At 35.3% G+C, this 60,948-nt stretch overlaps 1 protein-coding gene and 1 long non-coding RNA gene across 2 annotated transcripts; one reads left to right on the top strand and one right to left on the bottom strand.

Moving 5' to 3' along the window:
- Positions 1-201: 201 nt before the first annotated feature.
- Positions 202-37,589, bottom strand: LOC141278673 (uncharacterized). The gene is made up of 4 exons (XR_012331710.1): positions 37,419-37,589; positions 36,556-36,637; positions 2,910-3,015; positions 202-273 (listed from the first exon to the last, which is right to left on the bottom strand). It is a non-coding gene; the product is annotated as an uncharacterized lncRNA (long non-coding RNA).
- ADAD1 (adenosine deaminase domain containing 1) lies at positions 1,149-48,074 on the top strand. The gene is made up of 11 exons (XM_019928078.3): positions 1,149-1,505; positions 2,257-2,445; positions 4,610-4,777; positions 9,426-9,493; positions 14,099-14,225; positions 21,200-21,323; positions 23,125-23,295; positions 24,511-24,740; positions 34,141-34,378; positions 38,491-38,623; positions 47,961-48,074. The coding sequence occupies exons 1-11, from the start codon at positions 1,334-1,336 to the stop codon at positions 48,072-48,074; spliced, it is 1,734 nt and encodes a 577-aa protein (XP_019783637.1). The 5' UTR covers positions 1,149-1,333.
- The last annotated feature ends 12,874 nt before the right edge of the window (positions 48,075-60,948 follow it).

Here is a 60,948-nt window from a genome sequence, read left to right as displayed (position 1 = left end):
GCCTTTCCCATGTAAAGAAGTAGAGGGTCATTTAAATTTTTTTATAACAATCTCACTCAATTCCATGAGTTACATGCCAAATCTTGTTTAGTAAAATACTAGTTAAAATATTTTCAGCGGTCTCTCAGCAACACCTCTATCAGAGCCTCCTTCAATTTTCACAAGAGCCAAGAACTGAGGACAGGCACACTGGGTTTGCCATACCTGTTTTCAGGACTGTTCCTGGCTTGGCCCCATGTGAAGCTTCTGCAAGAATCCAGGGTGTTTTTTTTCCTGTAAACAATAAAGACACCGTGAGGCCAAACCCTGTCCACAGGGACCTTCTCAGAGTATAACTGGGGACAAAGCGAAGGCTTTCCTTGAAACTACCCACACACACACACACACAGGGCTGCCTCCAAGGACCCTAGATAAGGAGACCCCATTCCAGTGCTCTGTCAGGATCGAGTGGGTAGGGGACAGGTGTGCGTAGAGGGTGTCGAGCAGGAGAGCGAAGGGGCCGAACTGCTCAACGTTACCGGCGTGCTCCAGCAGTCAAGGCGGCCAAGAGGCCTGGATACCCACCCTCGGAAAGCTGGGAACACAACCTGCGGCTTTAAACGTGCGCGACGTTCTGCGGCATCCCGACGCTTGGCGACGCAAGCCGTGGAGCGCGGCGGGCACGCGTAGGCGCAGGCGCGGGGGGCGGTAGCTTGAGCCTAGGAGGCGGTTGGTGACTGGTTGAGGCAGAGCGCGGGGGCGTCAGTCCCTGGCCTGCAGGGACGCCGTGAGGCAGCCATTAGAAAGACGTAGCCCTGGCCGTGTGGTTGTCAGGCCAAGCGGTTTGAAGTGAGAGGTTGAGGCAGGGAGGAAGAAGCCACGGCGTCGGCGGCAGCCGGCCGGCGAGCACCCGGCCTGCGGCTCCGTCAGAGCTGCCCGCCGGCAGGGTCTGGCCAGCAGGGCAAGAAGGACAATTTTGGTGAGTGGATGTTGGGCTGGGACTCGGGAGGCCGCCAACGGGCGGGCCGATGCGGGTCTCAAATGTATTCTTTTTGTTGTTGTTGTTTTTCCTGACACCCGAGGAAGGGCTTTTCACCACGGACCACCTCGTCCCTTCTTTCCTCTTTGTAGTAGTGCTTTGGGGGAGGGATTTAGGAGAGAGAGTTTTGTCACCCGTAAAACTGTAGGCACAGAGCAGCCGTGACATCAGAGGTTTAGCGCTTGTCATGTGTGTGTAAAGGCCGCTTATGGGAATGTGGTTGGTTTTTATTTCAGAGTATTTTTAGTTTACGTAATACTTTTTTTTTTTTTTTCTTGTCTTCTGCCAACTTTCTTACAATTTGTAGGTGAGAAAATGTCTGGCCACGATGACTGGTTTCAGGGTTCTCGGGTCCCTAGCTTTGCCCAGATGCTGAAAAAGAACTTGGCAGTTCAGCCATCAGCCCAGACGGTAACCACACCCACAGGATGTTCCTCGGAAAGTTACAGCCTGTCGAACATGACATCCAGGGTTACTCAAGTGACGGGTACAAACTCTTTTACATTTGTACTAACGCCAACGTTCTTTAAGATTCTGAGATGGCCAGTTAGTTTTGTTGAGCCCCCGGTTTAAATGTTTCCTGGATATATATCCATTTACCTGTGGCCATGTCCCGACTGAGACTTGGATTTGACTCCCAGCACAGTAGAAGTCCTTCCCTTGGCTACTGACTTAATTGTTCTTTACCACTTGGGTGTACAACCACTTCCAGTGTGTCTTGCCTTTTTGAGGTGAGGCTGTGTCATCCCCTTCAGGAGAGAGGACTGGATTTATACTGGTTTCTATTCCACATTTCACTCAGTAGAGTGTTAAGTGTAAAGCAGGGACAGACACACTAAAAATTTGATTGAATTCAACGTGAAAGGTAATATGAAATAGTGAATGGGAAGCAGAAACTAGGTTCTAGTCCCAAATCTGTCTTAATACATTTTAGGCCTTAATGACATCATGGATAAAACTGGCTTAGGGAGCCTCTGAAGACCTTGACATCGCTGAAATTCTAGGATTCTTTGATATCACTTAATTATATGACAATACTTTGCAAAATAGTACTCTAAAAGATATATACAGTAACAGGTTACACTTCTTTAGTAGTAGAAACTCATTGTTAATGAAAAACACATGTGACTAAATGTGTCTGGAACACCTTCCATTTTAGGAAAGGGTTTGGTGCTTTTGCTTGTCTTATTATTCTTTTTAATTTAACCAAGTTGACAAGCGTAAACATTTATTTTTAGGTAATTTTCCAGAACCATTGCTCTCCAAAGGTCTTTCACCTATTTCAAATCCTCTCCTTCCTCCAAAAAAAATACCTAAGGAATTTATAATGAAATACAAGCATGGAGAGATAAATCCGGTATCAGCCTTGCACCAGTTTGCGCAAATGCAGCGGGTTCAGTTTGACCTTAAGGAAACAGTAACAACAGGCAAGTGTGAAGTTGTATCTGGTTGTTCCAGTACTAGAAAATATTTTCCTATTGAAAACAGTATATAAGTGGTACAAAATTTGATTATCTTATTTATTTGCCTAATGTCGGGGTTAGATAATTGCTAGTATGTCTTCACAAGGGTACTTCAGAAATTTTTATGTTCATACTTCTTTAGCCTTTTGAGCCTCTAAATTTACTCATACAAAAGTTCTAAAATACTAAATTTTAATTTTTTGTGTATGGCTAGTTTAAATCTCATCAGCCTTGTAGATTATTTTCAATTGTAAGTACTTCTTATAGCATAAATATACTTCTGTAGGGATGTTGAATATTTGGACTCTGATGATTTTATGGGTATTCTGTGATGATGATGCCTAATGAAAATTATAGTCAAATTTGGCTTCTGAAATTTATATTTCAGAACCTAATTTTTATAAAATATAAGGGAAAATAGCAGTTACCTGATTGATTCTCTGTCTGCAGACTTGTCTTTGACTAAATTTCTCCATTCTCTCTTAAACTGTCCCCTGCCAGAAGAATCTGTTAGCACATTGGGCCTGTGGAAGGCTACAGGAGTACAGATTAGTAAAAGATGGAAAGAAGTTTCTGATTTCTTAACCTTATGACTAGTGATTAGGAAAATTAACAGGTGACAAAAATAGGGTCTTAATAATGAAGTGAAGTTTTCCTAGGTTCTATCACTGTAGGTTGGATAACTTCATATGATCAATACTATGGACTGAATTTCTGTGTAATTAGCTTTCTGCCATTCTTCTCAGACTGCCCTTGGAAAATGTAAACTATTGGTCACAGTATGAAGAAAACTTACCAGGGCAACTCTTCGTTGAACAAAGTAAAAACTCAAAAACACAATCCAGCGATTGTTAATGGTGTTCATTTTATGTGCATAGTACTTGCTGAATAATCTAATTCAGTAGATTTGGTAGAAAAACCAGAGTGTCAATATTTTTTAACAAGCTCTTTAGTATGGATTTAGATGATGATCAAGTTTGAGAACCTGGGGTAGAAACAGGATGAAGCTTAAAGCCTCAGCACTCTGACACAGAGTACTTATTAACAAATTTGACACATAATATCTCACAAATAAGAATCATCTGGGCCACTTGTTAAAAATATAAAATAGGCTCAGGTTTACTAAATTTGGATTGGAACCCAGGTGATCATGAAGGAAGGAATTTGGGAAACTGAGGTCATAGATGTTAGGAGGAAAACAGTTTACCCTGATGCAGTCTGGAGTTGCTTCTAAATTCTTGATGTACATCTTAAAGAAAAACCCAGAAGTTTAATGGAATATGTAAGAAGACAAGATAATACAATAATAATGAGGCTTATGTGGAGTGACACTGTATGTAGTCATTTGTAACCAGAGTGGAGACTTAAGTTTCTTAAAGGCCTCCTATAGTCTGAATACCAAGTAAAACTTGAACCAGAAAAATCTTTGGCTTCTAAATTTAGAAGATGGTTCCATTTCATTTTTCATCAGGCAAATATGAAAACTAGGTAAATGTAACTGTGTAAAGGTAATTTTTCCGGGAATTTTGGGTGACTGGACAGTTCAGTTCTTTAGCATATCTTTTCTTATTATTATTTACGGTTTGGTTTTCCTTGTAAATCCCCCACACACACCGTAAGGCTGTGATGGGTTGGATTGCTTATTGTGACTCCCTGATAGAAACATAAGATTTCTTCAAAGGGATTCCTTCTGTTCCGGAGCTTATAAGAGTATCAGGGCACTCGGAGTGTAGGAGTTGTTCAACTTCATTGGTATTGAAGTTCGAAAGAAGAGACATGTTGCCAGAGGCTCCACATCTTCCCTCTCATTGGTCATTAGATAGATACTGGGATGCTTACCATTGCCAGGAATTATACAAGGCACTGTCACTCTGTGTGTGACATGTACTCTAAGCTGGCCCTATTGTTCATGCTGAATCTGGAGCCAAACTGGCTGCTTGAAGGATTCCTCAGAACTAGTTCAGGGGCCCACTCCGCTTTACTTTTAACCTGTATTGGCTCTGCAGAATAACTGGTAGGCTGAGATAGTTTTCTACAGTTGTACTGGGATGTTTTTCTATGTAACAGACATCTTTTGCAAGATCATACTGTGAAGTATTACAGCATTCATTCTGAGTTATTTTTCAAGGTAATGTTATGGGACCATATTTTGCTTTTTGTGCTGTGGTGGATGGTATTCAATACAAGACTGGACTGGGACAAAATAAAAAGGAGTCTAGATCCAATGCAGCAAAATTAGCTCTTGATGAGCTTCTACAATTGGATGAAACTGAACCAAGAATTTCAGAAACATCAGGTAAATATTCTTGATTATAAAGTAGTGTTTATAAAGTGTATCATTTTCCAGAAAGTGTCACCTGAAAGATTTATGTTAATGAAGAGTTACTTGGCAACTACAAGATAGAAGTAGCAGGATTTGAATACTTTCCTTCTGTTGCTGATTGCTGACTTATTTAATAGTAGTTAAAATGCTCTTGTATATTTCAACACCAAAGATGTAAACATGTTGCTGAACTGTCTGATAACTTGTCAGATTGTAGATGGGTTTGAGTCCTGAAACTTAGCTTTCTCTGTAATTTATTGGATTCTTATTATGAACTTAACACTGTGCACTTAATATGTAGAGGTTATTAATGCAATTTTTGTGAAGTTTGCCTATGTTAAATTCGGTAATGGTAGGGTTACTTGAGAAAATAAGGGCCTAAGGTAGCATAGCAAATAGGTTGAGAGTGTAAAGTCCAGAATTAGATTGCTCAGGATTGAGTATTGACCCTGGACAAGACAAGTTGTTTGCTTCCTAAACCTAAGTTTCATCATTTGAAAAATGGAGACAAGGATAGATACCTACTATGGCTGTCATTAGGATTCAGTAAGTAATGGATGCAAAGCTTATAACCAGTGCCTGGTGAACAGTAACATAATCAAATGACAGTAGTTCTTATTAAACATTAGTCAATTTGAGGAATATATATGTTAGCATAGTAACCAGTTTTTGTCAGTATTTCATTCATGTTAGATTACATTTTGGTTTAGCTGTAAATGAGGCAACTTTAGTAAATAAAAACATTTAAATTTGATTTAAACAGTGACAATAAATTCTAGTTAAATTCAAATCACCTTGTGACTGGGCTTTTTTTGTTTGTTTATAACCTATTAATTTTAATATTTCTTTTGTAATACTTTCCTTAAGGTCATTTTGTTCTTTCTCTAAGTTCAGTTCTTATTCTATATATTTTTCTGTTGTTTAATTAAAACCATTATTGTTTTGATGTGTAGTCTTTCTCATTGTTTTCAAAATACTGATAGTTTGGATTAAATAAGTACTTAGGAAAGTATTTTGTTAATTTTCATATTTCTGTTCACTATTTTTTAGATTTATTAATTAATTTTTTAGGGCTGGGTATGATAATTTTGGTGTCTTATCCATGCTGGCAGTTTATCAATGGAAATGCTTTATATGTGATTATTTTATAAGCTATCAACCCACCTAGGTATGTCCCCAGCAATATTTTCCCCGTTTCTTTGCAACCGTCACATGCATTCAAATCAATAAATCTATGTTTTGAGGATGTACTATGGTAAATACTAGGACTGTGATAACTTCCAGGGACTGTGGTAAATACTAGGAGTCTAGAATCAAGTAAGACCCATTCTGTACCCTCAAGGAACTAAAATACTTTGTTGAAATCAAGCTAAAATATATCTACAGAATTTCCCACGTATCTAATTATCAGAAAATGATATTTATGATTGGCTTCTCATGAAAAATTCATTTCCCCTGAGGGTTTTCAAAATGTTTATCTAGGGCTAGCAAATCTTTTGCCCTGTGGGCCACAATTTTTAGTTTCTAAACATTTATCTTTTCCCTTTTTTGTGAAAATTAAAGTAGCATTTTCCCATCTGCACTGATGCCACTTTTATATTCACCATTGTTTTCTCAAAAAGTGCCAATAGTTCCTTAATGATGACTAAGAGTTCTTTAATAAAAGGTTTTCTCTTGGCATAGAGCCTGGAAATAATTCAATTAGGTCATCTTTTCCCTTATAATGAACTACATTTTCTTCTTTAAAATGTTTGTCCTAGACAACTGAGCTTAACTATTTATTTTTCTTGTGAAGAGATATGGAAGATAAGTATTGAGTATTTATTTCTTTTCTTTGCTGTTAATGTTATATTTGTTTTTCTAGTCTCCTCCCTATTTATAATGTAAAATTTTAGAAACTAATTTTTTCAAAATTCTGAACTCATCAGAATTATCTTTCATGTATATCTTCTTTCATATATTGTACATGGTGTTTTTAAAAGTATATTCTTAGTTTTTTGTTAACCATATAAATACTTTTTTGCTCTGACTCTTTTCAAGAGCAGTATGCTTAATGATATTATGCTAGGTTTTGAAAATCTAACACTTTTTGACACAGTGATTTAAGAATCTGGCTCTGTGTTTATTTTAGTTCAATACCCCTTAAAAAATCATTTAATAATGTAAAAGTAACGTAAACTTTTTGTAATGCATGTATTTAAAACATAAAAATGACCAAGTTAACCATTTTAAATGTACAGTTCAGTAGTGTTAAGTACATTCACTTTTTTGTGCATCCAATATCCATAACTGTTCATCTTGCAAAACTGAAATTCTATACTCATTAAACAGTTACTCGCATTCCCCCCTCCACCAAGCCCATGGCAGTTACCATTCTACTTTCTGTCTATATTAATTTGACTTCTCTAGGTACCTCATTTAAGTAGAATCATACAGTATGTGTCTCTTTTGTGACTGGATTATTTCACTTAGCCAGTTTATCCATGTTGTGGCACGTGTCAGAATTTCCTTCCTTTTTAAGGCTGAATAATAATTCTATTATATGTGTATACCACATATTGTTTATCCATTCTTCTGTTGATGGGCATTTGGGTTGCTTCTCCTTTTGACTATTGTAAATAATGCTGCTATGAACATGGGTGTACAAATATCTCTTTGACACCCTGCTTTCAATTGTTCAGGTTTTATACCCAGCAGTGGAATTGCTGGATCATATGGTAATTTTGTATTTAATTTTTTTGAAGAACTGCTGTATTGTTTACCATAATGGCTGCACCCTTTTACATTCCACCCACAGTGCACAAGGGTTCCAATTTTTCGACATCCTTGTCAACACTTGCTATTCTTCATTTTTTTGATAGTAGCCATCCTAATGGTTGTGATATCATGTCTCATTGTGATTTTGATTTGCTTTCCCTAATTATCAGTGATGTTGAGCATTTTTTTCATGTGCTTATTGCCCACTTGTATATCTTCTTTAGAGAAATGTCATACTCATGTCCTTTGCCCATTTTTGAATTGGGTTGTTTGGTTTTCTTTTGAGTTTTAGGAGTCCTCTGTATATTCCAGATAACAATCCTTTATCAGATATGTGATTTGCAAATATTTGCCCCTCTTTTGTGATTTGCATTTTTACTCTGTTAATAGTGGCCTTTGAGTCACAGAAGTTTTCAATTTTGAAAAAGTCCAGTTTGCCTATTTTTTTTGTTTCCTGTGCCTTTCATCAGATTCAAGAAATCATTGCCAAGTCCAATGTCATGAAGCTTTCTGCCCATGTTTTCTTCTAAAGGTTTTATAGTTTTAGCTCTTAGGTTTGGGTCTTTGATCCATATTGTGTTAATTTTTGTATATAGGGTTATCTGAGGGTCCAACTTCATTCTTTTGCATGTGGATATCATGTTTTTCCAGCATAATCTGTAGAAAAGACTGTCCTTTCCCCTATTGAATGGTATTGACACCTTTGTTGAGAATCATTTGACCACCTTTGTAAGGATTTATTTCTGCACTTTCTATTCTATTTCATAGGTCTATAAGTGTCTTTATGCCATTGCCACACTGTTTTGATTAATGTAACTTTTGTAAATTAAGTTTTGAATTCAGGAAGTGTGAGTCTTCCAACTTTGTTCATCTTTTTCAAGATTACTCTGTATATGGTGTTTCAAAATGCAGACCAACTTGTACAGTCACATTCTCTTATTTATTGAAAACATTTGTGCTTGATAAACAGGATTTAATATCTTTAGTTTTCATTTCACTTGATCCTCACTGAGTAGATGGAAAAAATCCATCTTTCTCTGAGTTTTTAAAGTTCTGCTTATTTAAAGTCCAGAGTGTATATATCTAACTATAGTCAACATTTACTTAATTAATGTGAACCCCAAGATGACATTGTCAGTCTTTCTTTGCTAATTTCTATGTTACAACCAGTTTCTCATTTTTACTCAAAATGAGGTCCAGAGTAGCAGTTCTATTTTCTTTCTTTGTCTTTATGAATGATTTCTTGAGAGATATTGAGTACTTTAGTTGAACCTTTGCTCCTGGACCCTTCTCATTTAAGCTTTCCTGATCTTTTATTCCTTTAGTTTAGTGTCATGTTCTTTTCTTGTTCTTCCTGGATTTCCCAACTTGGGAACCAAATTGGAAAGCTATTGCAAAGAATGGGACTAAAAGCTTAGAAAACTTTGAATGAAGTATTCCCCTACAAACTACTCTGATAAAATAGTATTAAAATGGTAATTTTTTACTTACTAACTTTTTGGTAGAATATTAAGTTTAAATGTTTTACCTAGTATTATTGTAAATATAAAATTGTTCATAAGCATTTAGAACAGGGTTTCATTTTTACCGGTTTTCAGAATGTTGAATCTATTACAAAGCAAGCTATATAGTAGCATAAGAATAGGGCACCCAGAAAGGTATTTGGTGTTTGTAGAATTGATTTCAATATAGGAAAGACATTTAGCAAGGCTCAGCTAATGGATAGTAGATGGCCTAGAGTTGGCAGAAGTATACAGAAAAGATAATCATTCTTGGATTGCTGTTTTATTACAGAGTAGTATGATACCTGCTCTTTGGAACATTTGATGTTTCATTTTTCCTTATGTTTTTGTTTTATTTACAGGTCCCCCTCCTATCCCTGCAGAACCTATTGTTTCACCTGAACCAGTATATGTTTCAAAAGTACATTATGGAAGGAAAGTCCTTTATGATAATTTTTTTTTTTTAAGAAGATATTTGAGGGTAGGAATTTATTAATTAATTTATTTTTGCTGTGTTGGGTCTTCGTTTCTGTGCGAGGGCTTTCTCTAGTTGTGGCAAGCAGGGGCCACTCTTCATCGTGGCGCGTGGGCCTCTCACTGTTGCGGCCTCTCTTGTTGCGGAGCACAGGCTCCAGATGTGCAGGCTCAGTAGTTGTGGCTCACAGGCCTAGTTGCTCCGCGGCATGTGGGATCCTCCCAGACCAGGGCTCGAACCCATGTCCCCTGCATTAGCAGGCAGATTCTCAACCACTGTGCCATCAGGGAAGCCCCTATGATAATTTTTAAAGAAGATTAACCCAATTAAAAATTATAACAGCATATAATTAAAATATGCATAGGTATGAAAATGTACATTAGTATTTTATTATTCAAACCTGTCACACTTCAACAAAGATGAGTATTTCCTTCCATACTCTGCTAAAAATTAGAGAGATAATAAAATTGGAGAGGAACTATTGGAGAAGTGGTTTCTTTCCTATAAAGAGACGGCTTATCAATATCATATAACTGCTTTTTTGAGAACTCTTTGCTTCGGTGGGCCGGTCATTAATGAAATCCAGTGGCTTTCTGGTGCTTGATGGTTGGGGTATTCATTTCAAGTAATCTATTCACTTTCTTTTAATGTTAGTTATTTGTCACTCAAGCCCAAAGAAAACTATAAATGCAATTGAAATTACTAGTTATGTGACCTAGGACCAGTTACTTCTCTGTACACCTTAATTTCTCTGTCTATAAAATAGCTACAACAATAATTACCTCATAGGGTTATTGTGAGGATTAAATTAATTTATGCATTAAAAAAAAAACTTGATCAGTGCCTGGCACACAGTAGGTGCTCACTAAATAGTAACTACCATTATTTTAACATTTTATTATATTCAACATTATGTAGATTATTGTATACTTTTCCCATTAGATTGTGAATCCCCTGAAAGGCAGGAAATTATCCTTAATTTCTACATTGCCTACATAATAGTAACACTTCAGACTTTAGAGTGTTTGTGCAACTAAAGTGAAGAACAGCGTTTCTTTCTTTGTCTTTTCCAGGTCTGAGGATTAGAATTTATGCCTTTTCAGGTTTGGTTTTCCATTGTCTTTCTGAGACAGAAAAAAAGCTGCATTTGTGTGCTTGTTTGGAGTAAAACGACCAGACCAGGGAAAATAGGCACATTCAAAAGGCAAAGTCTACCAATAGTTAAATATAGTCAGTCAGAGATAGTCATTTACCCTAATGGTCATAGGAGTTGATGAACAGAAGGACAGTGAGTGGTCAGTCCAACAGCAATGATTTCTTAATATGAGAAGGGACTCTAGTCTTTCTTTTCAGCCTCTGTGGACATTTTTAATGAATAGTTAAAAAGAATCCCGGGTTGGCAAATAATATAAACTACTGTTACCCTGAGAAAACACATCAATCTATGGGGAAGAAAGAGTATGTGGTTAACGGTATGTTTAAAGAAATACATGAGTAGAGTCAGGTTTGGTAGGCTCAGGTAAGGAGTTAAAAAGTTAAAACTTGATAGTTTTCTTTTAGTTGGGAAATGGAGAACAGACATCATTATCAGGCTTATAGGTAAACACGGGTGTTGAATGTTATCACTTTTGAGGAAAAAAAGATTTGAGATACATAAAAATCTCCTGAACAGGTCCTGCTGGGCTAGTTATGGAGGGTATCACCATTTCACAGCCTGTCTACTTCGCCATATTTTTACTGGAGTGTATCTTCATTTAATATAGTGATATTTTGGCTCTGAAGATAGGTTCAGGTTACTTATGATACTAAAGATCACTTGAAATTAGCAACTGGAAATCAAAGAACCGGTGTTAATTAGCATCATGTATGTCATGTTTTTGTGTCATCCTTCACTTCCAATAGTTTGTGAGAACATTTTATTTCCTCAGCAACCAGCGCACATGTATAGGAAAAATAGTATTGCACTTGCTCCTTATTCCTTCATATGCATGCTAGTAAGAGATACATTTAGTAACTAAGATTTGATTATATTTACAACATTTGTTATTTCCTTCAACACCAGTTAAGATCAAGAGCTATATCAGTACGTTGTTAACTTCCAAACATCCTTTATGATATTCAGGTGCAACGTTTTTAATATGCAGCAAAATATTCTCATGCCACACACATAATTCTTGATCTGTCAGTACTGATTGCAGTGTATTTTTCTATTCTATATCATTGCACAAAATAATTGCTAACTGTATAGGACATGATTAAATAAATTACAGTGCATTCATTGTATGGAACCATTAAGAAGAAGGAGGGTAGCACTACCTCTGAATGATGCCCAAGACCAAGTACAGTAAGTCCCTTACATACAAACGAGTTCCATTCTGAGAGCGTGTTTGTAAGTCCAGTTTGTTCATAAGTCCAACAAAGTTAGCCTAGGTACCCAAATAACACAATCGGCTATATAGTACTGTACTGTAATAGGTTTATAATACTTTTCACACAAATAATACATAAAAAACAAACACAAAAAATAATTTTTTTTTTTTTTTTTTTTTTCTCGGTACGCAGGCTTCTCACTGTTGTGGCCTCTCCCGTTATGGAGCACAGGCTCTGGACGCTCAGGCTTAGCAGCCATGGCTCATGGGCCCAGCCGCTCCGCGGCATGTGGGATCCTCCCGGACCGGGGCACGAACCCACGTCCCCAGCATCGGCAGGCGGACTCTCAACCAGAGTGCCACCAGGGAAGCCCCAACACTTTTAATCTTACAATACAGTACCTTGAAAAGTACAGTAGTATCAGCTACATCACCGCTGCTTTTACACTTGCTTCCAGACATCCTAGGCTTGAAATAAATGTACTGTACTACTGTATACAGTACTGTACAGTAAAGTACACAAAAGCACAACCACTTGTAGAGGATGCACACACGTGACAGTGTAATGACAGACACATGAACTAACTTACATGATTGGACATATGAACGTACCTTTGCATCTTTGAAAGTTCACAACTTGAAGGTTCGTATGTAGAGAACTTACTGTAAATGCAAAGTGGATTTTAGCATGCCCCAGTTTTTATTTTTTAATTAGTGTATATTTAGATGTATATTTTGTTTATCAAAATATCCATACTGGTAATAGTGGTTGCATTTGGAGAGGGAGACTTATGAATGTACATCTCTTATATTGCTGTTTCAGTGGGAAAAAAAACGTTTAACTTTATACTATCATCAAATGAATATGCTTCTCCTGTATCATAAGCTTTTGGTAATAAGCTGAGCCAAGTTGTTGAGTACTTCTCAGTCATAGTTTCACTGCATAAACACGAAAAGCTAATTTTTACACCACATGATGGTTTTACTAATTTAAATGAAATATATGCTAGCATGCAATTATAATAATTTGCACCTTCTCATTGTATGCTGTTTGGTTAGATAAAAGAATATAGCAAGTAGTTCATTCTTCTGATTGTGTTTATGATGTTCTTTAACTCTTTTTGATGTGACTTTACATGTTTTTGCTAAGAGAGCATTAACAATATTAACAAAGAAAAATTCAAGTTTAACAAATATAAGTAAAAACTTGTAAATGGCCTTACTGAAATGAGTTGTCTTAGCTGAGACTACTAACATTAAATTTTTATCATTTATGTGCCTTTTTAATTATTAAGCAGGTAAAAAGAATTTCTGTGAAAAATATAGTTATACAGTTCATATATATGCAAGGTATGAGAGCAAAATTGTTTCATTTACTTTTTTCCTCTGAGGATATAGTGGACTGCGAACCACTTGATAAGACTACTTAGCAACTATCATGCAACTAACAAGAACTATCAGTGTTTAGTAAACAACTAAACTTTGAGAAATACTATATTAAGTGATTCTGCAACCTCTCATTCTCTAGAATAATGATTCTTCCCTGGGGATATACAAGCATACATACACAAAGCAACAGATGGCCAGGGCCCTATCTCAGAACCTCAAGTCTTTCATTTTTTTAAAAAGGTCCATGGGTGACTTTTGATGTCTGTTCTTGGTTATAACTCTTCTATGGTAATCCTGATTACTTCAGACTATCTCCTTTCAAAGTTTGGGACTTTTTTTTTTAGTGCGAACGTGGAACTATATCAAGAGTCTAAGTGTTTAGTGCTTTGCAGTGGTTGTCAGTGGGACAAATACTTAGGAGTATATTTTGATTGTCACAGTGATTGGGGAAGACTGCTGGCATTCACTGAGATGTTGCTTGTCAGGCAATGTGGGACAATCCCATACAACAGAGTATTGTCTTGTGTCCTGTATGATTTTTGAATGTTTTATCAATTATAAATTAGTAATCCTCTAATATGTAATACTTATACATCTTTTTACAAGAATCCAAAAAGCTCAATAGCTTGTGTTCTTTTAGAATGGAATACTTTAAAATCAATCATGACATAAATTATAAATTTGCTTACATATCTCTATAAATTAACTCATTCAATTGAAAGGTTATAAGAGGAATAATAGAGACCTCTGGGAGAAAGCACAGTGTTCTTCAAATTCATATTGCATTTGATTTTTTTTTCTAGAAGGGAGACATATTCAGTTTGCGAAGATTTCACAGATCGTTAAAGGAACATTTTATCAACTAGTTTCTAATCATTCAGAGTATCTGAAATGTAGCAACTCATTAGCTGCTTTTATAATTGAAAGAGGTAAGTGCAAGTACTTGGGATGTGTTCATTTGTACAAAAGCTATTAAGTAACTTAATGATCTGAACTACGCTATGGTAATATTTTAACTATCTTTGCCCCTGTTGACAGTGGTGCTGCATTGATTTGAAGTGGCCCTTTCTAGTAGGTGTGGGTCATTAAACACCAAGATTCTCAAAGGTAGAGATAAAGTATACTGAATAGGAACCAATAGAGAACTGCAGAATGGTAAAATAACCTAATATTTTAATCAGTAACTGTGTTGGAGTCACTACCATCTTGAAATCTAACCCCATTATAACAAATATTGAGAGAGACTCTATAAAAATTAACATTTTCTTCACTTTCAAATAATAAAAGATTAAAGTGAAAAATCATGAATCTGTGTTTTTTCCTGTGAATATTTTGATGTGATTCCAATTACATTTTATCTTTTATTTATCCTGTAATGTTCTAGATTGATCATTAATTAAACAGATTTGAATTTTATATTCATCTCTGAATATTATAGATGATACAAAAACAATTTGATATTTGGTTCTTATTCTTAAGGATTTTTTGTGACCTAGGTGGGGAGAAGATATATATGATTTTTCAAGGGTCAACTTTAGTTTGAAATCATGGAGCATGATACCTCCATGCTTTATCATTCTGTCTCAAGATCACTTTGGCTATTTGGGTGTTTTTGTGTTTCCATACAAATTGTACAATTATTTGTTCCAGTTCTGTGAAAAATGTTGTTGATACTTTGATAAGGATTGCATTGGGTCTGTGGATTGCCTTGGGTAGTATGGTCATTTTAAGAATATTACTTCTTCCAGTCCTTGAGCATGGTATATCTTTCCATTTATTTGTTGTCAACTTCAGTTCCTTCATTAATGTCTTACAGTTTTCTAAGTATGTCTTTTACCTCCTTGGTTAGATTTATTCCTATGTATTTTATTCTTTCTGATGCAATTTTAAATGGGATTGCTTTTTTAATTTGTGTTTTTGATAGTTCATTATTAGTGTATAGAAATGCAACAGATTTCTATACATTAATTTTGTATCATGCAACTTTACTGAATTCATTTATTAGTTGTAATAGTTTTTTGGTGGAGTCTTTAAGGATTTCTGTATATAGCATGTCATCTGCAAACAGTGACAGTTTTACTTCTTCTGATCCAATTTGTTTTCCTTTTATTTCTTTTTCTTGTCTGATTACTGTGGCTAGGGCTTCCAATACTATGTTGAATAAAAGTAGGGAGGGTGGGTATCCTTATCTTATTCCTCTGATATAAGAAGAAATGCTTTCAGCTTTTCACCATTGAGTATGATGTTGGCTGTGGGTTTGTCACTTACGGCCTTTGTTATGTTGAGGTATGTTCTGTTGCTACCCACTTTGTTGAGAGTTTTTTTTAAATCATAAATGGATGTTGAATTTTGCTGAAAACTTTTTCTGCATCTATTGAGATCATATGCTTTTTAATTTTCAGTTTGTTAATGTGGTGTGTCACATTGATTGATTTGTGGATATTAAACCATCCTAGCATCCCCGGAATAAATCCCACTTGATTATGGTGTATGATCCTTCTTTTAATGTATTGTTGAATTTGGTTTGCTAATATTTTGCTGAAGATTTTTTTGCATCTGTGTTTAGGCATATTTGTCTGTAATTTTCTTTTTTTGTGGTATCTTTGTCTGGTTTTGGTGTCAGGGTAACGCTGGCCTTATAGAATGAGTTTGGAAGTGACCCCTCCTCTTCAATTTTTGGAATAGTTTGAGAAGAATAGGTATTAACTCTTCTCTAAATGTTTGGTGGAAGTCACCTGTGAAGCCATCTGGTCCTGGACTTTTGTATGTTGGGAGTTTTTTAATTACTGATTCAATTTCATTACTAGTAATTGGTCTGTTCATATTTTCTGTTTCTTCCTGGTTCAGTCTTGGGAGATTGTATGTTTCTAGGAATTTATCTGTTTCTTATAGGTTGTTAATTTTATTGGCATATAATTGTTCAGAGTAATCTCTTATGATTCTTGGTATTTCTGTGGTGTCAGTTGTAACTTCCCTTTTTTCATTTCCAATTTTATTTACGTGGGCCTTCTCTCTTTTTCTTGATGTATCTGGCTAAAGGTTTATCAATTTTGTTTCTTTTCGGAGAACAAACTTAGTTTCATTGATCTTTTCTATTGTTTTTTTTTATTCTCTATTTCATTTATTTCTGCTCTGATCTTTCTGATTTCTTTTCTTCTAACTTTAGGTTTTGGCTATATCTATTTTTCTTGTTCTTTGAGGTGTAAGATTAGATGATTGATTTGAGATTTTTCTTGTTTCCTGAAGTAGACTTGTTTTTTTCTAATTTTTTTAGAAGTTTTATAGTTTATTTTATTTATTAATTGATTGATTGATTGCTGCATTGGGTCTTTGTTGCTGCATGCCAGCCCTCTCTAGTTGCGTCGAGTGGGGGCTACTCTTCATTGTGGTGTGTGGGCTTCTCATTGCAGTGGCTTCTCTTGTTGCGGAGCCTGGGCTTTAGGTGTGCGGGCGTCAGTAGTTGTGGCATGTGGGCTCAGTGGTTCTGGCTCACGGGCTCTAGAGTTCAGGCTCAGTAGTTGTGGCACACAGGCTTAGTTGCTGTATGGCATGAGGGATCTTCCCAGACCAGGGCTCAAACCAGTGTCCCCTGCATTGGCAGGCAGATTCTCAACCACTGCACCACCAGGGAAGCCCTGAAGTAGACTTATTTTAATTTCCTTCTTACATCTGCTTTTGCTACATCCCATAGGTTTGGGGTCATTGTGCTTGCAATTTCATTTGTGTCCAGGTATTTTTTTATTTCCTTTTTGATTTCTTCAGTGATCCATTGATTGTTTAGTAACATGTTGTTTAGACTCCACCTGTTTGTGCTTTTTTGTGCTTTTGTTTCTTGTGATTGATTTCCACTTTCATAGGGTTGTGGTCGGAAAAGATGCCTTATATGATTTCAGTATTCTTAAATTTATTGAGACTTATTTTATGGCATAGGATATGACCTGTCCTGGAGAATGTTCCACGTGCCCTTGAAAAGAATGTGTATTCTGCTGTTTTGGATGAAATGTTCCATATATGTTTAATTCCATCTGGTCTGATGTGTCATCCAAAACCGGCGTTTTCTAATTGATTTTGTGTCTGGATGGTCTGGCCATTGATGTAAGTGGGGTGTAGTCCCCTACTATTACTGTATTATTGTCAGTTTCTCCTGTTACATTTATTAATATTTGCTTTATATATCTAGGTGCTCCTATGTTGAGTGCTTTACATTTACAAATGTTATATATACTTTTAGGATCGATCCCTTTATCATTGTGTAGTGTCCTCTTTTGTCTTTTTACTGTCTTTGTTTTAAAGTCTGTTTTGTCTGATAATAAGTATTGCTACTCCAGCTTTCTTTTCATTCTGTTTTCATGGAATACCTTTGTCCCCTTCACTTTCAATCTGTGTGTCTTTAGATCTGAAGTGAGTCTCTTGTAGGTAGTATATATGTGGATCTTGTTTTCTTCTATGTTTTGGTTTTTTTTTTTTTGCGGTACGTGGGCGTCTCACTGTTGTGGCCTCTCCCATTGCAGAGCACAGGCTCCGGACGTGCAGGCTTAGTGGCCATGGCTCACAGGCCCAGCCGCTCCGCGGCATGTGGGATCTTCCCGGACTGGGGCATGAACCCGTGTCCCCTAGCATCGGCAGGCGGACTCTCAACCACTGCGCCACCAGGGAAGCCCGGATCTTGTTTTCTTATTCAGACACTTTATGTCTTTTGATTGGAGCTTTTAGTTCATTTACATTTAAAGTAATTATTGATAGACATATACTTATTACCATTTTGTTAACTTGTTTTCAGATTATTTTTGTAGTTCTTATTTGTCCCTTCTTTTGCTCTCTTCCCTTGTGATTTGATGACTGTCTTTAGTGGTTGTGTTTGGATTCCTTTCCCTTTTTTGTGTGTGTATCTGTATTATCGGTTTTTTTATATATATGTGTGTGTATATATATATATATATATATATGTACATATATGGGTGAGTATTTTAAGTTGATGATCTCTGAAGTTCAGATGCATTCTAATCACCCTGTATTTTTACTCCCCCCAAAGGTTAATGTATTTTACATCTTTTTGGCATGTGTATCCCTTAACTACTTGTTGTGGCTATAGATGATTTTACTGCTTTTGTTTTTTAACCTTCCTACTAATTTTATAAGTGGCTGATCTATCAACTTTACTGTATGTTTGCCTTTACCAGTGAAATTTTTCCTTTCGTAATTTTCATATTTCTAATTGTGATCTTTTCTGTTTAGAGCAGTCCCTTTAACATTTCTTGTAAAGCTGATTTTTTGGTGCTGAACTCTTTTAGTTTTTGCTTATCTGTAAAATGTTTGTCTTTCCTTCAAATCTAAATGATAACCTGGTCAGGTAGAGTATCCTCTACTGTAGGTTTTTTCCTTTCATGTAGGTTCTTTTCCTTTCATTGCTTTGAATATATTGTGCCACTCCCTTCTGGCCTGCAAAGTTTCTGCTGAAAAGTCAGCTAAAAGTCTTATAGGAGTTCCCTTGTATGTAACTAGTTGCCTTTCTCTTTCTGCTATTCTCTTGCTTTATCTTTAATATTTTCCTTATTAATTATAATGTGTCTTGGTTTGAACCTCTTTCAGTTCACCTTTTTGAGACTGTGTGACTCCTGGACCTGGATTTCTATTTTCTTCCCCAGGTTAGAGAAGTTTTTAGCTACTATTTCTTCAAATAAGTTCTCTGCCCCTTTCTGTCTCTCTTCTCCTTCTGGGACCCCTATAATGCACATGTTAGTATGCTTGGTATTGTTTCAGAGGTGTCTTAAACTATCCTCATTTTTTAAGTTCTTTTTTTTCTCTTTAGCTTAGGTGACTTCCACCACTTAGTCTTCCAGATCGCTGATTCGTTCCTCTGTACTAGCTAATCTACTGTTGACTTTTTTAGTGTATTTTTTATTTTAGTTATTGTATTCCTCAGCTCTGTTTGGTGGTTCTTTATATTTTCTACCTCTGTGTTCATCCATTCTTCTCCTGTCTTCAGTGACCATCTTTATGATCATTATCTTGAACTCTTTAATCAGGTAGATTGCTTATCTCCACTTCATTTAGTTCTTTTAGTGAGGTTATGTCTTATTCCTTCATTTGGAACATAATTCTCTGTCTCTTTGTATTGCCCAATTCTCTGTGTGTTTATTTCTGTGTGTTAGGTAGTTCGGTTACATTTCCCCCTCTTGGAGAAGTAGCCTTTTGTAGGAGACATCCTATGGGGCCCAGCAATACATTCTTCTCTGGTCACCAGGGCTGTATACTCTAGGGGTGCCCTCTATTTAGAATGTGTGTGCCCTTCTGTTGTGGTGGGGCCTACTACTCTGGGCATGTGGGTAGGCAGGCCTGGCCCCTGACCCAGTTGGCTATAAGACCAGACCCTGTGTGGTGGCTGTGAGCCCAGTGGAGGACAGGGTAGGCTTGCCTGCCATTTCCTCTTACATCTTGGTGAATTTCTTCTTTTGGTTATTCCCTCTTTTTCCTACATTATCAAACTCTAGTATCTCCCTGAAACATTGCAGTTTGAGTTACAGAGAAAGAAGCTGAGCTCTTGGCTACACTACTGCCCATTATAACTCAGAACATAGATCACCATTCCAGAACTTACACTGACACTATACAATTCCCTTATATCACCCCATCCCCCACACCCATACTAGAACTTTTTGGCCAACCCAATACATTAGAGATAATAGAACATTTTTACTTTTCTCATCTAATCCTACTCCTCCAGCTGCCTTTATCTCAGTAAATGGCATCCATCCAGCTGCTAAAAATCTAAGTCATCCATTATTTATCCCTTCCCCTAACATCTTACAATTTATCTTCAAGTCCTGTTTATTATATCCTCAAACTCTATCTCAGGTCTGATCTTCCTTTTTTTTCATTTAACCTCCATCATTTGAGTCTTAAGTCATTATCTCTGACCTGGACTACTGTAACAGAGCCCCTAATTCAGCTTCTTGGACCTTACTGGAATCCTTTACCCCACTCCTTTTGCTGCTCACTCATAATGAAACTTAAATTTCAGTTTCATAAGGAGGGATTCTGCAACTGGTCTTCATGAGGTAATCTTTCCTGCTAATATTCTTTAAATTAGCCGTGTATCTGTTTCCTTCAAAGCTTTTATTACAATTTGTGGTTTTAGTCTTTTTTTCTTCTCTCCTATTAGAAGCTTCATGAGGGCCTGTCTTAATCAGCGTTTGATTCCTAGCATCTATTTCACTGCCTAGTATTTGGTAGGACAGCAAAAATTTTTGTGGAATTAATGGAAGTCCTTTCTTAGGTAGTTGCAGATGTGGAACTGAACTTTGAAAGACTAAGACTAGAGATTTTCTGAAATCATCAACACAGAGGTAAACTATAGCATGAGTACCTATCTCATGAGAAAAAAGAACAGAAAAAAGAACAATGATCTAGCAACTAGGATATAGAAAGGCCACATAGGTAGGAGGTGAAAGGAAAAAAACTATCTTCTGAGCATAGAGTTTCAAAGAAATCTCAAATCTCAAATGGAGTACAGCAAAAAATGATTCTATTGATTGTAGTAGAAATGTAGATAAAGTATAATATAAAACATCTGCCTTTTAAATTGTGATATTATTGAAGTATTTTTTAAATTTTGCTTCCTAGAAGACTCTCAAAGTCTTATTTGAAATTGTGGAATTATTTTTCCAACTTTTTGGTCAATATATTTTACTAACTTTAAAATGGTAAGGTAGACTTTTTCATTGAACTACCGGTGTAATTAATTCATTTAACCTACTCTCTTTTTACACCAGGCATTTACTAGATGCTCAAATAAGAGTTTGTTGAATAAAAATGGGGAAAAAAATGGTAAGAAAGAGGTGGAGGTTGAACATAGGGAAGAGGAAGGTAAAAATAACCTGCTACTGTTAACCTTTTCTTTCAGCTGGACAGCGCGAAGTTGTAGCTATAGGCACAGGTGAATACAATTATAGTCAGTGCATTAAGCCAAATGGAAGAGTGTTGCACGATACTCATGCTGTTGTTACGGCAAGGAGATCTCTCCTTAGGTAAGGTAACAAATATATTTAATTAAATATATTAAATATATATAAATATATCTGTTAATATTTAACAGATATATTTAATGCCATCAAATATTAATGCTCTTAGCCTAAAGCAATCACATATATATGTCTTTATTTACAAATGGAATTTTACTCATCATTGAGCCAAGGGTATGGCAGTCTCTTACTTATCCAAGCCATCTGATATTTTCATGTCACTTTTGGAAACCGTATAGTAATTTCAGTGTCTAGCCTATGAATTTTAGTGGCTTCTATTATCAAGAGCTTATGAACTCAGTTTTAAGAGTCATACAACCTTTTTTTTTAAGATAAAAATACTGTCTTTATTAATGATAAAAGTAATTGGAGAGTATAGCTTTACATCTGGACCAAGTAGGCTTGGTAGTATTTCACCCCTGAATTAGTCATACTTATCCAAAGGCAGAAATCAATGAGTTTCCACTCATGAGGTCTGTACAAAGTTTACGATATAGCAGAGTGTCGATAAAGTACTTTTTAGGCTGGCAGATCTGAGAGAGAAAGAGAGAAAGGGGCTAAAGTGAGGATGCCTAGTTTCTTTTTCCAAACTTATCAGTCACTCTGCTCCTTGTAAGAGGCATAATTAGCAGATAGTAGAGAAATAAACCAAGAATGTTACTCTTTGGAATTCCTTTTCTGTAAAAACATGAAAAGTGGGACATGAGCATTACCTCCTGCAGTAGTTACCAGCTTTTGTTCTCTTAAGTCACTAAGTTTACTTTTTATAAAACATTTTTAATCGAATTTTTCAAACAAAAGTGAGAATCAGATAATTAATTCCATCATTCAGTTGTCAGCATTCTGATACCAGTACCCAATGGTCATATCCAATTATTAGCATATCCAGTTATTAGGATTCTGTTGATCTTATTTAATTTATGCACCCTCACTTTTTGTTGGTGGTGTTTCTTTACTGGAGTATTTTAAAACAAATTTACACGTATTATTTTATCGGAAAAACTTAAGTATATATCTGTAATAATAAGGAAAGAATCCTATAATCTTAAAAGGAAAGATTTTGGGAAGTCCATGAAGGTAATGCAACTAATTGTCCTCCCATCCCCCTTGGTGCTTAGTGAATTATTTGACCCCCTTTAAAACTACCTCTTTGTGTTTATTTCTTGTCATGCTTGGCACTGTCATTTATACTGGTGCTTAATATTTTATTATATATTTCTGATGATAGGATTAAAATCATGGTTTTTTAAATAAGCAAAATAGTATTTGTCCTCTGATTTGATTAGTAGTTTCAGGAAATCTATTTCACTTCTTAATTTAACTTACAGGCTTTGTTATGTTATTCCTATGCTCTTGTGTTTTTGTCTTCAGAACCACTAAGCAGTGGGAACCACAGTTGTTGTCTGCCTGTTTTGGCATGGAAGGCAAAATAGAAGTAAAGCAGAAAATTGATACTTCACCTAGGAGGCTGGGAGCAGAGCTGTCTAAGAAAGAAGGGAGGAATCAGTAGAGAAATGGGTCTTTTGCAGAAAATGATAGTTGAGTACTTTAATGTGAAATGAGAGTGGAGTGGTAGTCGAGGAATGATGCTTTAAGGCAGGTCACCAGGCAGACTGGGCTCTAACTGAAGACTTATCAAGGGACTTAATTCTTCATTAAGTAAGGCTAAGATTATTTTACAAGTTCCTATCAATATCAAAACTTTTGACATATAGGGACATTGTTCATAACATGAATATAATGTTTGTTTAAGATACTTCATTTTTAAATTTTCTTACTTGATGAAGCTCTATCTCATTAATTTTAGGTACTTTTATAGACAACTTCTACTCTTCTACAGCAAAAATCCTGCTGTGTTGGAAAAATCAATATTTTGTACAGAACCAGCTTCTAATCTACTCACTCTCAAGCAGAATATCAACATTTATCTCTATATGAACCAGTTGCCTAAAGGATCAGCCCAGATTAAGTCACAATTGTAAGTATTATGGAAGCTGTTTTTGAAGGAATCTAGGATGGCCATATCATGCATTCTGAATCCATACAGCAAAAGAACAAGTAAATTCATATCTATCCATATTCTTCCTCCAGCCTTGAGGTGTTATTTGTAGGCTGCAAGAGCCTGAAGGCTGAAAGACCACAAATTCTTTCTCCTTCCCTCCACTCAGTCTGGTCCATTACTACTACTTAAGTATTCCATGTACTTCACCGCTCTCTTTTTGATGCTGTTGAAAATCTTCTATTCCTTTCTAGTTGTAATACTTAATAAACTTTAGGAAGTATGGATTTATACACTCTTCACATACTAACACAGGAGTTAAGGAATACAGTCTGTTCTTCTGGTCAGTCTGTGGCCAAAACTTCATTACCTTGATGAATGGGTAGCATCAGTTAGCATGAAGTTTGAACAACACAGGCAAGCACAAAAAAGAAAGTAAAATTCACTTCAATCCAACCATCTAGAGATAACTGCGGTTTATAGTTTGTTTAAAAGCCTTCCAGTAACACCTTTGAAAACAAGGGTGAGTGTTTCTCTTGAGAGAAACCTCAAGAAAAGTAATTTTAGATTTTACCGTTTTAACACATTTTGTTGGAGGTGAATCTTGAATTTAAATTGTCAGTTTTCTTTTTTTCATTCTCTAATTTTGTAGTGTTTAAAACTTTTAATATGGAGAAAGGAAATAACTCACAAACTATGGCAGGGACAAAAATTGGGTTTTCATTTGATTTTAAGGGACATAAAGAATGGCAATAATATGAAATTTATCCTTGCTGGAAGCTCTAAATATGGTTAATTTCTGTTTGGTTTTAATTTTGTGGAACGAAGTCACTCCATCCTACCTTGCTTTGGGTTTGCATCTATTTCTGTTACTGGAATTAAATGCACATTGGCAAGTTAAATATGTTTGAGAACAGTTCTTAGGTACATGCAGATTTTACTTTGTCGGCTTTGGGTTTTGGTTTTTTTTTAACATCTTTATTGGAGTATAATTGCTTTACAATGATGTGTTAGTTTCTGCTTCATAACAAAGTGAATCAGTTATACATATACCTATGTCCCCATACCTCTTCCCTCTTGCCTCTCCCTCCCTCCCACCCTCCCTATCCCACCCCTCTAGCTGGCCGCATAGCACAGGGAGATCAGCTCAGGGCTTTGGTTTTTAAAGGAAGAAACTTTCTTTTCTTTCTGTAGGCGTCTTAATCCATGTTCTGTATCTGCATTTGAAGCCCATGAAGAGCTGAGTCTCCATGTGGCTGTTGAAGGCAAAATTCATCTGACTGTCTACTGCCCTGCAGATGTTGTTAATAGAATAAGCAGCATGGCCTCAAGTGACAAACTGATGAGATGGGGAGTGCTTGGTGTACAGGGAGCATTGCTGAGTCAGTTTATACAGCCAGTTTATATCAGCAATATACTTGTTGGTGAGTTGGATTACAGTACCTCTTGGCCTCTTTCACTAAGTCATTTCACTATATTTTATTTACCAGTGTAAAATCACAATTTACATGCATGAAGCTTTACTTAAGGTAAAATTCAGATCCACTGTTTTGTTGAGGTTTTCATTTCATGGTAACTGGTCATCACATTTAGTATAATATGACTTTTGCCATCTTATCAGGAGGCTAATAAGAATCAATATTTATGTTAGGCAATTACATGTATTCTGTCTTGAATGTATACTTTTGTTTGTACAGTATTCAATTTTTCTCTTTCTTTTGGAAGAAGATGCTTCTTTGAACTTATCAAATTTAAAAGCTTATATTTAGTTATTCCTGAAATAAAAAATATTAAATGCCCATTTTGGTTCTTTCTTTTATGCTTTTTTTATACATTTGGTTATGATTTGGATCCTTTTGATTTGTGAAGTGAGTGGGAAGTAACTAGAACACAAATAATGTGAACTAGTAATTTATTTCTTTCTTTGGTAGGGGCTATTATAGAATGCTGTATTTATATTTGAATGGTTTTCCAGATATTATCCCATTGACAGACATTTTGGGCACTCAATTCTATAGTTTTCATAAAGCCCTAAGAGTTTCAAAGCTTCAGTTACCCTTGGGAAACAATTTAAATACTACCATTACTTGGCTGTTCTTTGTTTACTGCTAATTTTTCGTAATGATGGCCCATATGCAAGCTTTGGATCCTCGCATGAGAAGTAGTTTTACTTTTAGAAAGTGCTGTTTCTTTTATTCTTGTGGTTTTTTGTTGTTGTTGTTCTATATATTTTATACCCATTTCTTTAGGAATTTCTCCTATAGACAGTATTTTTTCAGTTCCATGTATATACAAAATATTTTATTTCCTTCCCATTTTTGTTTGGTTTGGCTTTAATAAATGATAAAAAGGAAATAGTAATTATTTATTTTTCTAATATTAAGCTTATTTTCTTTGTTTAGGAAACCTATTACTTGGTTCACAATTCAAAAGATTCAAAAGGGTATTCAGTCAAGTCTTCCTTCTATCCTAGGGCCCTAGGAACCCATTTTACCTCTGTGGCATCCATTGTTACTAGTTTGTTTTTCTTTCCAAAGGTAGTTTATGCTTATAAAAGTATATGCATACTTTTTTGTATTTTACATCAGTGGGATCATACAATTCATACTTTTCTGCACCTTGCTCTTTTCATTTAACAAGGTGTCTTGGAAATTTTTCCATATGAGTATATGAAGAATTTTTATTATTATAATTCATAACTCTCTGTATGGTATTTCTTTGTACAAACGTATTATAATTTATTTAACCAGTTGTGGGTTAATGGAACTTTAGATTGTTTTTAATCTTTTCCAGCTACCAAATGCTATCGTGAATCATGACCTTATTACATTTGTTATTGACACATGTAAAATATATCTATATAAAATGAATTCCTAGAAGTAGAGTTGCAGGCCAAAGAGGTATGCATTTGCAATTTTGAAAACTATTACCAAGTTACCCTCCAAATCATATTCTCACTAGCAATATTTGAGAGTGCCTGTTTGCTCACACCCTAAAAGGTGGTTGTTTCTAACTCTTTCTCCAAATATTTATTCTTATAGATGATTTATTTCTTAGATTTAACTTGGATACAAAAATTATGCTTTATGATGTTTTCTTTTAGTCAGTTCAGATACTCTCTCAGACATTTCAAACTTTTCTCAATCTTCTTTAGGAAAGGCAATTTTTGTTCTTGATAAATGTCTACAAAATGTCTAATAAATGTCTGTGCATTCTCTAGAGTCAGTTTGGCATGCAAGGCTTTCTTTGACTTTTGTGAAGAAAGATATTTTACAGTTTGCCTTTTGTATGACATAACTCCGTACTATATTTAGTTTCTTAAAAGGGTAGAATCTTAGATTCTTTTAGAATTATTTAGTATTTAGTGGTTTGGACAGGGGCTTAAAAATTAGATCTCATCATTTTGCCTGTCATCTTGCACGTAGCAGTAAGAATACCAGGTAGCAATAAAAATACTATAAAACTTGGTAAAATTGCTTCTGATCTCTTTCTTTGCATCTTTATGGAACATATCTAAAGTTAGTTAATTGGTGTTCTGTCTGGCATAACCTAAACAGATTTTAATGTTTGTTAAAAATGCAGATTTCTCAGCCTCTTAAGATCTGTACTGTATGTCTGGGGGATAGCCCCCGGAATATATGTTTTAAAAGAGCACCACCAGGTGATTCTGATACAGATGATTTGAATGGCTCACATTGAGAAATACTCAGAGTGTCTGTATACTTAAAAGTGTGATATGTACAGCTAAAAGAATCTTAAGAGTTTATTGAACTAGTCGTGTAGTACAGCTTCTCACTTATTATACAAACTCTTACTTTTTATTTCACATTGGAGTATAGTGGATTAACAATGTTGTGATAGTTTCCATTGTACAGCAAAGTGATTCAGTTACACATTTTCCTGTTTAGGTTGTTACATAATATTGAGCAGAGTCCCCTTTGCTATACAGTAGGTCCTTGTTGGTTATCCATTTTAAATACAGCAGTGTGTACATGTCAATCCCAAACTCCCTAACTATCCCTTTCCCCCACCCTTCCCCCCTGGTAATCATAAGTTTGTTCTCTAAGTCTGTGAGTCTGTTTCTGTTTTGTAAATAAGTTCATTTGTATCATTCCTTTTCAGATTTCGCATATAAGTGATATAATGTGATATTTCTCTTTCTCTGTCAAACTTACTTCACTCAGTATGACGATCTCTAGGTCTGTCCATATTGCTGCAAATGGCATTATTTCTTTCTTTTTAATGGCTGAGTAATATTCCATCGTATGTATGTACGACATCTTCTTTTTCCATTCCTCTGTCGATGGACATTTAGGTTGCTTCCATGTCTTGGCTATTGTAAACAGTGCTGCAGTGAACATTGGGGTGCATGTATCCTTTCAGACCATGTTCTTCTCCAGATATATGCCCAGGAGTGGGATTACGGATCATATGGTAGCTCTATTTTTAGTTTAGTTTAGTTTTGTTTTTTAAAATTATTTATTTATTAGCTGTGTCGGGTCTTAGTTGCAGCATGCAGGATCTAGTTCCCTGACCAGGGATCAAACCTGGGCCCCCTGCATTGGGAGTGCAGAATCTTAGCCACTGGACCACTAGGGAAGTCCCTATTTTTAGTTTTTTAAGGAACTTCTATACTGTTCTCCATAGTGGCTGTACCAATTTACATTCCCACCAACAGTGTAGGAGGGTTCCCTTCTCTCCACACCCTCTCCAGCATTTATTGTTTGTGGATTTTTTTATGATAGCCATTTTGACTGGTGTGAGGTGATATCTCATTGTAGTTTTGATTTGCATTTCTCTAGTAATTAGCGATGTTGAACATCTTTTCATGTGCCTCTTGGCCATCTGTATGTCTTCACAAACTCTTTTTATGCCATCTCTGATAGAGGATCATCTAACCCTACCTTAAAAGGATCCAATAATGTGGAGTATAAGATTTGAAGACAATCTATTCCATTAATTGATAGCTCCAATTGTTTTTAAAAATTACTCTTTATTTTATTTTTTTTTAACATCTTTATTGGGGTATAATTGCTTTACAATGGTGTGTTAGTTTCTGCTTTATAACAAAGTGAATCAGTTATACATATACATATGTTCCCATATCTCTTCCCTCTTGCGTCTCCATCCCTCCCACCCTCCCTATCCCACCCCTCCAGGCTGTCACAAAGCACCAAGCCAATATCCCTGTGCCATGCGGCTGCTTCCAACTAGCTATCTACCTTACTACGTTTGTTAGTGTGTATATGTCCATGACTCTCTCTTGCCCTGTCACAGCTCACCTTTCCCCCTCCCCATAACCTCAAGTCCGTTCTCTAGGAGGTCTGCGTCTTTATTTCTGCCTTACCCCTAGGTTCTTCATGACATTTTTTTTTCTTAAATTCCATATATATGTGTTAGCATACGGTATTTGTCTTTTTCTTTCTGACTTACTTCACTCTGTATGACAGACTCTAGGTCTATCCACCTCATTACAAATAGCTCAATTTCGTTTCTTTTTATGGCTAAGTAATATTCCATTGTATATATGTGCCACATCTTCTTTATCCATTCATCCGATGACGGGCACTTAGGTTGTTTCCATCTCCGGGCTATTGTAAATAGAGCTGCAATGAACATTTTGGTACATGACTCTTTTTGAATTTCGGTTTTCTCAGGGTATATGCCCAGTAGTGGGATTGCTGGGTCATATGGTAGTTCTATTTGTAGCTTTTTAAGGAACCTCCATACTGTTCTCCATAGTGGCTGAACCAATTCACATTCCCACCAGCAGTGCAAGAGTGTTCCCTTTTCTCCACACCCTCTCCAGCATTTATTGTTTCTAGATTTTTTGATGATGGCCATTCTGACTGGTGTGAGATGATATCTCATTGTAGTTTTGATTTGCATTTCTCGAATGATGAATGATGTTGAGCATTCTTTCATGTGTTTGTTGGCAGTCTGTATATCTTCTTTGGAGAAATGTCTATTTAGGTCTTCTGCCCATTTTTGGATTGGGTTGTTTGTTTTCTTGTTATTGAGCTGCATGAGCTGCTTGTAAATTTTGGAGATTAATCCTTTGTCGGTTACTTCATTTGCAAATATTTTCTCCCATTCTGAGGGTTGTCTTTTGGTCTTATTTATGGTTTCCTTTGCTGTGCAAAAGCTTTGAATTTTCATTAGGTCCCATTTGTTTATTTTTGTTTTTATTTCCATTACTCTAGGAGGTGGGTCAGAAAGGATCTTGCTGTGATTTATGTCATAGAGTGTTCTGCCTATGTTTTCCTCTAAGAGTTTGATAGTTTCTGGCCTTATATTTAGGTTTTTAATCCATTTTGAGCTTATTTTTGTGTATGGTGTTAGGGAGTGATCTAATCTCATACTTTTACATGTACCTGTCCAGTTTTCCCAGCACCACTTATTGAAGAGGCTGTCCTTTCTCCACTGTACATTCCTGCCACCTTTATCAAAGATAAGGTGTCCATATGTGCATGGGTTTATCTCTGGGCTTTCTATCCTGTTCCATTGATCTATCTTTCTGTTTTTGTGCCAGTACCATACCGTCTTGATAACTGTAGCTTTGTAGTATAGTCTGAAGTCAGGGAGCCTGATTCCTCCAGTTCCTTTTTTCGTTCTCAAGATTGCTTTGGCTATTCGGGGTCTTTTGTGTTTCCATACAAATTGCAAAATTTTTTGTTCTAGTTCTGTGAAAAATGCCAGTGGTAGTTTGATAGGGATTGCATTGAATCTATAGAAAATTACTCTTTAGAATTGAAATTTGTTTCCCTTTAATTCTGAACTAAATGACAATGCAGATTAAATCTAATTATTTGATGATAATGACCTTGTCCCCTTTTCTCTTAAGTCTTATGAAATCTTTTGCAATTCTTTATTTTGATGCTTGAAAAACCTAAGATATTTTAATAGATCAATTAAAAATGGAGAGATTATTATAAGACTTCATTTAACTTTTCAAAAACTTTTCGGAGGACTTCCCTGGTGGCACAGTGGTTGAGAGTCAGCCTGCCGATGCAGGGGACACGGGTTCGTGCCCTGGTCTGGGAAGATCCCACATGCCGTGGAGCTGCTGGGCCCATGAGCCATGGCCGCTGAGCCTGCACGTCCAGAGCCTGTGCTCCACAACGGGAAGTTTTTGGAAACTAATTTTATACTGTAGATGTTCTCAGATAATTCATTTTGTCATTTTATGGTGATAGTCTTTCTTTTTTAAGAAAAATGTCTTAAGCTTGCACTATAAAAAGGCACTATTATTTGTATAGAAAATAATCCAGAGTAATCTGGAAAAAAATTCATTTTGCTTAGCTATTAAAAGAGCTGGATTTATATTCGTTTTCAAGCCTTTTAAGGTGTATTTGCAAATTTGTTATCCTGTTAATATAAAGTTTTCTGAATAAATACCTCAAGAATGTTTATCCAGAGGTGTTTCCATTCAGGAGTCCTTTTCAATACGCTAATTTGAATTGTACAATTCCATTATAGGGAATACTAAATTCTGATTCCCTCTTAGTGAAGGAATCTATTTTCAACATAGTTCATGAACTTTTAAGAAGCATGTGATAACCTTAGAGATTCTGTTGTTCATTTCTTTCTTTTTTTCGTTTTCAGGTCAGTAATAAGAGGTTTAGAATGTTAATAAAAATACGTGCCCAAAATCATTCAGTTTGCCTGCTGGCAGAGCCTGGACTCATACTCAGTTTTCATAACTTTTCATGCTTCTGCCTTTTGTATTAAATTGAGCTCTGACAGCTTTGTCTGAGCCTAGCCAGTGACTAGAATCCCACTATTGTGTCTGCTAAACTTGACACTCTTGAAAGGCAGGTGCTTTGCGACACTCATCTTGGTCTGGTTTGTACCAGGAGGTCAATAAATGTTTCATGGATAAATGCTTTGAGTCAGCATGTTTTATTTTTTAAAATGCTTTTATTTTTCTTCTTAATACCAATTCTTTTGCCTGGAACACTTGAAAAATAAATTTTAACTATTATTCTTTACTCTTGTTGCACTTCAGGTTCACCTGGATAGCTTTTAAAATAATATGGGAATGGCATTAGTATTAATATCCCCATCCTTACTGATTCTAATGTGTATCCAGAATTGATGATTACTGCTCTCTGATAATCTAATCTTTTATGTTCCTTTTTCATCAGGTGTTTATTGAGCCACCTACTATATGCTAGGTGCTGTGCACTGTTAAATAACTCTCAGGGGCACCATTCACATAAAATATAGAATGAGAATTAAGAATACAAAGATAAGATGCTTCTGCCTTCATGTCTTCTCCTATTTAGACATCATTTGTGTTTCACAGGAGCATGATTTGTTTTCTCCAGATGTTCTGTAATTTGTGGGTGGCGGTATTAAAATGTAATGCCTCAGACTAAATATGATGTTTCAGATATGATATGAGCAGCGCATAGTTCTATAATAATGCTGAATTCTTTGACTTAGACACTGTATTTTTATTAATGCAGCTTCGGTTTGTATGGGCACACCTCAAAGATATTGTGGGTTCAGTTCCAGACCACCATAATAAAGTCAATCTCACAATAAAGTGAGTCACACGAAGTTTTTGGTTTCCCAGTGCACATAAAAGTTATGTTTACACTATACTATAGTCTGTTAAGTGTGCAATAGCGTTATGTCTAAAACAAAGCAACGTACTTACCTTAATTTAAAAGTACTTTATTGCTGAAAAAGGCTAAACATCATCTGACAACACAAGGTTGCCAGAAACCTTCAATTTGTAAAAATCATAATATCTGCAAAGTGCAATATAGCAAAGTGCAATAAATTGAGGTATGCCTTCATTACCTGTTTCAGCAGCTGTTTCTGTTCACTTATATTAACTTATGGTAGACTAAGGTCCTGAGAACTTTTTTTTAAATTTAATTTTATTTATTTTTTTATACAGCAGGTTCTTATTAGTTATCCATTTTATACATATTTAGTGTATATATATCAATCCCATCTGAGACCTTTTCATGCAGAAAAGTTCTCAGGTCAGGTTTGCTATAGTCTTTGCTAAGATTTAACCTTTGCCTTTAATCTTTGAGTTTTATGTTATTATTTCAAATCATTTTAGATGAATCAAAACGAAATTATGTGATATAATTTTAGAGATATATTTTCCCGGGAACAAGATTTAGCCTCAAGATATAATTAAAATCATACCTCAGGTATAGCTAATAATTAAAGCATACATATATAAATGGAGAAAGTAAAATTTCTAATAAAATATTATATACTTGATTTTTTTCTATTAAATTTTATACCACCACATTAAAACATCTAGGTGAAACAATTTGATGTTTAGAGAATCTTAACGTGGAGTTACTGGTAGGTTTTTATTTTTCTTTTTCCAAATGTTATCTTGCTGTTTTAGGCACAACCAATGTCATTATCTTATTACAGTATGTCTTAGTCTGTTTGGGCTGCTACCAAAAAACAAAAAAATACCATAGACTGCGTGGATTAAACAATAAACATTTATTTCTCACGGTTCTGGGGGCTGGGAAGTCCAAGATCAAAGGGCTGAGAGATTCATTATCTGTTGAGGACCTGCTTTCTGCTTCATAGATGACTGTCTTCTCAGTATGTCCTCCTATGGTGGGAGGGGTTAGGGTCTCTTTTATCATAAGGGCACCAATTCCATTCATGAGAGCTCTGACCCTCATAGCTTAATCACCTTGCAAAGGCCTCACCTCGAAATACCATCACATTGGGGATCAGGTTTCAGTATATGACTTTTGTGGGGACACATTTAGTCTGTAGTACAGTGTGTTATACATAACATTTTTTTTTAACTCGTGTTTTCTGTTCATTATAGATACAATGACTATTCTACAGACCTTATTTCTTCTTTTTTCCTACGTCTAAGTATATCTTTAACTTAACTAGCCTGCATTAGTCAGTATCTCTTGATTTGGAACATTGAAAAGAGTGCTTAGAAAAAGAGTGTCAGAAGCAACTCATGTTCTTTTTACATCATTTTCTAGTTCCCAAATAATCATAGTGAGTGTAAGCCCAGTAGCCATCTCAACAGTTCCAGTGATGTGAAAACAAAACTTTATCTGTGACATATGTCTAGTGGTATATAAAGATTCTCTTGTTGTGAGAACTTCAGACCCTCTAAGGAGGAAAGAGATCTGCTTTGGAATTATTAATTTTTAAATAGGAATGACTGTTCCCTAACTTCTGTTTTAAGTTTGACGCAGCCCATTTTCTTATACTAATCATCTTTTTGAGCTTTCTTCTTCAACAGTAATTTTAACTGAGAACTCAAAGCTTTTGGCATTGGCCACAGTTATAATCAGAAATGGTCATTCTTTAAAGTACTTCATGTTGTGAAACTAAGCCATGTGGTACTGGAACAGTTGCAAGCTGTGGCTCTCAGATGTGGAAAAATAACACACTTTAACCAACTATTTCTCAGCTACATATATCTGCTACATTATGTGCTGGTTTCATGCTGTAATCTTAGAAATCAAGACAGAATGAGCCAGTTCTCTCTGGCAGAACCCTGTAAAAGTACTGATTTGTTTCTGGTCAGGTCTGGCTTTTTGCTTTTATTCACTGGAATGTCAATTCATTATTTTCTGTAGAAGTTTCTTTTTTGAATGGAAATTCTGACTTACTACCTTGTCTTGATTCTGGTAAAGAGTATAGAAGTAGCTACTAAGAGAGTAGAAGTCGGAAAGAGAAGGTTGCAAGATACAGGATAAAGAAGTGAACTATTTACAATTAAACTTTTATTTATATCCTTTTTTTTCAGTATAGTCTTTTCCTATTGAATTTCTGAGTATTTACTTTGTTTTTGCTTTCTAGGTGATGGGAATTGCAGTGATACTAGAGGCTTAGAAATTGCTATAAAGCAACGTGTTGATGATGCACTCACTTCAAAACTTCCAATGTTTTACTTGGTCAACAGACCTCATATTAGTTTAGTACCGTCTGCATATCCATGTCAAACAAACTTGGAATATAAATTCCTGAGTCTGAATTGGGCACAAGGGGACATTTCTTTGGAGATTGTGGATGGCCTAACTGGGAAGACCACCGAAAGGTTAGTGTCACTAATTTCTTCAAAAATCACATATTAAGCAAAACAGTACATTTTAATACGATTTTTAAAAACTATCTTGTTTTTTGAATACAATTTTTTGAATTGTGATTAATAATAATAATAGTTATCAAGTGTGACTATGTTGCAGGCATTGTACTAATTAAAAAACTTTTTTTTCCTGATGAGAACACAGGCCTGGAGAAGTTAGATAATTTACCAAAGTTACATAGTAAATGGTAGAGCCAGCATTCAAAATCAGTCTCCAGATCCTTTGTTTCTCTAGTGATCATTAGCAAATAATGTATTTGTTTTAAAAATTCAGTTTTTCCTACTGAATCTGAATGTCTGGATTTAGGGCTCCGGAATCTGTATTTTTGACAACTTTCCCAAATATTATTTATGTACACTTGAGTGTGAGAACTATTGTACTATGTTATACTGCTTTCTTATAAAAACCTTGTGGGTTAGGTGATATTGTTTTTTTTACAGGTAAAGAAACTGAGATTCAAGCTAGTTTAAATATCTTGCATAAAGTCACCCAACTATTAAGTGACACAAGTAGGATTCTGATCTGGGCATTTTATTTCCAAAGCCTTTGTTCTTAGCCATAATACATTATGCCTTTTAGACATTTCTTTGTAATATCCCTGTCATTGATTATCAAGTAAAACTAAAATCCTCCTTTTAGTGTGAAAATACATTTATAATGTGGTAATGAATAATGTTAAAAGTTTAAGTGCCTAAATTTGCTTTCTTTGTGAAAGACAGATTTAAATTAAGATCACATACAAATGTTTCTTGGTATGAACTCAGTCAAGCATACTATTGATTATTTCAACTAGGATGAATTATACTACTTATGCATTGAGTCAGCATTAAGAAGTGTATTTCTGTTAATAACAGACTACACACATACAAACAAAACAGGTCTTCTGTGGAAGACATTAAAAAACTGTTTACTGAGGGACTTCCTGGTGCTCCAGTGGTTAAGACTCCATGCTTCCAATGTGGGGGGCATGGGTTTGATCCCTGGTCAGGGAACTAATATACCCCATATGCCTCATGGCAAGGCCAAAAAAAAATAATAAAAAAACTGTTCACTGAAAACATAATAGTATAACAAAGATGAAATTAATGTAAAATGAGCTTAACTTATTTATTATGGCTAAGTGCTTGCCAGGTGATTGCAAAGAAAGCAGATATGATCTGATTATTCATCCCCAAAGCATTATTACATAAGGCAAAGGACACTTTAGCAGTATAATCCACGAAGAAGAACAGTTCTGAGTAACTGCAGCAAATAACATAGTATCAACCTTCATAAAGCAGAAATTACAGAAAATAAAAGGATAAATAGAAATACACTATTAGTTGAGGCAATAATTCACCTCTTTCAGTTCCTAGTAGATTGAGTAAACAAAACAATAAGCAAGAATATAACCGTCTTAAATAACAATAAGGTAGATTTGATTAATTTCTTTAAAACTCTGTACCATAAAATATAAAATATACCTGCTTTTCAAGAACCTGCAGAACATTAACAAAAATTGACCATATGTTAGGCCACAAAAAAAATCTGAAATTCTAAGAAGTAAAAGTGATGTAGGCAGTGTTCTCTGATTGTGATGCAATCAAACTGTAAATAACAAAATCAGAATATTTAGAAACCACTTTCATTGGGAAAAAGAAGTTCTCCAACTTTTGGCTCAAAGAGGAAATATAAAATGAAATCACAGAATATTTAGAAAACACGGATATTTAGTGCATTGCATTTCAGAACTTGTAGGATATATAGCTAAAGCAAAATGAATGGAAAAGCCAATTCTTTAGATACTTATAGCAACAAATAATGAAAATAAACAGAATGAAGAAGTTCATAAAACTAGAAATGTAAATTAAAGATCTAGAGAACTGAAGAAGTCAGAAATGATCATTAAAAAACTGATTCTGTGAAAAAAAATCAGTAGCTAATCTCATATATACTAATGATAAAGGAGTAATTACAGAGAAAATTAAAAGAAGTCATAAGAAACTTCTTTCCCCTACCATGCAAATATATTTGAAAATCTGGGTGCAATGCATATATTTCTAGGAAAATATTTTTCTAAAATTGGTACAGAAGAGGGAAAAATATCTAACATTATTTTCTTGAGAAAGTTACCAAGAAGGCGTCCTACCTCTTTTTCAAAGAAAACACCATTCTGAGGTAGTTCGGATTAATTTTATAAACCTTTAAATAGCAGGAACTTCCAGTGCTATCTAAAAAGATAGAAAACATTCAAATACTTTTATGAAGCAAGTGTATCATTGATACTTAAACCTAATAGAAGATTACTGTCCCCCTACCACAAAAGTTACAGACCAAGCTCACTTTTATATTCAAGCATAATTGCTAAATAAAATATTAGGAAGCAGAACCTTAAAATAATATATTTTATACAATAATACCAAGTGGAATTTTTTCTTGAAATGTGAGAATAACATAGTAAAAATAATATCAAATTAGAAACTCGTATTAATATAATTTGTCATATTAATTGATCTAGGGAAAAACACCATATATTCATTTTTATAAATTCTAAGAAGACATGTAATACAGCTCTACAACTATTCTAGATAAAGATACTCAATAAAAAAGGAATAGATATTTTTGTTAAGGGTAAAATATATCTTTATTAGTCCAAAAGTGCCATCATGATTAATGATGAAATCTCAGAGTCATTTCTACTAACATCTGAAACAAGACATGATTGTTTACTGTTATTGCTGTTATTTAACATGTTATTTAATGCATTTGAACAAAAGAAAGAAATGAGAGATATAAAATATTGGAAAGGAGGAGGTAAAATTACGACTTTTTGCATATGGTATCATTTTATACCTGAAAAGCCCAAGAGAATCATCTAAAAATCCACCACCAAAAATAGGTATGATGGTGGAAAATTAATATATAGAGATTAGTACATTTCATTAATAGGCGTTTATGTTAACTATTACTGCATATAAACTATCTCAAAATTTAGTGGCTTAAAACAACAACCATTTATTGCTGTTCAAGTCCTTAGGTCAACTGAGCTAGATTTGGTTGGGCTCTCCCATGTGTCTGGGGTCCACTCTAGGTCAGCTGTAGGGCATCTTGGCTGATCTTAGAGGGACAGCTGGGCTCTGGTCCATGTGTTCTCTCACCTTCTAGTAGACCAGTCTTAGGAGGCTCACATGGCAGAAGAAGGGGTCCCCAGAGAATGAAAACACAAAGCCTCTTGAGGCCCAGGCTTGGAACTGTCACAATAGTCTATTTTATTCACCAAAACAAGTCACAAGGCCAGCCCAAATTCATGGGGAGGAGCAATCAACCATAGTTAGTGATGGGAGAATCTGAAAAGTTACATTGTAAAGAACATGGAGACAGGAAGGAATAAAGGATTTTGGCAATTTTTGTAATCTATCAGGAGAACAACTAATGAGAAGATATAATGAAGGGAAAGAGTTACAATAGCAAGAAAGCTCATGATCTGTGGACCCACTTCTATTAGAAACATAGAAAAATACATATCTATATGTGCATACATACATATATATGGAGGGTGGTGAGGTGAGTGTGTATAATTTACTTTTTTAGTGAGTCAAAATTTACAAAGAGTGAAATGTACAATTTCATGAGTTTTTATATTTTTATATATATATATTTATATATTTATTTATTTATTTATATACATGCCTGTATAACCATTACCCCAGTCAGAATACAGGACATTTTCTTCATTTCAGAAAATACTTTTTTGCCCTCTTCTAGTCAATCCTTGGTAGAACCACTGTTTTAATTTGGATCACCATAGATTAATTTTGCTTCAAACAAAAGAAATGTTCCAAATATCCATCCTCTGCTTTAATTTTTAATGCAGTACTCTGATAACTTAAACTATAATTTCATAAAAGAAATTAGCTTCAGAAAGTTAAATATTCAGAATAATTTTATGTAAAAAAATTTCACTATATGCACTGTACATAATTGAGATAAATATTTGTAGATTCTGTGTTGATTTTAATCCCTACAAATGCCAACATAAATACTGAATAATGATTAGTGAATGTTTCATTCTTTTCTACTTCAGTTCCCCATTTAAAAGTGGTGTGTCAATGGCAAGTCGGCTTTGTAAGGCTGCAATGTTAAGTCGATTTAACCTGCTTGCCAAAGAAGCTGAAAAAGAAGATTTACTTGAAGCTAGTACATATCATGCAGCTAAGGTAAGTCTTAAAAGGAATGAAGCTAATCACCGAAATAAAAATTTAAGACAATAATAATGTGGTAATTTTATAATGATGATGATACATAGCAAAAGTTGAGTAAATAGTTCCTGAAAATAAGAGATTACCATGTAGTGGTAAAATTAATTTTTAAGTGAACATGCTGGAAATTGGATATGTAAATAAGTGTTGCCCCTGAAAGTAGCTACCTCAGTATGGTGTGTACCTACTTTGACAATATTGATCAAAACCTACTGTCATACCCAGAGGAACAAAATGGTAATAAAATTTCTTATGTATATGATATTAGCTATATTAATGATAGTATTTAAGTATTCTAAAATGATATATTAGTATATTCATATAAATTAATTTGCCTATCTTAAAATTGTGAAACACCTTTAATTTGAGTTTGTGATTTGGGCTTAAGTGATGTAGGTAGTCTTTTTCTATCTTTAAATATATATATTCTTTTTTTAGTATTACGAACATAATTTATGTTGAGTAGAGAATTTGGAATTTTCTTTTTAAGTACAGAAGGAAAATATTACTTGTAAATCCACCTACTACTCAAATATAATACTCTAATCTTGTAATGTAAGCATGTTATTTCAGTTTCTTATCATGTATTTATATTTTTGTGTATGCATATATTTTAAAATATTAAGCTTATATTATATATGCTTGTTAATCTGATTTTTTCATTCAACATACTAAGACCTGAGCCATTTCATAATATGTTATCAAATTATTAAATACAAATTGTTTTTAATAACCTAATTTCAGTTTCAGTAATATAGTATTATGTGAAAGTCTCTTAATTTCACCAATATCTTAATACTCAAACTGTATAATTCCATCCTGTAAAGCAATTAATATTAACTGTAGGTTTGTTTGTATATACAAACATTTTTAAGTATAAAAGCTTACCTAGACAATTTCGGGTTTGGGCATAAAGAGGTTGCAAGTCATCTCTGTAAAAAAATATAAAACTGGACAAAATTATCAGGGGAAAAAACCCCTTCTCACAACTCTGGAAATTAACTAAAGGCAGAAAACACACTGAAAAGTGTATACTCTTGTAAAACTCTTAGAACTTTGGGTAAGAACAGCAGGAATTTGTGGCACCTTTGCCCAAAGCTGTTCCTGTTCTCTCTCCTTCCTCTCTGCTAGTTTGAACGGCAATAACTGTAGTTTTATCAGATTGAGAATGCCACCAAAAGTAGTAGATTTTCTGCTAGAGGGGATGAACTTGATTTGTGGCAGAGGGTGAAAATTTGTGACTTTTTCAACTAAATGTGCCAAACCTGGTAGAGGAAAATAATGGAGAAAATCAGTAACTTCGCTGGCCCAAGGTTGCAGTCCTTGGGGCAAGTGGTATACCAGTTAGTAACTTAACAGGTAGATCTTGGAAGTGAAAGAGCCATGGAAGGGTTGAGAGAAATTCTCTATATATCCTTGGCTGATTGAGAAATTACACTCATGTGCAATGCAGACTCAAGAGAACCTAGTAAAGAGTGAAAGTGTGAAATAGAACTGCCTGCAACATTAAATACACTGTACCACCCACCCCTCCCCAAATGAATTGATCAGAAAAAGGTAGAAGCCTTTTAGGTTTAAGGTGTTTGAGCATAATGTCTGCTGAAATCTTTTCCTTATCACTAAGCTATTTGTTTATCACTAAGCTTTGCAGATACAGGGTAACCCCTAGGAAGCCAGGCTAAAACATAACAAAACTGGAAAGAGACAGTGCACACCATGGGGAAAACAGATCTCACAATTGCAGCAAACTTAAAAAAAATAAAACAGAATCCAGAGTTGCTACAATATATTATCTAAAAAGTCTGTTTCAACCAAAAATTATGGGATATGTAAAAAACAGGAAAGTAAAACCTATACTCAGGAAGAACAACATTCAATAGAAACTGGTTCTGAGTGGATCCCAATGTTGAATATAGCAAAGGTTTCAAAGCAGCTATTATAAATATGTTCAAGTAATTAAAGGAAAATACAACAATGTTTCAGTAAGTAGGTAATCTCAGTAGAGAAATAGAAACTACAAAAAGAAAAACCCCAAATGAATATTCTAGGATTGAAACAATATATAATAACTGAAATGAATATAATTCTCTAGATGGGTCCAACAGTACATTTGAGATTGCAGGAAAAATATCAGTGGACTTTGAAGATAGATCAAAAGAAATTATTTTAAAGGACAGAATGAAACAGGTTAAAGAAAAATGAACAGAACTTCAAAGATTTGTGGAACAGTATTAAGTGTACCAACTTATGTTGGGTTGCCTCCGTTTTTTAAGTAAAAATAAAAGAAACATTTTTCATTTTCACCAAGAACTTGATTGAACAACATATTCACCCTTTTGTTCCACTACCTTCTGCCATTTTTCGGGCAACTTCATAATTCCATCTTCCCAAAACTTTCTTTTCGAGTAGAGAACTGCTCTGTGTACCTTTTACAGTCTTCCAGGGAATTGAAATTTTTTCCATTAAGAGAATTTTGTAAAGAGCGAAATAAATGAAAATCCAAAGGTACAATGTCTGGTAAATATAACAGATGAATCAGAACTTCCCAGCCAAGGTGTAACAGCTTTTGCCTGGTCATCAAAGAAACATGCTATCTTGCGTTATCCTGATGGAAGATTATGCATTTTCTGTTGCCTAATTCTGGATGCTTTTCATCTAGTGCCGCTTTCAGTTGGTCTAATTGGGAGCAGTACTTGTTGGAATTAATCATTTGGTTTTCTGAAAGGAGCTCATAATGGAGGACTCCCTTCCAATCCCAGCATATACACAACATCAACTTCTTTGGATGAAGACCAGCGTTTGGTGTGGTTGGTGGTGGTTCATTTCACTTGCCCCATGATCTCTTCCGTTCCACATTATTGTACAGTATCCACTTTTCATTGCCCATCACAATTTGTTTTAAAAACGGAATATTTTCATTACATTTAAATAGAGAATTGCATGTGGAAATACAGTCAAGAAGGTTTTTTTTGGCTTAACTTATGTGGAGCCCAAATATCAAAGTGATTAACATAACCAAGCTGCTGCAAATGATTTTCAGCACTTGATTTGGATATTTTGAGTATGTTGGCTATCTCCCACATGGTATAACTTTGATTGTTCTCAGTGAATGTCTTGATTTGATTGCTGTCAACTTCAACTGGACTACCTGACCATGGAGCATCCTCCAGCGAGAAATCTCCAGCACCACACTTCAAAAACCACTTTTGACACGTTTGATCAGTCACAGGACCTTCTCCGTACACTGCACAAATCTTTTTGTGCATTTCAGCTGCGTTTTACCTTTCTTGAAATAATAAAGCATAATATGCTGAAAATGTTGCTTTTTTCTTCCATCTTCAGTATTAAAATGGCTACACAAAAATTCACCAATTTTGATAAGTCTTTTTTTAAATGCACGATGATATGACAGCTGTCACATACAATCTAACAAAATTGTTTTGAATGAAGTTGAAGACAACTAAGTGATACTAGAGCCATCTTACGGAAAAAAACCAAATGAACCTTTTGACCAACCCAATGCTAGGAGTCCTAGAAGAAAAGGAGAGAGAAAAGGGATCAGGAAAAACACTTGAAGAAATTACTAAAAATAACCCCATATTTGAGGAAGAATATTAACAGATACAAGAAGCTCAAGAAACCCCAAGAAAGAAAAATATAAAGATTCATACCTAGATACATCATAGTCAAACTGCTTAAGACCAAGACAAAGAGAAAATCTTGAAAGCAGCAAGAGAGAAAATAGTTATCAACCATAGACCAATACATTTAAGGCTGATTTCTCATTAGCAGTAATGGAAGCAAACCCAGAAGAGCCAAAGCAATCTTGGAAAAGAACAAAGTTGGAGGATTCACACTTCTTGATTTCAAAGCATACTACAAAGCCATAATAATCAAGATAGTATAATACTGGTATTAGTATAAACATATAGATCAATGGAATATAATTGACATTCCAGAAATAAACCCTGGCAATTATTATGGTCAAGTGATTTTTAACAAGAGTGCCAAGATCATTCAGTGGGAAAAAATAGTCTTTTCAGTAAGTAGTCCTAGGATAACTGAATATCCCCATGGAAGAGAATGAACTTGGACTTCTACCTCATACCATATACAAAAATGAACTCAAAATGGATAGACCTACGTAAGAGCTAAAACTATAAAACTCAGAGAAAAACACAGGAGAAAATATTTGTATTCCTAAGTAAGAAAAAAGGCTTCTTAGATCTGATAACAAAAACACAATCCAAAAGAGAAAAAAAATAGTATTTTAAACTTCATTAAAAGTAAAACTTTTGCATTTCAAAAATTATCATTAGGAAATTTGCAAATCATATATTTAATAAGGGACTTGTATCCAGAATACACAAAAAACTTTTGCAACTCAATAATAAAAAGACAGATGACCAAATTTTTTGAATGAGCAAAGGATTTGAACAGACATTTCTACAAAGAAAATTTTAAAATGGCCAATAAGCATATGATGTTCAACATAGTCATTAGGAAAATGCGAATGAAGACCACAGTGATATACTGCTTTACACACATTAGGACATAGCTGTAATAAAGAGTGACATTAACAAGTGTCAAGAATGTGAAAAAATTGGAACTATCATGCATTGCTGATAGGAATATAAAATGGTACATCTACTTTGGAAAACAATTTAACAGTTCCTCAAAAAGTTAAATATGAGTTATCATGTAACCCAGGAATTTCACTCTTAGGTATATGCATAAAAGAATTGAAAACACTTATCCACACCAAAACTTATACATAAATGTCTGTAACGGTATTCATAATACAGAAAAGGTAGAAACAATCCAAATGTTCATCCACGGATGAATGGATAAACAAAATGTGGCATGTCCATACTATGGACTACCATTCATCCATAAAAGGAACTCTGAAGTACTGATACATTCTACAGTGTGGGTCAACCTTGAAAATGTTAAGTGAAAAAAGCCAGCCACAAAAGGTTGCATGTATGATTCCATTTATATGAAATGTCTATAATAGGCAAATTCATAGAAACAGAAAGTAGATTACTGATTTCCAGGGGCTGTGGGGAGGAGAGAATGAGGAGTGACTGCTAATGGGTCAGGATTCCTTTAAAAACAAAAGCAAAATAAAAACATTGCCAGGTAGACAAAAATTAAGAAAATTTGTTGTTAGCAGAACTTCTCTAGAAGGAATTCCAAAGGAAGTCCTTGAGGCTTAGAAGAAATTATACCAGATGATAACAAGTCTACAGGAAGGAATAAAGAATACTATAAACAGTAATTATGTGGGTAGATATAAAAGATGTGTATATTTTTTTCTTATTTTCTTTAAAAAACCAAAGTTGTTTAAAATTATTTTAGCACTGTATTATTGAATTTTATAATGTATGTAAGTGGAGTATAAATGACAATAATAAAGGACAGAGAAAGAAATGGATCAATATTGGAACAAAGTTGCTATATATTAGCAGGATTAAGTCAGTATGAATCTGAAGCAGACTATGGTAAGAGAAAGAGGCATATTGTAATTCCTAAAGTAGCCATGAAGAGAACAGCTGGAAAACTACAGCTAAAACATCAACAGAGGAATTAAAATGGTGTACTAAGAATGCATTTTTAAAAGAACTAGAAGGCAATAAACAAGCAGAGAAATAAAGGACACAGGACTTGGAAAATAAAGTGAAATGGCAGACATAAATCCAATATATATCAATAATTACATTATATTTGAATATTCTAAATGCTCCAGAAAAAAGACGGAGATTTTTCAGATTGGGCTAAAAAGCAAGATCCAACTGTATACTATCTGTAAGAGACACATTAAATTCAAAGACACAAATAGATTGAAAGTAAAAGGATGAAAAAAAAGACATACCAGGCAAACAATAGCAGTAAGAGAGCTGGAGTGTTTACATTAAAATCAAACAAGTACACATCAAGATGAGCAATATTACTGGAGACAAAGGGTAACGTGTTATAGTGGTAAACGGTTAATACATTAGGAACATACAACAATTATATAAGTATATGGGTATAACAGCAGAACCCCAAAATACATAAGCAAAAAATGACAGCATTTAAAGGTGAAATGGAGAATTCTACGATTATAGTTGGAGGTTTTAATGTTCCTCCCTCAGTAATTGATAGTTCAACTAGACAGAAAATCAGTAAGAATATAGAAGGCTTGAATAACACTACAAACCAACCAGACTAAACACTATACACAACAGCAGAATATACATTCTTTTCAAATACACATGAGGCATTCTCCACTATAGGCCATATAGGCCATAAAGCAAGTCTCAATAAGTTTAAAGGATTAAAATCATACAAAGTATGTTCTAACTACTATGGAATTAAATTAGAAAACAACAGAATGAAATCTAGAAATAATTATACATTTGGAAATTAAACAACCTCTAATCCACAAGTCAAAGAAGAAATACAAAGGAAATTAAGAAATATCTCAAACTGAATGAAAATGAAAATACAGCATATTAAAATTTAGAGAATATAATCAAAGAAGTGCTTAGAAATGCATAGCTTTAAATGCTTATATTAGAAAGGAAGAGAACCATAAAATCAGTTATTTAACCTTCCACCTCAAGAAGTTAGAAGAGCAAATTTAAAAAAAAAATGAGAGAATAATATAGGATGGGTTGGAAATTAATGAGATAAAAGACAGGAAAATCAATAGAAAAATCAATGAAATCAGAAGCTGGTTCATTGAAAAAAAATCAAAAAAATTCATAATACTTTAGCTAGACTAAAGAACTAAGAAATAACTGAGAAATAAGAGACAACGCAAGTGATCATAATCTTGATGAAAGAAGAGTCATCACTGAAGACTCCAAAGAGCTAAAATAATTTTAAGGAAATACTATAAACAACCTTTTGTCAACAAATTAGACAAGTTAAATGAAATGGATGCATTCCTAGAAAGACAAATTACAAAACTTGACTAAACAGAACATCTGAATTGAACTAAATTAAAAAAAAATTGAATTATTAGTTAAAATTCTTAAAGAAAAGCACAAGTGCAGTTATGGGTTCGCTGGTGAATTCTACCAAACATAACAGCAAAAATTAATATAAATCCTACAAAAACTTTAATAAAATAAAGGAGGAGAGAATGCTTCCCAACTCATTTTATGAGGCCAGTATAATAACCCTGATAGCAAAAGTGGTCAGAAACATCACAGGAAGTGAAAACTACAAATCAGTATCTCTTAGGAACATAAATGCAAAAATTATTCATAAGATATTTACAAACCAAATCCAGCAACATATAAAAAGGATTATACACCATGACCAAGGAGGTTTATTCCAGGATGCAAGGGTGATTTAACATCAGAAAATCATTTGATGTATTATGTGAATATATTCAAGTTCAAAACCCACATACTTATCTCAGTAGATGTACATAATGCATTTGACAAAATCCAACACCTATTCACAATAAAAACACTGAACAAATAAGAAATAGAAGTGAACTTCCTCAACCAGATAAAGGGCATCACTGAAAAACTACAGTTTACCTGACAATGCTGAAAAGCTGAATACTGTTTCCCCTTCCCCCGAAGATTGCTCTCACCACTTCTAGTCAGCATGATCTGTAGGTCCTAGGTAGAGCAGCAAGGCAAGAAAAAGGAATAAAAGGCATCCAGACTGGAAAGGAAGTAGAAAAACTGTCCTTATTTCTAAATGATATTGTATGTAAAATATCCTCTGGAATCTACCAAAAACAACTATATTATATGTGAATTTAGCACACAGTGTAAGAACAATATAGAAAAATAAATTGTATATTTATATACTAGGACTGAACACCTCAGAATTACACTTGAGAAAAAAATTTCATCCACAGGAGCATAAAAATAAACTTAGGAATAAATTTAATAAAAGAAGGTAAGACCTGTACACCAAAAATGATGAAACATTGCTGAGAGAAATTTAAAAAGACCTAAGTAAGTGGAGAGATGTACCAATTAATAGATTGGAAAACTCAGTGTTTTTAGAATGTCACTTCTCTCCTAAATAATCTATGGATTCAGTGCAAGTTCTATCAAAATCCCAGTAAGCTTTTGTGTAGAAATTGACAAGCTGTTTCTAAAATTGTTACGTAAAATCCAAAGGACATAGAAGAACCAAAACAATTTTTAAAAAGAACAAAATTGGTAGAGTACCCTACCTAGTTTCAACAACTTACCATAAAGCCACAGTAATCAAGACAATGTATTGATGTAATGATAGACATATAGATCAATGGAACAGAATAAGAGACCAGAAATACACCCACACACTTACGATCAATTGATTTTGTACAAAGGTACAAAGTAATTTAATGGGAGAAAGAAAAATCTTTTCAACAAATGGTGCTGGAACAGTTGGGTATCTGTGGGCAAGCCAAAAAATTAACTTAGACTTATATCAGTCATACAAAAACTTCAAAATGGATCATAGAACTAAAAGAGGTAAAAACTATAAAAACTTCCAAAGAAAATGTGAGGAAACATTTGTCTTCCTAGGTTAGGCAAATTTTTCTTAGATATGACACCAAAAGCACAATCCATAAAAGAAAAAATTGATGGACTCCAGAATTTAAAAGTTGGATTAAGGAAATGAAGATACAAGCCACAGAATGGAAGAAAATACTTGCAAATCATACACTTGACAAAGGTCTTAGATCTAGAATAGATTTAACTCTTATAACTCATTATTAAGTGGGCAAACAACCCAGTTTTTCAAAGTGGCAAATAATATATACAAATGGCTAATACACATATAAAAGATACTCAGCCTGATTACTCATTAGGGAGATGCAAAATCAAACCACAATGAGATACCACTGCACACCTACTAAAATCCAAAAGACTGACTACACTGGGTGTTTTGCGGAGAAACTAGAAACCTGTCGCACTGCTGACTGGAATGTTAAAATGGTATAAAGCACTTTGGAAGACAGTTTGGCAGTTTGTTATGGAGACAAGCATATACTTACCATGTGATCCAGCACAGGTGATTTTTATTTACTTCTGTTTTCTCTATTTTCAAGTTTTCTGTAATGAGTATGATTATTCTTCTAATTAAAAATTAAAGAAGAAAAATTGTCTTTTAGGAGTGTTGGGAAGGAAAATTTTTAGTTTCAAAAACAATACTGAGGAAAATGGGAAATGAAAAAGATTTCTCTTAATTTTTAAAATGTCAAACTAAAGAAAGAAGATTAGGGCTACTTACTTTTCATAAGCCTAATTCTGCCTATATTCTATAATTCAATATTTTTTTCTTTCTGTAGCATATGTCTGGATCCTATCAAGAAGCTAAAACTTTGTTGAAATCCTACTTACAGCAGCATGGCTATGGCTCCTGGATTGTGAAATCTCCCTGTATAGAGCAATTTAGTATGTGAATTAATCCATTGTCATGTTAAAAATCGTTTTTTTTCATGTGTTTTGACTACTAAAATTTTTTTTTAAATGTTGGTGGTTTTCAGCTTTTAAAATCAGAGTCATGCAACAGCAGTGTTCAGAGATTGCTGAAATTTTGTAAATATTTGTGTCAATTTATGTTGAAATATTAGGGTTTTAAATGTTTTTTAGTTTTTGAAAAAATAATTACCTGCTTCATTATATAGCTATTTTGTATTTATTTTTATAGACATTATAAAGCCATTACCCTTTTGTAATTTAAAAGAATATTCATTATCTTTTAAGTTTTTGCTTTAAAGTTATTTGTTCAGCAAAGATATTCAGCATTGTGTCCTGATATCTCACTCATTTTTTCTTAATTAAAAATTGGAATTCAAGAATATAAATAATAATTCTTACTCGTTGATTAAATCAACAGACATTTGAATGTCTAATATTTGCCAATAACCATAGTAAGAAACTAACTAAAACATCATTTCTCATGTCAGAGAAGCTCTTGAATGCAAACTGAACATGTAAATGCAGAAAAATGTTAACCATGTTAGGGAATAATTTGATACATTAGTTATTCTAATTAATAGAGGATTATTGTAAATGCTTTAAGATTGCCTTTTTTCAGGTATTCTGTAAGATTCATCCAAATGTTATTCTTTATAATTTAGATTAGTAGGGACTTCTAATAATAGATCAATAAAAGATTATTTAGCTTTATATTTGTCTTTGTTTATACAGTTAGATGAAAGAGAAAGTTTAGTTACCCTTGGGTTAGGATATATATCTTTATTGAAGTTGGGAGTTTGTTCCATACTTTAGCCTCTTCAGTCTCTTCCTTAGTTTAAATCACAGATGAATTAAGCATTGGCTCTCAGACTTTGTTCCTTTTAGCTTGGATCTTTATTAAATTTGTCTCACTCCAACTCCAACCCATATGAACTATTATAATCTCTGATAAGGTTAATGTAGGGTTCTTGTGGTTTTGGTTTTTGGATTTGTTTTTTGTCTATTCTAAAAGTATGGTAGAGTTTAGTTGATGAACACTGAAGTCATTCTGGAAAGACATACTTACATGTCTTTCAGTAGACTAGATTTAATACTTATCAGTAGGTTGAACCATGTGAAATTGCCATTTTTATGGGGGGGAAGTAGGTCAAAAATGGTCAAATATGGGCAGTTTCATGTGGATCAACATAAATATACTGTTATTAATAAGTTCCATTTCCATCAATTAGATGATATCTAGTGCTTATTTCTCTAAATTGGTATTTCCTTCTAAAATCATTTTAGTCTCTTATCTGGGTTGATTTCCATCTACAGCTAATTTCCAGCCTTTATGTCTATTACTTTACCTCTCTTTGATAGTAAATTGCCTCTAAAAATACAACACCTTTCATCTTCTCTTGGCTCTTCACATTTGTGGGTATTCCGCTTTTGATTGACACAAAATAAGGAAAAGCACCAAGTGGTTAATATTTGCTTCTGAAAGTTTTACCTAACTAGTGAAAGGTCATATGTTAGACAATTTATTTCCTCAAGAAATTTTTAATTTTGAGGGTAAGATAAAACAAATATACCCAGCTGTTTTATAGACAGAATCTAGTAAGTGCCACTTATTTATTCAACAAGTGGTCACTGAGTGTCTCTGTGTATGTATTATGTCTACTTAACTTACATATGGTGTTGTGATTTAGAGAAAGATTATATTCTAGAGAGGGATAAGCTATATAAAGGGTAAAGGAGATGGCATTTAGTAGAAGGCAGTCATTTAGCAGAAGGGGCAGGATATAGATGTGAAACCCAACATTGGCTGTTATGACTCTTGACAATTGTAAATTATTTAATTTCTTTTAGCTCTATTTTTTATCTTTGCAAGGATGAAATTGGTACCTGTGGTTGTTATTCTTTGTTCAGTGTTGGAAGCTTAATAGAAAGGACTTCAGGCTGCCCTTCATCAAAAGTAGAAATGGCTTATTATCTCTTCTATATATAATGTATTGGGGTTGTACAAAATATTTTGCTTTAAGAAAAGCAAACTTTTTAATATAAATCATATGTAATGTTTAATTTATAAGCATGCTGAGCACAATATTTGTAAGCATGATAAATACATTATTAGTGGCAGATATTTTTCAACGATTTTTATAAGAAAGGTAGATAATTATGAAATACTTTTATATAGAAGGGTTAGGGGTAAGCTATTTTTCAATACAGGAAAAACATTTTATTCAAAGTTCCATTTATTTTTAAAGTTCTGTTGGGAAAAGCAAACTTCTAAATTTAGACTTCTAAACCTCTACTTCTAAAGTTGTTCAAAAACCCATGAAACTAGTTTAAAGTCCCCTTTTAGCTCCAAGGTTATGTTATGTTACCTGAAGCAAGCACTGAAAGATGGGTAAAATTTAGAAGGTTGAAATGCGAGAGAGAATGCATTCCACTTGGAAATTATGAAGCAAAGATTAGAGGGGAAATGTTACAGTGTTTGAGGCCAATATAGAACACTGGATGGAAGATCTGAGAAATGAGTCTAGCAGATGTTCTCAGTTTGGTAGGCAGAAGGGAGTCCTTGCAAGATTTTGTGTAGGGAAGTAACCTACAGTAAAACAGCATTTCACAACATTTTCTTCGTTTAGTTTTTATGGAAATTTTCAGACATACAGAAGTAGAGAGAGTAGTACCCATCACACATGTATTATAAATCATGGCATGATTATTAAAACAATCTTGTTTCATATATACCTCCCCAAAGTAGATTATGTTAGAGCAAATATCAGACATGTTATTTCATCTGGAAATACTTTGATATGTATCTGTAAAATATGAGGACTCTTTAGTACACACACACACACACACACACACACACACACACACACACACACACACACACACACACCTGTGTGTGTATAACCAGAATTCAATTAGTATACCATAAGAATTAATAGTAATTCTCTCATCTCATAAATGTTGTATATATTGTTGGAATCAAGATCAAAATTACATCCATGTATTGAAATTCAAATTTTTGTTAAGTATCTCAATCTATAGATGCCCTCTCATTTTTTTCTTTTAATTTAGTTCTTGAAAAAACTGGGTTCTTTGTTTGCAAAGTTTCCCACAGTCTCATTTTGTTGCTGTTATTGGTTATTGCTGTTATTTCTTTTGCTCTCTCGTGATTTGATGACTATCTTTAGTGTTACATTTGAATTCCTTTTTCTTTTCTTGCATGTGTATCTATTACAGATTTTTGGTTTGTGATTATCATGCAGTTTTTATATAGCAATCTGTATATATACATGATGGGTTTAAGTTGCTGGTCTCTTCTTTTTAACATCTTTATTGGAGTATAATTGCTTTACAATGGTGTGTTAGTTTCTGCTTTATAACAAAGTTAAGTTGCTGGTCTCTTAATTTCAAATGCATATTAATAACTTTGCATTTGTTCTCACCTCCCATCATGATTACTGCCTTTTATATCATATTTTACATCTAATTGTTTTGTGTATCCATTAACTGCTTATTGTGGATATAGATGATTTTACTACTACTTTTAACCTGTCTGCTAGCTTTGTGTGTGGATCATTTCTTACGTTTACTGTATGTTTGCCTTAACTGATGAGCGTTTTCATTTCTTAATGTTCCTGTTTCCAGTTGTGACCTTTTCTTAAAGAAGTTCCTTTAACAATTTTTGTGAAGCTGGTTTGGTGGTACTGAATTCTTTTACCTTTTTCTTATCTGTAAAACTTTCTTTTTTTTCTTTTTTGCGGTATGCGGGCCTCTCACTGTTGTAGCCTCTCCCTTTGCGGAGCACAGGCTCCGGACGCGCAGGCTCAGCGGCCATGGCTCACGGGCCTAGCCACTCCACGGCATGTGGGATCTTCCCGGACCGGGACACAAACCTGTGTCCCCTGCATCGGCAGGCAGACTCTCAACCACTGTGCCACCAGGGAAGCCCTGTAAAACTTTTGATCTGCCCATCATATCTGAGTGAGAGCCTTGCCAGGTAGAGTATTTTTGGTTGTAGGTTCTTTCCTTTTATCACTTTAAATACATTGTGCCACTCCCTTGTAGCTTTCAGAGTTTCCGCTAAAAAGTCAACTGATAGCCTTATCGGAGTTCCCTTATATGTTATTTGTTGGTTTCCCTTGCTGCTTTTAATATTCTCTCTTTATCTTTAATTTTTGCTATCTTAATTACAGTGTGTCTTGGTGTCTTCCTCTTTGAGTTAATCCTGTGTGGGATTCTCTGTGCTTTATGGACTTGGATGTCTGTTTCCTTTCCCAGATTAGGGAAGTTTTTAGCTATTATGTCTTTAAGTATATTCTCAGCTTCATTCACTCTCTTCTTCTTTTGGGACCCCCTATAATGCAAATATTAGTATGCTTGATGATGTCCCAGAGGTCTCTTAAGCTGTCCTTATTTTCAGCCTTTTATCTTTTTTCTATTCAGTATCAGTGATTTTTAACTACTCTGTCTTCTAGCTCACTGATCCATTCCTCTGTATCATTTAGTCTTCTGATGTATTTTTCATTTCAGTTATTGTATTTTTCTTCTCTTTTTGGTGGTTCTTTATATTTTCTAACTCTTTTTTAAAAACTTCGAACTTCTCGCTCTATGCGTCCATTCTTCTCCCAAGTTGTTTGATCATCTTTATGATCCCTACCCTCAACTCTTTTTCGGGTAGGTTACCTAACTCCACTTCACTTAGTTCTTCTTCTGGGGTTTTACCTTGTTCCTTCATCTGGGACATGGTCCTCTGTCACCTCAGTTTGCCTAAGTTGCTATTTGTATTTTTATGTATCTGGTAGATTAGTTATGTTTTCTGACTTTGGAGAAGTTCCCTTTGTATGAGGCATCCTATGCATCCCAGCAACACACTCCCCTCTCATCATCCGAACTATATCTCTAGGGGTTCCCTTTATGAGGGCTACAGGGTCCTTCCGTTGTGAAGGGCCTGACTATGTGGGCAGTCTTTTACGCTTTGTTGGTCCCCAGTCCAGTTGGTTGCCAGGTCTTGCCTTGTGCACGGGCTGCCGGCTGCTGGTTGGTAGGGCTGGGTCACAAGGAGGTGGCTGACTGCAGAGCCACAGGGAACCTCAGGACTAGTGCTGCCTTACTGGTGGGCAGAGGCAGGGTCCAGAAGCCTCTGAGGCTGTTGCCTGCCCACTAGTGGGTGAAACCAGGTCCTCGGGTTAGAGCCAGACTACTGGCAGGCAGAGCCAGGACCTGGAGTCTTCTTGCAGGGCCTAGGGGTCCCAGTGCTGGTGTCAGATGGCTGTTGGGGGAGACTGGTTCCTGACACAGTTTTGTAAGGGGTCTGGGGTGTCCTGAAGCTTGTGCTGGCCTACTAATGGGTAAGGCTGTTGCCCAGCTGGTCCCATGACAGGATCTGGCCTGCTGATGGCAGGCTGGGTCCACAGGCTGTAGGATTGTGGTTTTCTTGCATCTGGTGTTTACCCCGTAGTAGGTGAGACTAATCCAGAGGCTAGAGCTGACTTCCTGGGGGCATGGCCAGGGCCCAGGGGATTCTGGGGCTGGTGCTTGCCCACTGGTAGATGGAGCTGGTTCCTGGGCCCTCTGCTGTGCAGGGCTGTGACCAGAGGCAACTGTTGACTCAGTGGGTCTTAAGGCAGCCTATATGGTGATGGGTAGGGTGTGTCCCTGCCCACTTAGCTGCTGGGCCTAGAGCATTCCAGCACTGGCACCTACCAGCTGTTGGGCCAGGGCAGGGCTGGGTCCTGGGGCTGATAAGCTAGAGGGATTATTCCACAGTGGCACCCACCAGCACCAGTGTCACTTGGTAGAAGGAGCTCCCAAGCATGGCTGCTGCTAGCATCTGTGTCACCAGGGTGAGCCATACTTGCCTCCTGCATCTTCAGGAGACTCTCCAAGAGCAGCAGGTAGGTCTTACCCAGGCTCCTATCAAATTACTGCTTTTGTCCTGGGTCCTGGAGTGTGTGAGATTTTGTGTGTGCTCCTTAAGTGAGATCTCTATTTCCCTCAGTCCTCTGGGACTCCTGAAATTAAGTCCCACTGCCTTTCAAAGCCAAGTACTTTGGGGACTCATCTTCCTGGTGCAGGACTCCTGGGTTGGGGTGTTTGACATGGGGCTTGGACCTCTCACACATGTGGGAGAACCTCTGCCACAGTGGTTGCCCACCCAGGCATGTGACCTGACTATATCGTGAATCTGCCCCTCCTACCCATCTTGTTGTGGTTTCTTCTTTACATCTTAAGTTGTAGAACATCTTTTCTGGTAGGTTCCAGTCTTTTTCACTGATGATTGTTGTGTAAATAGTTGTGATTTGGGTGTACTTGTGAAAGGAGTTGAGCCCAGTCCCGGAGACAGCTGAAGCCTGGACAGTCAACTGTGTCCTTAGGCAGCTGTTATTTGCCCCCATGTCCAGTAATGCCAGTTTCTTATCTGTGCCATGTATGAAAAAGGTTAGAAAGCAGTATTCCAAACTTTTTAATAAAAAATGTGGTGGTGTTGATCATGTGTTAAGTCATTGCCTATTGAGGTAGAATAGCCATTTAATTATATCTGTTATAGGAACTTACAATTTTTTAGTTGGGAGGTATTTTTAGATAATATTTCATTTTGCACATGAGGTGGTGACATGACTGAGCATTATTTTAAGGAAGGCTTAGATGAAACTTGTGAAAAATAATTTAAGGATAATATGTACATGAAATAGGTACAGATACTTTAAAAATATTGTTGGTTGCGGAGTGGATATGAGTGTTGTCAAGCTTCATAATAACAGTTAATGAAGGATCACTGTGACTTTCAAATGCAAGTTTATTTTCTTTGAGAATGAGCTGAAATTGATGGTTCCAAGATAAAGATAACTTTTCTTTGATGTGAGAAAGGAGAAAGAATATTGTTAAGTAAACAGGAAGCATGCGAATTTCCTCTTTAGAAATCTTTTGATCCTGGTACCATACTATAAATTAAGTTGAGTTAAAATACAACTTTCTACTCTGTCACTTCTTGTGTTATAATAGATGGCAAAAGTATTTTTGTTTAGTGTAATAGTTTTAGTAGTATCAAAGGAGCATCCTGACTACCAAAACATTATTTGTTCCTGGAAATAACATACATGTTTCTGTTGTTAAAAAGTCTGCTGAGCCTGAATTCCCTTTCTTTGTGATATTTTAAATCTGGATTATTCTTTTAGAAGCTATAGTTTTTATTGTTACATGATGGTAGAGGTTAAAAAGGTATACTACTCCTGGAAGATTGGTATTACCATTTAAAATCTTTAAATGAATTATTTTGAGAGTTGTAGTTTAAATTGTTCTACATATATTAATATGTTATGTTTGTTAAGAGTTTTGATCTTGATCGTCCAAGTAGCATATTTTATTTTTAATAGCTCCCAGTAGTTGAGGGTGTGCCAAGACCAGTTAGTGTCCCAAACGGGAAGAATTCAGCATCTAGAATCTAGGTTGATTGGAAGCCAGACCCTCAGGCAGCAGCTGTTAAAGTATGCAAATATATATAGTCCTATGGGACCACAAGGATAAGCCCCACTGGTCCCCCTGAGCCAGACAATCTGGAGGTATCCCCTGGGTAGCATTCACAAAAATCAGGGCTTTAGACAAGTGTATAAGCTTCTTTCTGGGAGGTACCGTTGAACGGTGGCAAGGCAGAGGGAGAGTGCAAAGATTTTTCCTGGCCTGTGTTCCCTGAGAGCACCTTCGTATCCTCTAGATGTGTGCCAGACTTGAAGCCTGCCCCTAAGGCCAAAGGTCCACGATTAGCAAGTCCCTCTTTCACAGAAAGTCTGGGTGTGTATTTCAGTCTGCTATCTGTGTAGTGCCCTGAGGGGGAGGCTGCCAAGAACTGTCTCTCCAGTGTTACAGTCCTGTGGTACCCAAGAATGCAAGCCCCCCTGGCCACCAGAACCAGGCAGTCCAGGGCAGCAGTTACAAAACCAGAACGTCAGAGAAGGCTATAAGCTCCTTTCTATAAGATACCAGTGAGCTGAAGTGAGGTAGAGGGAGAGCACGAAGATTGCATCCACTGGCGTTCTCTGAGAGCACCTCTATAGGTCCCTATAAGTGTGTCAAACCAGAAGCCTGACCCTCAGACTAAAGCTCATGGACAAGGAAATAGACCTCTTTCTCAGAAAGACTGGGGGTGTGTTTCAGTCGGCTACATGTGCAGTGCCCTGGGAGTGATAGACTTCCAAGAACTCTCTGTGATTGTTACAGTCCTGTAAGACACAGAAATACAGGCCCCTGGTCTCTAGAGACAGGTGATCAAGGGGTATCCCCTGGGTGGCAGCCACAAAAACTGGGTCACCAGATATAAAAAAAATAGGGTGAACCAAGTGAGAAAGTGGCATGAACTAATATACACTACCCAGTGTAAAATAGATAGCTAGTGGGAAGCAGCTGCATAGCACAGGGAGATCAACTCTGTGTTTTGTGACCACCTAGAGGGGTGGGATAGGGAGGGTGGGAGGGAGACGCAAGAGGGAGGAGATATGGGGATATATGTATATGTATAGCTGATTAACTGTGTTATAAAGCAGAAACTAACACACCATTGTAAAGCAATTATACTCCAATAAAGAGTTTTAAAAAAAAAAAAAAAGCCAGGGCAGCAGGTGTGTGTAGAATCTCCCCTCCAGGAGATACTGGTGTTCTGAAGCAGGACAGAGGGAGAGTGTGAGTGGGAAGATGGTGCCCTCTGGCTTTAGCAAAGCAGAATGAAAGCAGGAAGATGGTGCCCACCAGCCTCTGTTCCTGGAGAGTATACCAACAGGCCCCTGCCCCTCAGACCAGTGCTTTAAAATTAGGAAATGAATCTCCTTTACATAAAGTCTGGGCACTTTTCAAAGGACTGCTTCTACATTGGGCCCTGGGGCAGGTGAGTCTGTATACAAGCCCTCAGTTTGCCACAGCTCTCCAAGTGTCATGGGTGCAAGCCTCATTGGTCTTCAAAGCCAGGTGTTTGGAGGACTGTTTCAGGTGCTGACCTTAAAAGTTGGAGTGTCCAATGTGCGGTATTATGAGCCCTCTGCTGCTTAGTGAGAAGCTCCAGGTTTTGAGTTCCCTCCTGGTTGTGGGTCACCTCACAGTAGATGGGATTTATGGTGAGATTGTGTCTTAGCCTTTCCTATCCACTTTGATGTGATATCCCTCTCATTTGCCCAATGTGAAGGGGCAAACTGGTTTTGCTGGTTTTTAGTTTTGTTTCCAGAGGAAATTATTCCATGTATAGCTGTAGGTTAGGTGTGTCCATGGGAGGAGGTGAGTTCAGGAACTTCCTACATTGCCGTCTTGAATTGGAGCCTCTCTTCTCCATCTTTATCCAAATTCTTCCTACTTTAAGGACAGCTCCAATGTAACTTTTCCATTAAATTTGCTCTGAAACTTCCTAGTTTTAAATATCCTTCCTATTTCTGAACTCCCATATATCCATCCCTCTCTTAACACATTTATTTTTACTTCTTATCACTGTTACTAAATTGTAAATTTGTTCATTTTTTTCCTATAGCCTCCTGGGCAGTGACTTTAAGTAATTAGTTAATAAATATTTACTTATTGAAAACTTACTAAGTTTTTATATTTTTTTCCCAAGAATGAAAGATGCAGATATGTGTAGACATATCTAGAGACAAATAAATTTACTACTTCAGAAACTGGAGGCATCTCTGAGTCCCTTAGATGTATGTTGTTGTAGATGAATTATCTTATTTGATCATTTACTGCTAGAATTTTAATGACTGCACTTCCTGTATAACTGCACTTACTAAGATGACTTCTACTTTTAAAAGCCAAGGACTTTCTGAATTAAGAAGGTATACAGCACCAAGTTTAACGTGTTGTTCTTTTTTTTACTAAAAACACTTAAAAGGAATTATTTTCTCTCAGAATTTTAAAAAACTTTTTCGAAATAATTATATGCTCATAAGAAGTTGCAGAAACAGTACAGAGAGGGTCCTTTGTACCCATCACCCACCATCCTTCAGTGGTACATTTACATAATTATAGAACATTATGAAAACCAGGCACATAGGCACAATATAATTAACTAGACCACAGAACTTCCTCAGATTTCTCCCATTTTTATATGTACTCCTTTTTGATGTGTACAGTTTTATGAAATATTTTCACATGTATACATTAATATAACTACCACCACAAAGGAATTCCCTCAGGCTTTATAGTCAAACCTTCTCCTCCAACATCTGGCAATCTGTTCTCTCTCTGTATATAATTTTGTCATTTTGAAATGTTATATTAATGAAATCATATAGTATAATATTTGGAAAACGGCTTTTTTCACTCATTAGAGTGACCTTGAGATCAGTCCAAGTTGTTGTGGGTATCAATAGTTCTTTTTTTATTGCTGAATAATATTTCACTTTATATATTACCATAGTTTGTTTATCCCTTCACCCATTAAGGTGAATCCATTTGGGTTGTTTCCAATTTTGGCTATTACAAATTCAGAGAACATTAATGCATTTTTTATTGCGGTAAAATATATAACAAAATTTGCTGTTTTAACCAACTTTAAGTGTACAATTCAGTGGTATTAAGTACGTTCACAGTGTTTTGCCGCCATCACCATTATCTATTTCCAGAACTTTTGTATCATTCTAAACAGAAACTCTATACCCATTAAACAGTAACTCCCCATTCCCTCCTTCCCCCAACTCCCAGGTAAGCACGCATCTATTTTCTGTCTGTATGATTTTGCCTATTCTAGGTACCTCATATAAGTGGAATCATAAATATTTGTACTGTTTTGTCCAGCATAGTGTTTTCAAGTTCATTCAGAGTTACCGTTTTAGGCTGAATATTATTCCATTGTATGGGTATACTGCATTTTGTTGTTGTTGTTGTTTATCCTCTCATCTGTTGATAGATATTTGGCTTATTTCTACCTTTGAGCTATTGTATTTCATGCTGCTCTGAACATGAGAGTACAAGTACGTTTGAGTCCCTGCTTTCAATTCTTCTGGACAAATACCTAGAAGTGGAATTGTTAGATCATATGGTAATTCTGTGTTTAATTTTTTGAGGAACTACCATACTTTCCAGTATGGCTGTCTCAGTCTGCATTCCCGCAAGCAGTGCACAGAGGTATCAGTTTCTCCTCATGCTGTCAACACTTATTTTACCTTTATTCAGACATAATGCTCAAGGGTTTTTTTTTTTTAATCTATCTAGTTAACCTGGAAGCATTTATTGGGAAGACTGTTCTTTCCCCACTGAATTAAGTTGTACATTTGATGTAACCTTATATATGTCAGACTTTTTCTTTTCCTCTGCTCTGTCCTTATGTCAACCATGCTTATTTATTATGAGCTTTTTACTAAGTCTTGATAGTTGGCAGTAGGAGCCCTGCAGCTTTGTTTTTCTTCAGGAATGTCTTGGCTAGTTTACATTCTTTGTATTTCCGTATAAATTTAAGCTTCACTTTTTTGGTTTCATACCACCCCTCCACCACAAACATATATACGTTTAAAATCTTCCGGAATTTTGAATAGATTGAGTTAACTCTGTAGATCAAATTAGGGAGAATTAACATCTTATACTGAGTCTTAAATTCACAAACATGGTAGATCCTTTCGTTTATCTAGATCTTAATTTCTCTCAGTAATGTTTCTTTTCAAGATAGAGGTATATATATTTCATGACATTTATTCCCAGTTATTTGATGTATTTTGGTGCTATTGCAAATGGTATTGTTTTAAAATATTCTGTTTGATTCTGACATATAAAAACACATTTGACATTTTTGTATATTAATCTTTTTATTAATCTTACTATGTTCACCCATTAATTCTAATAGTTTGTAGTTGCAGATCCTTTTCGACATTCTATTTGTACAATCACATCTGTGAAAAGTAATTTTACTTCTTCCTTTCTAATCTTTTACTTCTTTTCCTTGTCTTATTACATTTGTTAGGACCTCCACTATACCCTTGACTAGAAATGGTAATGAACACCCTTGTCTTAGTCCCGAACTTAGGAGAAAGGTGTCCCACATTTCATCATTAACATATTGACTGTGGTTTTGTGACAAAGATAACTCAGATTAAGGAAATTCCTTTCTATTCTTAGTTTTCTGAGCACCGTTAATTTTTAAGTTTCTTAACTGATTTTTATATACCAATTGAGTTGATTCATGTAGTCTATATCGATTTGGTTTTTTCTCTGTATATGATGAATTAATTACATTTTTTAAAAAACATCAAGCCCATTTTACATTCCTGGACTAAATCCAATTTGGTCACATATATTACCTTTCATATGTAACATTGGTTTTTATTTGCTAAAGTTTTGTTTTTTGCATTTATGTTTATCAGAGTTATTGGCCTATATTTCCTCTTTCTTATAATGTTAGTTTGGTGTCAACGTTATGCTGGCCTAATAAGAGTGATTTTTGAAGTGTCCCTTCTTTTTCTACTCTTTCAGATTGCTTATGTAAGATTGCTAGTATTTCTTATTTTAATATTTGGAAGACTATAACAGAAAGGCGATTTAGGCCTTTCTTTAGGAGTTTCCTTTATGGGAATGTTTTAAATTATAGATTAATGTTCCATTATTTTGGACCATTTTTATGGGGATTTTTTTTTTTAACATCCTTGTTGAAGTATAATTGCTTTACAATGGTGTGTTAGTTTCTGCTTTATAACAAAGTGAATCAGTTATACATATACATATATCCCCATATCTCCTCCTTCTTGTGTCTCACTCCCACCCTCCCTATCCCACCCCTCTATGTGGTTACAAAGCATCGAGCTGATCTCCCTGTGCTATGTGGCTGCTTCCTACTAGCTAGCTGTTTTACATAGATAGCGTATATATTAGTCCATGCCATTGATAGCCTATATA

The sequence above is a fragment of the Tursiops truncatus genome, chromosome 5 (genome assembly GCF_011762595.2).
Source record: "Tursiops truncatus isolate mTurTru1 chromosome 5, mTurTru1.mat.Y, whole genome shotgun sequence".
Lineage (NCBI taxonomy): Eukaryota > Metazoa > Chordata > Mammalia > Artiodactyla > Delphinidae > Tursiops > Tursiops truncatus.
The sequence above is the reverse complement of the archived record's forward strand: the minus strand, read 5'-3'. Positions and strand labels throughout refer to the sequence as shown.

Coding starts and splice junctions, on each gene's coding strand:
- ADAD1 (XM_019928078.3), top strand. CDS start 1,334: ATGTCTGGCCACGATGACTGGTTTCAGGGTTCTCGGGTCCCTAGCTTT. Junction 9,494..14,098: donor ATGTTTCAAAAGTACATTAT/GGAAGGAAAGTC, acceptor TTTTTTTTTCTA/GAAGGGAGACATATTCAGTT. Junction 38,624..47,960: donor GTACATATCATGCAGCTAAG/GTAAGTCTTAAA, acceptor TTCTTTCTGTAG/CATATGTCTGGATCCTATCA.